Source organism: Schistocerca gregaria, chromosome 3 (assembly GCF_023897955.1).
Source record: "Schistocerca gregaria isolate iqSchGreg1 chromosome 3, iqSchGreg1.2, whole genome shotgun sequence".
NCBI lineage: Eukaryota > Metazoa > Arthropoda > Insecta > Orthoptera > Acrididae > Schistocerca > Schistocerca gregaria.
In genome coordinates, this window is record NC_064922.1 from 666,175,994 (window position 1) to 666,248,082 (window position 72,089).

Sequence of the window (72,089 nt, forward strand, 5' to 3'; positions counted from 1 at the left end):
ATTTTAACCGAGGATCGTTAAACTTTCTCACCTTAATAGCTTTGATATAAGAGTACATATTGCACAATTTAAATATGTCATCGCGTACATACATACACATTAAATAGACATTTATATGGAAAGAGTAAAATCTTGCCGTAATTAACAAAAGTATTTGTTTTCACTTCAAATGTGACATCTCAGAGTAATTCCAAATCAGGGTTCTTATTCGTTGTACTTAATACTCTGTCAAAAACATGAAAGTAATGCTGCACTAATCACTAAACATGTACATATAAAGTAACACAAGAAAAATTACTTAACGACTACTATGTACAAAGAAAAGTATTTAATTTCTGCTCTAGCAGAAGGGTTCAATGACGGGTATAAAACTTTTTAATGTCAACGTGTGGTTACAAGCCTTTTACTTCGTACTTGTCGGGATTTCCCAATACATAACAACCCTCATGTGGCATATCAGAATTTTGTATTGTCCATTGTATTACACATGCCATTTCTTATTGTTTTTCTCAACTAGTGTTGCCTTCGGATGGAACGTAAGCAACACTAACACTACAACAGTGTATGTTTGTGGGTTAGTCAGCTTGTTGCCAAATTGTTTCTTGCGGAGCCTCGCTCGCTTTGTAACAGTGACGACAGCTCGGTTTATTTTGTCCTCCTGATTTGCTTCCTGATCAACAATCTGAGGAAAATGATTCGTTTCGCTCAATGCATGTGAACATGTGTTCAGCCAGTGTAAAGTCTGTGGACGTGTGTGGCAGGTTATTATGCATTTTCTCAAATTGAGCTATATGCTCGACTCATTTTATTTGCTTGGCATGAGCATATGTTCTGATGAAACGGTTCAGTTCAGGAAATATCCGCCCAACTGAATTACTAATCGGGCTGAAGCGCGATATTAAAATGTGCTTTATATCCTGTATTTGCAAGAAGTCTTTCCACTTTCTATCAAGGTACGAAGCGTTATCTGACAAGGTGGATGTGGGTTTGCCTACCACAGGTAGGTAATCAGAGACGATCGTATTTATAACTGAGGTGGATGTTGCAGATTTTACTTGATACATTTTTTATGTATTTTCTGAATATGTCATACATAGCTACTACGTACTTCACACCATTTCTTGCTGCCGGGAGGGGTCCCGTTACATCCAATGCAGTGATTTGCACTGGCTTCACAGGTAATATAGGGTGTAATTCCATTTTGCTGCATATGTTCAGTGGCTTTACTTTTTGGCAAATGACACAAGTCCTCAGTACACGTTGTACCTGTTGCAAAAAAAAAATGTTCAAATGTGAGTGAATTACTAAGCGACCAAACAGCTGAGGTGCATGGCTTACACATTACTTAAACTAACTTATGCTAAGAACAACACACACCCATGCCCAAGGGAGGACTCGAACCTCCGGCGGGAGGGGCCGCGCCATCCGTACGTGGCGCCTCAAACCGCGCGGCCAGCCGCGCGGCGTACTTCTCTTCAGGTCCGGGTAGTGACAATATTGCGCTATTTTGTCAGAACTCTTTTTAGCCCAAAATGTTCCCAGATATGATGGGTACGCCAAATAAAGTCTTCTAGGTGATCCATAGGCACACAAGCACGCCATTTACCTTGGTCAGGGCTATGTTTATAGAACAATACTTCGTTCTGTAGCTGGTAATGCCGACTTAGGACATGTTGAGAGGCACCCTTTAACGTTTGCTTAACGTTTGACCAAGAGGAATCTGCATCTTGCAACTGTCCTATATTTTTACGTATACTCAGATGTCTCTCCCTGTAAATAAGGTCTCTTGTCAAGAGTACCTTGTACTCGGTTGATTTTTCTACTATGTCGGCAAATTCTGAGAGACCTTGGGGCAACCTGGATAAAGCATCAGCCACGATGTTATACTGTCGCTTTGTACAACGAATCTCAAGGCCATATTCTTGTAGGGCGAATGTCCATTGAGTCAGCTCAGCATGCACTAACCTGCATGACAACAGAAAATTGGGCGCCTGGTGGTAGCAGAATACCTTTACGTGTTTTCCATAAATGTATTAACTGCATTTCTTTAAGGTCCACATAACTGATAATGTCTCAAGCTCTGTCGCTGCGTATCGCCGTGCACACTCTGACAGGACACTACTTGCAAGTCCAATGATTCTTCTCTGTATTCCCAGAAGTTTCATCTGTCTGGAAAACTAACCCCCAAGCCGTAGCTCGAAGCGTCCGTCGCCAGGCAGAAATCCTTACTTATACCTGGACGATGTAGCATCTCTGAAATTACTAGCGCCTGTTTAATATTGTCGAACGCGGTCTTCTATTCTTCTGTCCAGTGCCAATGAGCGTTTTTTCTCAAGAGGCACATTAAAGCATCATTATCCAGCAGTTGCGCCGGTACAAAGCGGCGAAAAAATGAAGCAAGACCTAACAATGCTTTTAAGTGTCTTTTAGTCTTAGGGTAGGGACAATTCAGAATCGCATCCATCTTCGCTGACTCATGTACAATCCCTTCAGGTGATACAGTATACCCAAGGAACTTTATATGTTGTCGACCGAATTTAGATTTTTTGAGGTTGACAGTTACTCCAGCGTTCGCAAACTTATTCAGTTCTTCCAGAATGAGATTTTCACTCTGCAGAGGAGGTGCGCTGATATGAAACTTTCTGGCAGATTAAAACTGTGTGCCGGACCGAGACTCGAACTCGGGACCTTTGCCTTACGCGGGCAAATGCCCTAACCAGTGGTTAGGCAAAGGTCCCGAGTTCGAGTCTCGGTCCGGCACACAATTTAATCTGCCAGGAAGTTTCTTATTCAGTACTCTCTCCACTAATTCTACATGCTCTTATCAAGTTCTGGTGGCAACAAGTAGGTCATGAGCGAGACAGTGACTTGGTCTTGAAGCTCAGGCTCAGGCCCTAACACAGTGTCAAGTACAGCATTAAACACGCCCTCACTTACATTAAGATCAAGCGGTAGTACCCTGAATTGGTAACTATGTCCAGACAATATGGATGACTCAGACAATACTATTTGGCAGTATGATTACCATATGTCAATCGAGGTGAGATATTTCGTATCAAAAAACTTTTGTAGCTGCTCCTCTAAATTCTTGGGCCTAGTGTGCACTGGGATTATTATTTTATTTATATCACGAGCATCGAGTATCAGGCGATTGCTATTATCTGACTTCATAACAGCCAGTAATGGCCACACCTTAAGTCAGCATCTTTCTTATCCTCTTCATGCCAGCTTCGCTTTGGGTCCACAGCACCGAGTAGTCACCTCGACAGTACGTTTGATGCTGGTAAACTTGCATGTCGTATATGTATCCCCGAATAACCCCAGGTTTCTCCAAGAATACTCCTTCATATTGTTTCAAAAGGTGTGATAATTCTCCTTGCTGTATCGAGCTTAGTACTGAGATTCTTTAACTTTCATTTCTATTAAGTCAGGTATTTCCTGTGCTTCTGGTGTGTGATCATTCGCAATCCGACAATAACCCTCTTGTGATTGATTATCGTCTACCCACAATATGTTCTTTCAGACATGCAGTACCAACTGTGTATCATGGTTCCTGTAGCTAATGAGTCCACCGGAGAGGTCAATTTATGCGTTCCTCTATTGTATAATATCCCAACTTAGAATGACAGGTACCTATAAATTTGTAGGTAGTGGCGAACAGGCACGGTAATTATGGTGATAAATAATCACTCGCACTCCTGTCACTCACTATGAATATTTTTATTCTCACAGCGTATACACAATGTGTGTAGTTTAGAGCGTGTACTACAGAGAAATGATCTGGCAAAGATACCGTTGTTCTTGTTGCGGTAGGGCAGCGATATAATAATATCGTGGCGGTGGCGGTGTTCGTTGAGGTGTTGGTGACTGGTCATGTGTCGTCAGGTGTTGGTGAGGCTGTCAGTCCGCTGGCGACGGTGTCCGGGGTGTCAGTCGTCGTTAAGAAGTGCTCTGGGGAAAACATGAGTGGATAGCCATTTGAAGAAAGAGTGGGTTTCAGACCTGCTGTGTCGATTGTAGGCGGAAGGGTCGTGGAGTGCTCTAATTACCTCGAGACCGTGCTGTAGCCTGACTGTCTATTGTCTAATCTGGCCATAACCAAGAGTAGTGTGTCGTGCAGTGTTACATAAATGTATTCTGGAAGGTGGTCTCGCAGGTCTAGGCCAACAGTTGAGGGACCCAGAGCTGGGGCCGGTGGAGTGTAAACACTGGGTGTGTCCTCTGAAGCCCATGCCCGTTTTAGGCTGTTCAGTAGCACTGTTGTCGACTTTCCAGCTTGCAAGATATCAAAAGTGTTTGACCCTTGTTTCAATACCTTGTACAGGCCACTGTATGCAGGGTGGATTGTCAGTCTGGCGTGGTGGGATGGCAGTGGAATGCGAAGGTGGCGGATGTGGTCCCTGACACATTTTACTAGAACCAGCAGGTTGACGTCCACGGTCGATGGCTTGCGATGCGAACTCTGCTGGGAGGATGATCAGGTTCCTGTAGAGCACCTCTGCCAGCAAGGTGTCCATAAATTCTTTTTAGGCAGCTTGTATGCACAGCAGCACCCAGGGGTGGGCCTCTGTTTACTAATGGTCGTGGCATTACGAATGCTGTCTTGAGGGTGTGGTGCCACTGTCCAACAAGTCCACTGGATTGAGGATGATAGGCCATTGTGTGGAAGAGGTGGCACCCATAGCGGCGGTAGAGCTAGGAGAACTGGGTCAACTGGAACTGTCGGCCCTGATCAGTTGTCAGGGACTCTGGGCAGCCAAAGAGTGCAATACATAGTACAATGAAAGCTCAGGCGACAGTGTTGACCAAGGTACCACCTCCACCCATCTAGTTGTCCTGTCTATGGCTGACAAGATGTACTTGTAGCCATTTGAATCTAGCCCCACCAGGTCTATGTGGACGTGTTGGAGTCTGTGCTTTGGGGTGGGGAATTTCCCGAAGGGTGGTTGGATGTGACGTCCTGTCTTGGCCTGTTGGCATTGGGTGCAGGCCCTTGTCCAAACAGCAAACTCTTGCTTAATGTTAGTCCAAAAAAAAACATTCCATCATGAGTTCCAATGTCAGGTGTACTCTGGGATGAGACAAGTTGTGGAGAAGGTCGAAAACTGTCTTCCTGAAGTTCTGTGGGACGACTGATCATTGCCTACCATCGGAGACATTGGACCAAACTAATTTCTTGTGCCTGAAATGGTGCACTGCTTGAGCTGGAGGCTCATTGTGTGTCCAAGTAGAAGGTCTTGAAGGTCGGTGTAGTTGCTTGTACCTATGCTAGTGGTCAAAGTCAAGGTGAGCTGATGTGGCGGCGAGTAGTGAGAGGTAGTCAGCCGCCGTATTTTCTGCTCTCTGTGCATATTGGGCTCCTGCAGAACATTGTGAAATCAAATCCAGGTGGTGGGATCATCGAGGGGAGATATCAGCTGGTGGGTTTTTAATAGCGTCAAGCAGAGGGCGGTGGTCTGTGTAGATAATAAGTGACCAGCCCTCGATGTCATCTTGGAAGTACTTAACCGACCTGAACATCGCCAAAATCTGATGGTTGAAGGTTGACCACATTTTCTGGGAATCGGTAAGTTTCTGCAAGAAAAACCACAGGGACTGGGTTGCAGCAGGGAGTTCTGTTGTAGCATTGCCAAAATCACTCAGTCGCTGGCGTCGGCCGTTATAGCCATATGAGCGTCCGGTGATGGGAGTGCCAGGGTGGTGGTTTAAGCAAGCTCAGTTTTGATGTTCTCGGGAGCTGCTTGCACATCAGTTACATGCACAACAGTTGCTTGCACATCAGCTTACGTTTGCCTGACATGTTCTTGCCACAGAGTGATTATGTGAGCAACAGAAGTGCTTCTGCAGGATGGGGGAGGTGTTGTTGGTGAAAATTAATTACCCCTTAAAAACAGCGCAACTCTTGATAACCCATTGGGGGAGGTAGGTTATGGATTTGGTCTTTGTTTTCTGTGGTGGGGAGATGACTGAAACGTCAACGAGGTGGCCTATGAATGTAACACATTTTTGCCAAAGTTGGCATTTTTCCTCGTTGACCGCAACATCATGCTCTGCTGGTTTGTCAAATACCGCTTGGAGGTGTTTGTCATGATCTTGATATGCTTGTATGAAGGTAATTACATTGTCCAAGAACCAATAGCAAAGGGGCCTGGTAAAAAACAAGCCATCAATGAACTGTTGCCAAGTCTGGGTTGTGTTCTTTAGTCCAAAGTGCGTAAACAGGAATTCAAATAGAGCAAGTGATGTAACTATTGCCGTCTTTGGCATGTCCTCCATGGCGAATGTGATCTGTTAATAAGCTCTTTTGCAGTCTATCATGTTAACGATGGTTGCTCCAGCCAGTCCCTGGGAGTAGTCCTGAATACTGGGCATGGTTTAACTATCAATCATGGTGCATCATGTGTTCAAATGTCAATAGTCCCCACACAGGCACGACATTCTATCTTTTTTCATTCTCATAGGAATCGGCGAGGCCCACACACTGTCTGATGGCTAATGGTGCCCTTGTGTAACAGTCCCTCAATCACTGACTTGGACACCTTGAGTATGTGAGGGGCAAGGCGGTGGGGCCGGCGTCAGATTGGTGGTAGTATTAATTCTGTTTACAGTACCATCACGTACGATGTTAATCTTTTTATGGGGCTTATGTGGAGTAGCAAGTGAGAGACACGATCTGCTCATGGAGGCAATATCACTGTTTACACTCGACCTGCTCACGAGAGCAGTATCACTGTTTTATAGGAGCATCGTCACCAGAAGTATGAGGTGCTGGACTGACCTGTGGTTCTGGAGGCCTGGCAGCATCACGGGCAGGCAGCTCTCGTTGTTGCTGGTGCAATGACAGCTGTTGCTGTGTGATGTGCAGTTGTGCTGTGAGCTCGGACCAGCGGTTACGGAAGTGTTCGTTAGCTGGTCGTGAGGTAGCATTGGTGCAGCAGAGGTCAGTGTATGCAGTAGCCGCGGTTTTAAGCTTCTCGAACAATGCCTCGCGCTAAACATGAGGTCTAGTACTGTTTCAGAGGTAGGAGGAGCATGCGGCGGGGTCTTGTCCGTCGGTAGAAGATCACTGTTTACTCTGCTGATCGGCATGCGGCCGTCGCGATGTAGTAGTAATGCCCTGTCCAATTCAGGCAAAAGACTATAATGCCTCAAAACATCCGTGGCTCTACAGTGTCGGCCACGAGAAACGTCCATGAGCGAGTGGTGTGGTTGTTCAGTTGAACTACGATGGAGGCTGTGCCTATCACAGGAATCACTGAATTGTCCATGGCGCGTAGTTGTATAGTGGATAGTGTACGTTTTCCAGGTGTCAGCTGAGGCGGCAGCGTCGGCGCCCGAGTCGACTAGGAACTATGCTCTAAGATGGCTGTCGTAGACGAAGAGCCGCACGCCATTAGAATGTAGACGTGGGATATGATGAGTATTGTCATGTTTCGTAGCGAGGCGGCTTGAAGCAGGGGAGCGACCGGATGCACCTGTGTCAGGCTGCTGTACTAGATAAAGTAGCTGCAGGGTGGATGACAGCAGTGCACGTCGGCACCGAAGCTTGCGTGGAACTAGCAGGGGCAGCGTGGCCGAGTGGATGCAGTGCCCTGGCTGGCTGAGTTGTTGTGATGGTTCGGTGTGGGTCAACGGCCGGACGTGAATGGGGTAGGTGGTTGTTTACATTTCGCTACAAATGCGGTGCCTGGGTCTGTTGTGGTATCTGATCGCTGATGCCTTGCTATAGTGGAGTCTTGCAAGGCAGCTGCAGGCGTGGTGTGGAAGGGCTTGGCTGTGGTTGGAGCAAAAAAAAAAAGCTCTGAGCACTATGGGACTTAACTTCTAAGGTCATCAGTCCCCTATAACTTAGAACTACTTAAACCAAACTAGCCTAAGGACATCACACACATCCACGCCCGAGGCAGGATTCGAAACTGCGACCGTAGAGGTCGGAGCAGTTTGGTGACTGTCGGTTGGCTGGGTGCTGTGCAGTGAGCGGTGCATGGTGGTCTGTGGGCACGGCTGGTGTGCAGGCTGCATATGCAACTGTTGTTGACATCGGTGCTGGAGCCAGTGCGAGTGTTTATCAAGGCATGATATTGCACGAAGGCAAGCATCCAGTCGGCAAGGTGTAACTGGATTTCCAGCGGTTGTCCTCATGCATCAGCGTATGTTTTCAGGCAGCTTGACAAGCCATAGTGCCCAGAGAGCATGATGTGGTAAGAGGTTTGTGTCGATTCGGAGGCATAACCTGCGCCAGAGCACTGACGGGATATTGTGGCCAAGCGATGACTAGGTGGAGTTGTTGTACAGGTGAATGCGACAGATGCTGTAGTATAAGGGTATTTGCTGTGTCGTTTCGGTCAGTAGTTTGTGTGTGTAATAGAAGGCCACTGATAAGATCGGTGTTGGTGTGGAGGTGGTTTAAAAGCCCCAAAAACTTATTGTGGTCGTCTGTGATCCTGGCCGACTGCATCATGCACTCGCAGAGTGCGAACCATACTTGTGGAGAATCAACTAGTAGTGGTGCATGGCCGTTGGTAGTCTACCTGATGGCGAGAGGCCGGGACAAGTATGGTGGTGGTGGTGGTTAGTGTTTAACGTCCCGTCGACAACGAGGTCATTAGAGACGGAGCGCAAGGTCGGGTTATGGAAGGGTTGGGAAGGAAATCGGCCGTGCCCTTTCAAAGGAACCATCCCGGCATTTGCCTGAAGCGATTTTAGGGAAATCACGGAAAACCTAAATCAGGATGGCCAGAGACGGGATTGAACCGTCGTCCTCCCGAATGCGAGTCCAGTGTGCTAACCACTGCGCCACCTCGCTCGGTGAATCAGATCTTAATAAGATTTCAGATGGTGCAGAGATTCACAACTTGCTCTAAATGTTCAGAAATGCAAAATGTTGCACTTCACAAAATGAAAAAAATGTAGTATCCTATGACTATAATGTCAATGAGTCACTGTTGGAATTGTCCAACTCATACACATACCTGGGTGTTGCACTTTGTAGGGATTGAAATGGGATGATTACATAAGAATGTTATGAAAACGAAAGTCGCTACTCACTGTATAGCAGAGATGCTGAGTCACAGATAGGCACAGCAAGACGGCTCTCACAATTATAGCTTTCGGCCATTAAGGTGTTCTTCAACAATAAACACACACTACGTGGGTACACTTAAGTTTATTGGTAGAGTACTGGGAAAGTGCAATTAATCTGATTAAAGATGATTTTGTTAAAGGGCAATGTTTAAAAGTTGTGTGGTATGCAACAAGTTCATAATGTAAATCACAATAATGGAATGGTATTGCAAGCAAGGCTTGTATTTGTGTGAGTTGGCTAATATTCCTTGTGGTCATTATTAAGTTGGCTGGAAATCATGAATAGTTGTTAAATAACATTAAAAACATTAACAATACAAATAATGAGACAAGATTTTCGTATGCAGTTTTTCCGACATTATCAGAATTCAAATGTTGAAAACTTTCAGAGTAGTTAATATAACAGACCCTCCTCTCTCATGTTAAATGTCTAGAACTATGAAATAAATGTTTGCCATGAAAAGTGATTGTTAACTGCTGTAGTATTCTTGCACAAATGCAGACTTATCTCAGCTTTCTCCGAGCATTTAAAAGCGCTGATTTTATTATATATTATGAAGTTATTATACAGAAAACTTAGGGCATGTTCGTTAAATAATCAAAGTATTGTCAGGCTGGAAAATAGCCAAGCATGAAGTTAAAATAAGTGGAAGTAATTTTATTTTAAAGTGGACTGGATACTAAAGTGGACTGATCTGCTTTTCCATTTTTATTTTTTTACATAGTCTCCTTTTAGACTTACCTACTTTTTCCAATGCTGATCCCTTCCAAATAATAGGAATTGTCCAAGTCTGCAAAATAGCTATTAGTTGCTGCAATCGCCTCCTTGTTTGAATAAAATCTCTGTCCTGCTAGCCATTTCCTCAAATTGGGGAATAAATAGTAGTCCGAGGGAGCCAAGTGTGGAGAATAGGGGGGATCAGAAACGAGTTGGAATCCTATTTCCAATAATTTTGCGACCACAACTTCTGAGGTGTGTGGTGGTGCATTGTCATGATGGAAAACGACTTTTTTGCGGTCCAGTTGCCGGCGTTTATTTGGCAGCTCGGTTTTCAAACAGTCCAATGACAATGAATAATGTACACCTGTAATAGTTTTACCCTTTTCCATATAGTCAATGAGGATTATCTCTTGCGAATCCCAAAAGACAGTCGCCATAACCTTTCCGGCCAAAGGAACGGTCTTCGCCTTTTTTGGTGCAGATTCTCCTTTGGTAACCTATGGTTTTCATTGTTGTTTGGTCTCAGGAGTATAGTAATGTATCCATGTTTCATCCACGGTGACAAAATGATGTTTAAAGTTGTGCAGATTCTTCCTGAACAGCTGCAAACCATCCTTGCAACACTTCACACGAATCTGTTTTTGGTCAAGTGTGAGCAATCGCGGAACCCGTCTTGTGGATAGATTTCTCATGTCCAATTGTTTATGCACAATATTATGTACACATTCATTTGAGATGCTCACAGCATTAGCAATCTCACACACCTTAGCTCTTCTGTCATCCATTACCATATCACAGATTTTATCAATGACTTCTGGAGTCATAAACTCCACAGGGTGCCCAGAACATTCAGCATCACTTGTGCCCATATGGCCACTCCAAAAATTTTGAAACCACTTAAAAACTGTTCTAATCGAAGGTGCAGAGTAATTGTAATGTTTATCAAGCTTCTCTTTAGTCTCCTGAGGCGTTTTGCCTTTCATAAAGTAATGTTTAATCACCACACGAAATTCTTTTTCTTCCATTTTCTGACAATCACTCTAGTTCGTTGATTCACACGAATGCCAAACACGAAGAAATAGTCCAAAATGGCTGAAATTTGGTGTGTATTCTTCCCAAAGATGCTACTAACTAAACATGACTTTGATACATGCCAGTGGTGCCATCTCTCAGACTTTGCACGGACTTTTGAAACACCTCTCACAGATAACTACATCATGTGCAGAAAGCCAGATTTTACTATTAATATTGTCTGCAAGGTCATTAATATGTAACATGAACAGAAACAGTCCCAACACACTTCCCTGTGGTGCACCTGAAGTTACTGCTGCATCTGACAATGGCTCTCCATCCATGATAACAGACTATGTTCTCCCCATCAAAAAGTTGACAGTCCGGTTACAGATTTCACTTGATACACCATATGATCATAGTTTTGACAATAAGTGTAGGTGTGGTTCTGAGTCAAATACTTTTTGGAAATAAAGAAACACTTCATTTATCTGGTTGCCTTGATCCAAAGCTTTCAGTATGTCACTTAGAAAAGTGCGAATCGGGTTTCATATGTCAATGTTTTTGAAATCCACGTTGGTTGGTACTGAGGAGGTTATTCTGTTAAAGATATCTCATTATGTTTGAGCTCAAAATTTGTTCTAAGATTCTGCAACAAATTGAAGTCTAGGAAATTGGATGGTAGTTTTGTGGATCACTTCTACTATCCTTCTTGTAGACAGGTGACCTGTGCCCTTTTCCAAGAACAAACCACCTTTACAGACGCCATTTTGCACTAATGACAGGAAGTGCACACTAATGCCTCCTGGTATCTGAACAGCACAATTGCATATTTATTTACCGCTAGCCACACTATGTGGCAGTACACATTAAGAATAACAACAAGCAGAGAGCTGTCATTGAGTGTCTTTTGGTGGAAAACCAGAGCATCGAAGATATTCATAGGCATTTGCAGAAAGTCTACAGAGACTTGTCAGTGAACAATAGCATGGAGAGCCATTGGACGCGGCATCTGCCATCATTGCAACAAGGCTGCAAAAACCTATCCGGTCTCCCATGTACTGTCTGGCCACACACAACTGTCACTCTTGCAGTGTTGGAACATGTGACACTCTAATTTGAGGTAACTGGTGGATTACAATCAAACACGTGCTGTGCAACTGGACATCTATGTAGGTAGATCACCAGTTGGGATACTCAAAGTTGTGTGCCTGCTGGCTTCCTCACCACTGAAGACCATAAAGAGCAACAGAGGACCATCTGTGCAAAATTGTTTGTGCATTAAAGGCTGATCATAACAATTTTTTGTCAAACATCATCATAGGTGATGGAAAATGGGTTCATCACTTTGAACCGGAAATAAAACAGCAATCCATGGAGTGATGACACACTACCTCTCCTCAGAAGAAAATGTTCAAAGCCACACACTCAGCCAGTAAGGTCATGGTGATGGTCTTATGGGACTCTGAAGAGGTTATTCTGTTTGATGTACTCCCTCATGGTATAACGACCAACTCTGAAGTGTGTTGTTTTGCCCTCAGGAAACTGAAGAACTGACTTCAGAATGTTCATCACCACAAAAATGCAAACAAACTTCTTCTCCATGAGAACATAAGGCCTCACACTTGACTGTGCATGGGAGAGGAGCTCAAAAAAATTAATTGGACTGATCTTCCTCATCTGCTCTACTGCCTGGATCTCACACCTTCCAACTTCCATCCGTTTGGCGCAATGAAGGATGCCTTCCATGCGGGAAGCAGTACATGGATGATGGGGAATTTATTCATGCAGCAAGACATTGATTCTGATGTCGACCAGTAAAGTGGTACCATCTGGACATATGGGCACTCCTTGTAAGGCAGTATAAGACCATCACATTGAATGAAGATTGTGCTGAATAACAGGTAGCCAAAAGAGAGAAGATTAGTATAGTATATTTGAATCCTGAATAAAATCAATCTGCTTTCAGAAAAAAATGTGCTTCATTACTTACAGAATGACCATCAGAAGTCATTTTTGATGCATGGATCTGACTGTGTACAATTTTGCCCATTCACATGCCCTTTAAGGCTGCTTGCAGATAATATTGTTGTCTATAACAAAGTAGCAATGCCAGAAGATAGTAATGATTTGCAGAATGAGCTCCTGAGATTTGATGAATAGTTGAGGCTCTGGCAGTTGACTCTGAAAGTAAATAAAATAAATGTAACATACTGTGCATACTGTAGAGTTACACTATTGATGACAAACTGCTGGAAATAGTATCTACTATAAAAAATTAAAATATCCTAAAGAAACTTTGCACCTTGACCTTAAGTGGAATGACCACATAAAACAAACAGTGGGAAAAGTAGATGTCAGACTCAAATTCAAAGGAAAAATCTTAAGCTAAGGTAACTCATCCATGAAGGAAGTGGCTTATAAGGCACTTGTTCAACTGATTCTGAGTACTGTTCATCTATCTGGGATCCCTACCAGGTAAGATTGACAGAAGAGATAGAGAAGATCCAACGAAGAGTGACACATTTTATCATGGGATCAATTAGCTGACGTAAAAGTGTTATGGAAATGCTCAACAAACTTCATCAGTAGATGTCATAAGAGAGGCGTTGTGCATTGCAGAGAGATTTCCTATCAAAATTTGGAGAGAGCACTTTTTGGGAAGAGTCAGACAATATATTACATCCCCTTACATCTGTCTCACATAATGACCATGAGGAGAAAATTGGAGAAATTGAGCCAATACAGAGGCTTACCGACAACCATTCCATTTGTGAGTGGAAGAATGTCAGAAGGCTCAGTTAGTGGTACAAGAAGTACCCTCTACCACACACCATTAGGTAAGACTTAGAAGTAGATCTGTACAATATCAGAGTAGTGTCCTCATTTGTATATTGCTTTTTGCAGGTCATTCATAACAGCAAAGAGCTTGCAGTAGAAGAAATGTGTTACACAGTAGCAAAAATAAGCGAAAGGTCATACCTCTTAAGGCATGCATTTCTGAGCCCATGTTTACTGGACATTTTTGTCAAGTTTTAGTCTGTACTACCACCTCTCAAAATACAGAATATCTTTTCTTTTACTGTATAAACAATGCAAGTGTATTTTTCTGTGGTTATCAGTTCCACCCTCTGCATCACAACACTGAAAAAGGTAGTTGAAACACAAGCAGACACACATATTATTCATCTTTCAATCTTAATTACTACTTTAAATCTTAATTACCACTAAATCTTAATTACTACTATGAACAAATTGTTATGAAACTCCAGTTGTGCTGTTTAAAAACATAGGGATATAATAGCACTTTTTCTGATCAAACGCTTTTAAACATGATTCTCTACATTTTCTTCAGTTGCAGATCCCTTTTTTCCCATGAACAAGAATCAGTTTTCACTGTATTAACATGTTACTACGTAATTCAGTGTATTTTCTACTGCAAATATTGTGACTAATTAGAGTTCCATAAGCAAATAAGATGACTAAACAGACAATCATATTTAATTTTGCTAGTCCTTGCTAAATTTTAAGCTGACATCATACTTCAAACATATTTATTTTTACTGATTCATCATTTCTTTATGATTTCATGAATATGCTTTACTGCATTTCAAGTTAGCATAGTCCTAAACATAATTTCAGTCTCATATTCCTATAATCTTGCCTCTCACAGAGTAATCCCAAACACATCATCATAATTATCTACATCACCATAGACATCACTATCCATAAAGAACCCTAACATATCTCCATTATTATTATTTCAGACCCAGTACTTCTTAATAATTCATCATGTTTCACCATACTTATTTCTCACCTAATTGCTAGAACACGAAAGAATTATCAACCATTACATCTGCGGGGATGCAAGTTCCTGTCCCCAAGCATATCACTGCAAGAACAGTACCTCTGGGCTTTTGGCAGTGTGTTCTGAAACACCAAGTGTTTAATATTTGTCCACATAATGTGCATAAATAAATATTGTGTGTGTGAATTGGTAACGTTGACAGTCATCATGCACATTACCCAGATCCTACACTGGTAACCTTGAGTTTTTGACAACCGTGCTGCAATATTTTCATGTGACACGTTGCTCTGCCTCCACCCGACGCGAGAATCCAACACCTTGCTGATCTGGATCCTTCACACACCAATGGTCAGCCAGCTACAGTCAACCATAGCAAGTGTTACGAGTGTTTTTCTAATGGCTTTTCACCACTACAAGACGGAAATTGCAGTACTTCAGTGTTTAATACCTGCACAACAATGCAACCACTGTCACATCAGTGCACACATAAGGACTACGATATTGAACTTCCATCAGTCACAGTTCTTTTAACAAACACTGAAAATAGTGCTATGAGTGCTCATGTGGGTACTAACCTTGCCAACTACACAACGAACGGTCAATGGCAATCGGTGGTAATGAACAATGGCGCTACCCTGCTGCCCATGCCATTCTCGAGTGCAATATTCCAATTGATATACATTCCACAAGTGCTAATACTACTCATGAGTCTTTCTATCAACCGAATGACTTTACTATTTTTCAGATGCCAGGCATCGACAGGCTAGACAGTGACATAACAAATGCCGAACAATCAGTGACAACAAACAAACATGTAGGTCAGTGTATTTAGTGGTCTCAGGGACAGATAGTGCTGGTTAACAGTGATTTTGAACAGAATGACATATTTCTGCAAACCACTTTCGCTCTCACATGTCACTAGGGTGACATCACAGCAGCTGTGACGTGTACCATGATACACCTTGGGTGTGACATCTCGGCCCTACTGGCTGCACCATCCCTCACACCCCAGCTCACACCGGGATGCACTGATGCTCACCATGTGCTGGTACGGATGCATGACATGACCATTTTACCACGACCGCACATCAACAGCTACCAGGATGCCACAACAGACGCATCAACAGCACTACGACCACAAGATGGATATCAGAATTACAATTTGCCTGCTAGACCACCTACACTGACAATGTCAGGTTTGAGCCCACACTTACAGTGAATCCCATACCATGTGGGCTGACGATCTACCTCAAATTTATCCAGCCGACAATGGTTATATGACACGCCACTGGTCCTGTGGGCACACCAAATAGACTTCCTAAGCCACGATGGCCTCCAGCTGACTGTGGCTTCACACCACCTACCACGACGCATGTTATGACCAAGGGGTGCAAAGCCATTACCATGGACTTACTTGCTACACCACCCATGTCATGCACTACGTTTTGTTACACCAATGCCACCACAGAAACTGTGATGGCCGCGACGTGACTAAAAGAACAGTGTGCACAGTGGACACACAGACAAGAATCGCTAGAAAACTGTGATATCCGACAGAACTATATTTCTCCACTGTCTGTCAATGCCTCTATACGTTACATGAGTGATGGCACAGAGATATCAGCCACGCCACGCCACTCGCCACTCCATGGTCATGATGTCACTGTCCGCCCAGCCACACTGCACGCCAGACCACAACTCCAACCAGAATATCACACGGCATGATGCCAACAGGTACAACAAATAGTGGCCATACCTCATCAGACAGCACTTCCAGTACATCCAGACACTCCAGTGGACACCTGCCTACAACTGGCTGATAGGATGTTGGCACTTGCACACCAGGAGACAACTACCTACAACTGCCACTCCAGCAATGGATACGATGCACAACAGACAAGGACGCCAGCAGTGGCAGACACAGTGCAAAACACTGTGCGCAGACCCTGGGCAACCCCCTCCTCCTCTCCCCACATCTGGACCCCAACCGCCTTGCAGACCGCGGCAGCTGCAGCGCTGCAACAATAATGGCACACAAACCCATCTCCAGCATGCCTCCCTACAACAAACCACCTTTCCACTGGAGATACCAAAGCACATAACATGCCACACAGACAGGCAGGCAGTGCATGTCTATTTGTTTATGACCTCGGGCTACACCAGTACCTGCTGGTCAATATGAATGCCGGCATCAGCATCCTACCACCACATCCCACCACAGGAGATTACAAGCCCTCAACCATACAACTCCATGCTGTAAATGATTAATAATACTGGTAATGGGGACAACCACCATGGCACACTGGCTAGACGACCACGCACCAATGCCCATGGACTTTCTTTGTGGCTGAAACAGTGAAACCAGTGCTCATAGCAAACTTCTCCCATCATTACCATTTCATCCTGGATCTCAGCAGGGCTCTGTTATTACAAGGCAATGGACTACACTCTAAAGGGGGCGTCTGCAGTGACAGTCTACTGTCAACCACAGACTCTCCCCCTCCACCGCTAGACATAGAGACTGCAACAGATCTTGCATTACAATGTGAAACACTGTGCGATGAACTCCACAAAAAGATCACAGCGTATGAGAAATCTGCAAAGAGAACAACAAAACATGTACAAAGAACAAGCAGCCATGCAGCTGCCATCATGAACTGGACAGCCAACTGGAATGAATCCGGCAGCAACTACAGATGGCCCAGCACACCCTAGAGTCACAGAATAACTGTACAACCACTAGCACATATACACAGCTTAGTACAGTGCCCATTATACTTGGTGACACAGCTCTTGCAATTGACAGTGTTTATGCTCTCGCAAGCAGGTTGAATAGTGACGGTGTTTCTGCTCTCATGAGCACGTTACCCACCCCTGCAGGATTCCACCCCCTGCATCACCCCTTCCAAACAAAATAGTTAGCATAGTTACTGTGGTGTCACCGCCAGACACCACACTTGCTAGGTGGTAGCGTTTAAATCGGGCGCGGTCCGGTAGTATACGTCGGACCCGCGTGTCGCCACTATCAGTGATTGCAGACCGAGCGCCGCCACACGGCAGGTCTAGAGAGACTTCCTAGCACTCGCCCAGTTGTACAGCCGACTTTGCTAGCGATGGTTCACTGACTTCTACGCTCTCATTTGCCGAGACGATAGTTAGCATAGCCTTCAGCTACGTTATTTGCTACGACCTAGCAAGGCGCCAGTGTCCGTACTTTTGATATTGTGAATCATGTACCATAAAGAGCGACGTTCGTCATTAATGGATTAAAGTTAAGTATTCCACCAGCTACGTCCGTTTTTCTCAATTCTAATTCCCTTGTCACGTTCCAGACCTCACGCCAGCTTGCGTGAGCTAAAACGCGTGCATTTCGGCCTCCTTTAGTACCAAGGGGTTGGCTCTTCTGCCAACCACAACATTGGCAACGAGGCAAAACCGCGTTCGTATCGATATTGCCCTGATTTACTTGTGTAATGGCTTCTCCACACTCTCCAGATGTACTGTCCGAATTTTATCGCTTACAGAATCGGCAGACGCAGGCCTTACTGGATGCCCCTGGACAGCTCGTCCAGGGTCAACGTGCGATGCAAAACGGTGCGGCAGGAGCCGCTTCACCGCTAACGCAGCCACAACACGCTGTTGCACCCTCTTTTCGACCTTTTGATGCTGCACTGGAAAGCTGGACGGAGTGGTCACGCCAATTTGGATTCCATCTCACCGCCTACAGAATTCAAGGTAACGAGCGGCAGCCTTTTCTCGTTTCTTCCGTAGGTGTGACCACGTACCGTGTGATAGTCAAATTATTTCCCCGACGCGACGTCGCATCTCTGTCCTACGAAGAAATTTTGTCTGCATTAGATGCATATTTCAAAGAATCAGTCAACGTAGTTGCGAAAAGTTATACCTTCTTTAGTACAAAACGTACGGCATGTCAGACTAATCGGGAGTGGGTTGCAACCTTGCAAGGCCTTACTAGAGATTGTGCTTTTGAGTGTCAATGTGGACTCCCTTATTCAGATACTATGGTACGTGATGCAATTGCACAGAACGTTTCTGATGTTTGTATAAGGGAACAGATTTTGAAACTAGCAAATGCCTCCCTTCAACAAATGATGGACGTATTGGATCGGCAGGACACGCTTGACTTTGCTCAGGAATCATTTGAAACTTCGCCAGCAGTGTGTCAGATTAACCGGCCCGCCGGACGAGCTGCACGGAACAGTAAACAGTCCTCGCGCCCGGCCGCGCCGCTGCCGCCAGGCTCTCAGCCACGTGTACCGCGACGGCAAGCTAATGCAGTGATCAAATCATGCCCGCGGTGTGCTACTAAACATTCGCGTGACAATTGCATGTCACGCCAAGCTATTTGCTTTTATTGTAATAAAAAAGGACATGTTCAGAGTGTTTGCCACAAAAAGCTCAGATCGGAAGCTCAAAACCGTTCCAGGCCCTTTGCTTCGCGCCGGAATCGGAATCGAACCAAGAATACTCAGGCTCACGAAACTTCGCCCATGGAAATTCATGTAGTTCATTCCACTCCGCCCAGTGCCACTCTCTCTGACAGTGACGGTGTTCGTCCCAAAAATAGTGTGCGTCGACATCGCCGGAACTCCCGTCAAGTCGCAAGTGATTATGTACCAGTGTCAGTTCACGTTGCACGAGACAGTCGCTCTTGTCGTCAGCAGGACAATAAACTTTTGTGGTCTTGGACATTAACGGCAAAGTGATACCATTCCAGCTCGATACAGGAGCTGCAGTTTCACTGATCAATCACGACACTTACAAACTGCTGGGCACACCTCCGTTGCTTGCCGCAAATGTTCAGTTAACAAGCTATTCAGGGCAACGTATCCCTGTGTTAGGACAGTGCAGCCTTCTTGCAACATACAAAGGACAAACAAAACTTGTGTCATTTTACGTCCTTCGTTCTTCTTCTGCAGTGAACTTGTTTGGTTTCGATTTATTTCAGTTGTTTAACTTATCTATAGTAAATAAGGTCCTATCAGTGAACCAGACTGTGCCTCAGACAGTGTTTCTCGTCTATGTGAAGAATTTGCAGACATTTTTGCACCGGGCCTCGGTTGCGCTAAGAACTATAATGCACATTTGGAACTGAAAGTAAGCGTGCAGCCGAAATTTTTCAGAGCGCGCAATGTTCCCCACTCATTGCGTGATGAGGTCGCAAACACATTACACGATTTGGAATCACAAGGTGTGATTGAACGTGTGCAGGCTTCTCTCTGGGCATCACCCTTAGTAATTTTGCCGAAACCTTCTGGAAAGTTGAGACTTTGTGTGGACTTCAAGGCAACAGTGAATCCACAAATAGTGATTGCAACTTTTCCTTTACCCCGCCCGGAAGATAGTTTTGACTAACTGTGCCCGGGTAAATGTTTTTCGAAGTTGGACCTAGCAGATGCATACTTGCAAATACCGGTGGACGAAGAATCCCAGCGCGTTTTGGTGGTTAACATGCATCTTGGTTTGTATCGATTCAAACGACTGCCATTCGGGTGTGCATCTGCCCCTGCATTGTTTCAGCAATATCTACAAACTGTTTGTGCGTCGGTCCCTACTGCAGCAAATGATCTGGACGATACTGTGATCTCCGGAAAGACGGAAGAAGAGCATTTGGCCGATCTTAGAACATTATTTCAGGTCTTGCGACAAAATGGTCTTCGCTTGCGGAAGGACAAATGTGTGTTTTTTGCTCAGGACTTGCCATATTTGGGACATGTACTCAATGCCCAAGGCATACATCCCAGTTCAACGCACCTCCGTGCCATACGAGACTTGCCATTGCCGCAGAATTTGAAGCAGCTACAGAGTGTGCTGGGAAAAATCAACTATTATTATAAATATATTGCGCATGTCTCTTCCATTTCAGCTCCGCTTCATCGCTTACGCCGTAAGGGTGTTCCGTTCGTCTGGACGACGGAATGCGAACGCGCCTTTCGCCAGTTGAAATCGGCGTTGCTTTCCCATACTTGCCTTACGCCATTCGATCCTCAGAAGCCCCTTTTTGTTGATGGTGGATGCATCGGATTTCGGGATCGGTGCTGTGCTTGCGCACAAAGATGGATCGCACTATCGCCCTATTGCCTTTGCGTCCAAATTGTTCTCGTCTGCGCAAAGAAATTATTCACTGATCGAGAAAGAAGCATTGGCTCTCGTATTTGGTGTTACAAAGTTTCATGATTTCTTGTATGGTCGTCACTTTACCATAATCACAGACCACAAACCTTTGACATCGCTTTTTCATCCGACCAAGCCTGTACCTCCACGTACAGCGCAGAAATTCATTCGCTGGTCTATTTTCCTGTCGCAGTACCGCTACGATATCTTGTATCGGTCCACTACTAAGCACGGAAACGCCGATGCGTTGTCCCGCTTGCCTGTTGCTGAGGATAGGGTATTCGATTCCTCCGAACTTGCTTGCATGTTCATTGATGCGGAAACCGATGACGTGGTCGAATCGTTTCCGACTGATTTTCATCGTGTAGCTACAGCCACAGCTGCTGACCCTGTCCTTGCTCCCGTTCTGCGTTTTGTTGCTACGCAATGGCCCTTGTCAAAGTCACGGATCGGGGACCCGTTGGTTCGCCGATTTTTTGCTAACAAGGAGAGACTTTTTGTACGATGTGGTGTTTTGCTGTTGCGTTCTGATAATGATCAGTCCAGGGTCGTGGTCCCACGTTCGTTACAGTCCTCTGTCTTACGGCTTCTCCACCAAGGACATTGGGGTATAGTGAGAACGAAACAACTTGCTCGTCAGCACTGTACTTGGTTCGGAATCGAAGCCGCGATTACGAATATGTGCTCTTCTTGCAGGGTGTGTGCCGAACAACAATCAGCGCCACCACGGAAATTCTTTGCATGACCAAAAGCCACTTCCCCTTGGCAACGCTTACACATCGATTTTGCTGGTCCATTCTGGAATGCTCGATGGTTGGTTGTGGTAGATTAATTCAGTAATTTTCCTTTCGTTGTCCGGATGTCTTCCACGACGTCATCTGCCACCATCCAAGCGTTATCCGCTATCTTTTGCATTGAAGGTCTTCCACAGACTATTGTTTCCGACAATGGCCCACAATTCATGTCCGCAGAATTTGTCATTCTGCAAGGCCAATGGTATTAAACATCTGACGTCCGCGCCATTTTCGCCACAGTCAAACGGTGCCGCTGAACGATTGGTCAGGACTTTCAAGTCACAGATGTTGACGTTAAAAGAATCGCATTCTCGGGAGGACGCGTTATTGCTCTTTTTGTCCTCGTATCGCTCTCAGCCCCGAGATGGTCGCTCGCCGGCTGAGTTGCTCCACGGTCGTCATCATCGAACCTTGATATCTTTGCTACATCCGCCGCATCAGGTTCCTGTGCAGCGGCAGACACCTGCTTTTGCTCCAGGCGACGTTGTCTACTATCGCCACTATCTAGGTTCACGGCGTTGGCTCGAAGGGCGCTTTCTTCGTTGCCTCGGACGCGCTATGTATCTGGTTTTGGGGGCCTCTGGTGAGGTGCGTCGGCATCTCAATCAGCTGCGCCTCTGTCGTCGCACGGGATCTGCCGCTCGCCGTCAGCTTTCAGCGACGGTGCCGTCCGGTCGGCGCCCCAGGGACCCATCTACTGGCTCGCCTCAGCCCCAGGTGTTACCGACGCTGCCTTACATTTTGCCCCATGGCGACGCGCCGCCGCCGCCGCCGCCGCCGCCGCCGCCGCCGCCGCCTGTTCTCCCGCCGGCGACGCCCGCAGTGGACGCGTCGCTGCAAACGCCGGTCGCCTCCCTGGGTCACGCGCCGCCGATCGCTTCCCGTGACCAGTTGTCCTCCGACATGGAACTCTTGCCCGCTCCGGACCATATGTCGTCTTCGCCCGTCGGGTGCCCCCGCCCGATGGAGGTCGACCCTTCAGCCCCTCCTGTCTCACTACGTGCGCATACACCGCATGTTGGCGTGCACCCTGGAGCAGGTTTTCAGGCGTTTCCTAGCTCCCCGCGGTCCGAATGGCAGGGTGCGGGTGGCACAGCCTCGCCTGTTGTTAGGCTCCCCACCTCGTCGCATACGTCAACATGCGGTCCTCCCCACGGCGGGCGGAAGCCTTATGCCACAACCGTACGCCGATTTGAGGGGGAGGAATGTGGTGTCACCGCCAGACACCACACTTGCTAGGTGGTAGCCTTTAAATCGGCCGCGGTCCGGTAGTATATGTCGGACCCGCCTGTCGCCACTATCAGTGATTGCAGACCGAGCGCCGCCACACGGCAGGTCTAGAGAGACTTCCTAGCACTCTCCCCAGTTGTACAGCCGACTTTGCTAGCGGTGGTTCACTGACTTCTACGCTCTCATTTGCCGAGACGATAGTTAGCATAGCCTTCAGCTACGTTATTTGCTACGACCTAGCAAGGCGCCAGTATCCGTACTATTGATATTGTGAATCATGTACCATAAAGAGCGACGTTCTCCATTAATGGATTAAAGTTAAGCATTTCACCAGCTACGTCAGTTTTTCTCAATTCTAATTCCATTGTCATGTTCCAGACCTCATGCCAGCCTGCGTGAGCTAAAACGCGTGCATTTCGGCCTCCTTTAGTACCAAGGGGTTGGCTCTCCTGCCAACCACAACAGTTACAGATGGCACAATCAACAGAATTAATATGACTCCGGGACCGCCTGTACGCTGCCGCTCCCACCGCCTAGTCCCCCACAATCTCAAGGCGGTCAAGGTGGCTATTGAAGAATTTCTCCAGGATGGCATAATCAGAGATTTGGACAGTGTATTCGCATAACCTATCACTATGAGGCCAAAGACAGACAGTAGTACATGGTGCCTCTGCGGCAACTGCTGGTACCTCAGCACCAGAACAATTATATATAGCTACCCAGTCCGGAATATTCAAGATTTTTCACTCGAGTTGGCAGGGCAACAATCTTTAGTGTTGTTGTTGTTGTTGTTGTGGTCTTCAGTCCTGAGACTGGTTTGATACAGCTCTCCATGCTACTCTATCCTGTGCAAGCTTCTTCATCTCCGAGTACTTACTGCAACCTACATCCTTCTGAATCTGCTTAGTTTATTGGACTTTAAAAGAGCGTACTCCCAAATACCTATGGCCCTGGAGAACGTTCACAAAATGGCCATTATCAATCCATTCAGTTTATATGAATTCTTATTCATGCCATTTGGATTGAAAAACACTACACAGATGTGGCAAAGATTCATTATGGGTCGTTTTTCAATGTGCCACACTGTCGCTGCTATTTAGACAATTTTATTATATTCTCAACAACCACAAAGGAATACGGATGACACCTGTGTGGAGTGTCGATGCAACAGGCATACAGCCCACACAGGACAAAATTGAGCGGATTACTAACTGATCCCCTCCCACACATTACCAAGAACTACGTAAATTTCTCGGCGTTTTCAGTTTCTACTGATGACACCTGTCCCATGCAGTTGAAACTCTGCTTCCATCATAGAAACTCTATGGGAGGGAAAATACATTGGGGAAGAGGAAACTAACATAGAAAACCGATATACAAACTGCATTCAACAACAGTGAAGCTCAGCTAACCCACATTGCCACACTCACACTATTTTCACCTGATGTTCATCTGTCAGGGATGGCACAACCTCTCCTTTTTTTCTCAAGGAAGCTGACACTCTCAAAGGAAGTGATCAACCTTTGACCATGAACTACTGGTCATGTATGAAGTGGTGCACTACTTCGTCAATGGTATTTAAGGGAGACCACTTACTATCTATATAGACCATCAACCATTAGCTGACCTTCTCCCTAACGTAGCTTACTCTGGAGTATGCCCCATGATGAAACTAGTTTTGGAGCATTATATGTGCCCGAATATGAAGAGGAATTGTGCCACTTGGACACGACCATGCATTCCTTACCAGAGGGCAAAGATAGGACAACACAGCCAGCCACCATCAGGGAGCTTCCAAGGCCCAAAAGGTCATTTTTGCCACGCACATATAGGTTAGTGGGGCCTCTACCTGACTCTAATGGGTCTCATTATATTCTACTGGTTATCAACTGAACAACTCGGTGGGTGGAGGCCAATCCATTCAGGGACATATAAGTGGAGACAGTGGCGAGATTGTTCATCAACCTATGGATAACAAGATTTGGCTACCCTGAGCCACTAACACCCAATCAGGGCAGACAGTTCGAACTGACCATGTTTACGAAACTATGCCACCTTTGCAGCTGTCACCGATTCCATACCACAGTCTACCATCCACTGTCAGATGGCCTAGTGGAACGGTGTCACCCCACGCTGAAAATGACATTAGTGTGCCGTGATAACGAATGGTCAGAGGCCCTACCCAGGATGCTGCTGGGTATCAGAATGGCCCACAAAGAGGACCTCGATGCCTCACTAGCAGAAATCTTTTATGATGAATCAATTAGCCTTCCAGAAGAATTTGTCACACAGACAATGGACAAAGGAAACGAGGACCTCCCAGACCTCATACGACGGGTTAGTCCCACTTTTGTCACACCATACAACACCCACTGTATTTGTGCACAAAAACCTACAGAACTGCACTCATGTAATGCTACGCACAGACACCATCAATCCAGCACTGCGCCCAGCATACAGTGGACCATATAAAGTACTAAGATGGGGATCCAACACATATGAACTCATGCTAGCTGGCAAACACAGTACTGTGTCCTTCAATAGACTGAAACCAGCATGGACTTTGGCGGAGATGCCATGGAACAACACTGCCCCTTTGATATCATGCCATGACAACCCCATTTTCCATCACAATCAGTGTCAAGAACTACCTTTCAGAAGATATCACATTGTCTCTACATGACATAGTGATCATGGTATCTGCCACTTATGAAACCAACAGGTTGGCAACAGCGTGGTGCCCCGATCATTGTACCACTCCACACCGATACCACAGTCAGTCGATACAGCTGCATTGTTGTCCACACTGTCCGGGGACAGTATCCTACATGTGTCAGCCCCAGACCAGTACATGGTAAACTGGACACAGGATCAGCCTACATCCTCACCACAGGGTCACATACAACAACCAGCAGATGACCTAATGATGGCACCTCCAGTACCACCCATTCAGACAATACCAACATCACGAATAGGCAGACTGCTGCACCGACCTAGATTTTTAGATGAGAATGAGCTAGACAGGATCTCCAGAGACAACCTGCATCACACCACAACATAAATTCAGCATTTGATGCCTTTGGGTGGGAGCCCTGTGGGAAAACAAGCTCTGTGGACTTCCGTCCCCCAGAATATCACTGTAAGAACAGTATCTCTGGACCTTGGGCAGTGAGTTCTGAGACACCAAGTGTTTAAGTTGTGCATGTCTGTATAGTGCGTATAAATAAATATTGGGTATGTGAATCGGTAATGTTGACAGTCATTACACGTCATGAACATCATGTTTGTTATCCAAATCTTACACATCATAGCTTCACAAAAATTTGCACAATACTGCATTTTACTATCTACGTAGCTCTACATAATTCTTCTCACATATTGCCTCTTCTTACTTCACACACACTTGCTTCATTCTTTCATACATCGTACATTTTTTGGACAACTGTGTCATGGCGGCTGCAGTGTAACACGTGTTAAGTTCGGCTCGCGAAATTTAGTTGAATTCGAAGGTGTTCTCACAGGTGGTGTTGTCTAGTACAAGTGGAAATCGTGTAAACAACAGTGTTCTGTGCAGTAGTGCTATTTTTCTTTCTGTGCTCCGCCAATATCTTCGAGAAAATGATAAACAGAAGAGTCAACAGCAGCGCGTCCAGCAGCGGGGAAGCAGCAGGTGCGGCGGGCCTGCTGCTGGCGGGAGGTGTGGCCGCGGCTCCCGGTATAGCGGAGCTGGTTCCCTCTGACGTAAACGCTGCGCTTCGCGATAAAAACAATCTCGATCTGATAGCAGGCACTATATCAGATACTGTAACGGCAGCAGTATTGGCCAAAATGCGTGAAACTGTTGAGGCCAATACTGCCGAAATTACAGCACTAAAAAAGTCTGTGTCTGAATACGAGAAAGAGGCACGAGAGTTGGAAGTGAAACTATCTTCCGCAACAGACGAGCTAGAACAGTACCAAAGGCGAAATAGTCTACGACTGTTTGGAGTAGCAGAAAATAAGGAAGAAGACACAGACAACCTACTTATACAGGTTGAGCGTGAAAAATTAGGCTTTGAAGTGACCAAGGCAGACATTGACAGGAGCCATCGGGTGGGACGAAAACTACCAGGTGCTACCAAACCTCGTCCAATAATAATTAAATTTGTCTCATACCGAAAAAGGGCAGAGATCTCTACCCAGAACAGGAAGTTAACAAGGACAGGGCTTACAATAAGGGAAGATCTGACACACAAACGGCTAAAGATTTTAAACAGTGCCATATCCCATTTCGGTCTTCAGAATGTGTGGACTCAGGATGGCAGAGTAATCATTAAGACAGCAGCTGGAAAGAAGACAGTCACAAACATGACAGAAGTGAATAGTATTAAGTGAAGTTACTCGAGCCAAAAGTGCAAACTTAAACACCATTTGCAAATTGTAACAGTCCTATACTCAGATATAGTCTTGTAATTGTATTAACTTTTTTATTATACCCATATTTGTACCTTCAACTAATTGTTTTTGTAACTGTATTAACTTTTTACTGTTTTTTGTGTCTGTAGCTCTAACCATTGCTTTATTTTAGTTACTGCTAATACTTTTTTCATTTTCTCCGTTTATTCTCTTCCATTCTGTAATAGTTCTATTGCAATTATTAGTCTATCCTCTAGTTCAAGAGTCACCCATCTCTTCGGTTTAAATTGTTCATAACAAAAATCACTATCAGTATCACTTTAGCAAATTTAAATCTAATTGTAGCTTCCTACGATAATCACTACCAGTATCACTTTAGTAAATTTCAATTTAATTCTAGCTTCCTACGATAATGTATTAAATATTAAGCTTACTTCTCTCTGCTGGCAGCATCGGCCTCTTAAATCACTCCCCTTTCCCTTACTTCCACCCTAAGCTGTTTCAAATACGCTAATTACATTCTCCTCTTACGACATAGGATACACAGTGACACACAGCCGTCACTATCTTCGTCATATTCTCCTCGCACCGAATACCACTAATCCATTTTCTATACTCCCGCAACCTCAGGAAATCTCTTGCAGTCACCTTTCTTCCGGCACTCGCGGAGTCACAAACAGGGCGCGCTATATCTCGGACACCCCTGTATTATGTCACTTGGCGGAAACACCGGCCAGTTCCCCTCGCGGCAGGTAGTGCCTAACAAAGGGACAAACCAGTCTGCCACCCTACTCCAGGCTGCTCAGCGGAACGCGTCAGGGCTTTTAGCAGCTCACTGCAACATCCAGTCTTTACCTGCGCATTACGAAGAACTTAGCCTCCTCTTCAACCAACTAAACTACACGTAATCCTCTTATTCGAAACGTGGTTGAATCCACACATATCCTCCACATCTATTCATCTCCCAGGGTACACATTTCTTAGGGCAGACAGATCAAAAAAGCGAGGTGGCGGGGTCGGCGCGTATATGCGAATAGATCTCAAAGCGAAAGTCTTATGTACGTCAAATCCTGCTGAAGAAAAAGAGGCTGAATTCATGTTCATTATATAAATATACAAAGTCGGAAATTCTTGACTGGCGTCGTGTACAAGCCGCCTAAAATAAGCTCAATGAGTTCCTTCCAGTCGGAATTACATACACTTCAGTGTCAATACGAAAATGTCATCGTAATGGGTGACTTGAACACAGACCTGCTAAGAGACACTCCCTCCGCAATAAACCTAAGAAGACTGTTTAGTTGCAATAGCATGAACATTCCTCCATTACAACCTGCACACCATACGGCGCACAGTCATACTCTTATAGACGTAATCGCAACGAAACAGACTCACAAAGTAAGAGATGTTGGTCAATCATCGGTCCCTGGCCTCTCAGCACATGATGTAATATTCCTGGCCTACTCTGTGCAGCCCCCAAGGATCAAATCGCGTTACATAACGTGAAGGGAAACGTATTGACTTTGATGCTCTAACAGCCGATTGCTCAGAAATCTCATGGCATCAAATAATCAGAGAACCTACAATCGACGGCAAAATTAATGAACTTGCTGATAAACTCACTGCCCTCTATGACAAACATGCACCTGTGCGCACAGTCCGTGTAAGAAAATCTCCTGCTCCATGGCTGACAGCTGAATTACGTCAAATGATGACTAATAGGGATGCAGTCCACAGGCATTTCAAGGCAGATCCGAAACCCGAGCGTTTCGAAGAATATAGAAAGCTATGGAACAGAGTGAAACAATGCATTCACAATGCCAAAATCAGGCACGCTCGCTCCCTTGTATGCAGCGATCTGACACCCACGACTCTATGGAAGAATCTCCGTAGCTTGGGGGTCGGAAAAGCAAAATCGGAAACTACTTTTCATGTGTCAGCTAACGAATTAAATGAATTCTTCTCTGCACCTCTGAATACCAGCATGGCTGATAATTACCGTCCACAAGAATCCCCAAACAGGATAACTAACAACGATACCTCCCATCTAAAACATGTAACAACAAATACGGCAAGAAAAGCAATACTGAGAATCTCTTCTCATGCAATAGGCAACGACAGTATCGGTATAACCATGATTAAGAATGTTGCCGATATCTTAGTACCTGTCTTAACTGACATATTTAATTTTTCCCTCGTGAACGGAATATACCCCACTCCATGGAAAAGAAGCATAATTCGACCCATCCCTAAGATCGAAAACCCGCAACTGCCTAGTGATTACCAACCAATTAGCATACTGCCTGCTGTTTCCAAAGCACTTGAATATATTGTTCATGACCAAATCACTGAACACTTGCATGAATTCAGTCTATATGACAAATTTCAATCCGGTTTCCGTAAACATCACAGCACAAAAACTGCTCTAATTAAAGTAACTGATGACCTGAGAATCGAAAGGCAACAATATTGACGCTACTGGACTTCAGCAAAGCTCTTGACACTGTTAACTTTGAGATATTGCTCAGAAAAATGCAACACCTTAATTTCTCTGATAGTGCAATGAGATGGTTTGAAAGCTACTTAAAAGACAGACAGCAATGTGTTGTCTGCGTAAATGAAAAATCTTCCTGGAAACATGTTTCTTCGGGAGTGCCACAAGGATCAGTCTTAGGACCACTTTTGTTTTCTTCATATGTCAACGATATTTCGTCGGTTCTGCCCTCCTGTAAATATCATTTCTATGCCGACGATCTCCAGCTCTACCTAAGCGTCAGACCTGAAGATGTAAACACTGCAATCGCTCTGATGAATGATCTGTCTTCAGTAGTGACATGGGCGAAAAATCTGGGGCTTAAACTAAATGAAAAAAAGACGCAAGTAATCTTAATAGCCCATCAGAAATTAATAAGTTCAGATTTCCGCGAACGGCTACCTCCTATTCTGCTCGACAGTACTCCAATACCATATCAGAAAACAGTGAAGAACTTGGGTGTAACTTTGGATGAGCATCTCAACTGGGCAGAGAATACAGTCGCAGTGTGCCGAAAGACGTCTGCTTGTCCTTATGCTCTCAAAAAGTTTCGGAACGTATTTCCACAGGACTTGAAACGCCAGTTCGTGCAAGCACTCGTTCTACCGAACCTCCACTATTGTGATGTGATTCAACAAGGAATGAGTAGTGAAAACAAAAGACAGCTAGAGCTAACCATGAATGCCTGTGTACGTTACACCTGCAACATTCGCCGATATGATCATGTTAGTGCTTCATACTCCGAGCTAGGATGGCTGCAGCCAGACAAATTGCGTGACTACCACACTACATGTCTACTTCACCGACTTCTCGTCGCGCAAGCACCCCAATACCTTGCTTCAGAGATTAAAAACCTGTCATGCCATCATAATCGAAACACGAGGTCACTCTTATTTGGTATCCTAACTGTACCCACTCACAAAACAAAAACTTTTGCAACCTCCGTCTCAGTTGCCGCTGTCCGCCTCTGGAACAAACTGCCCCTTACCTTGAGGAAAATTCAATCTCCTGCTGCTTTTAAGAAGAAGTTGAAGCATTTCCTACTATCATCCTCATAAAGTTCACCACAAAATTAATGTACAAGGCCAATCCTCTCATCTGTCAAATAGCAAAGCTAGCGTCTCCTATCTTGCTCCTGAGATGCCTTCCACTTCATCTATCTCTATTAGCCACGCAATCTTCTTTTCCTTTATATTTCCTTTATTATGTTTTATCATGTCTCTCTATTCTTCTCCTCCCTTCACCATGAGTCTCCCTCATGTTCCCTGCTGCCAGCACTCCTATCTAAAATCTTTCTCTTCAATAATGTATTTTTCCAAGTGTACCTTTCTAATTGTTTATTTCACTTTTTGTACTAGATGTAGTTTAACATGCCTACTAAAAACATATGAATGTAAAATAAGTAGAATGCCTGGTTAGATGTAAGAGAGGGCCTGATGGCCCTAATCTTGCCAGGTTAAATAAATAAATAAGTAAATAAATAAATAAATAAATTAACCTTTTCAAAGACTAAGTGAAATAGTAAATAAAAGATTTTTTTCATGTGAAAAAAAGGCAACTTAGCCAATGCCATATCTACCTCACAAGAAGTAAAACCAATATATTGCTGTTATGATTTGAACATTATAGTGCAAACAATCAAATTCATCTCACCTGTTCATCCTTACATCTTCCATTATCACTGCGTCTTTGTTGCTCATCAAGATGAATCCTCAAAGAATCCTCAAAGGAATCCCAAATTGAAAGTGCAATCAGTAATGTTACCTCATGGCATTTTCCCTATTTAGTGACAACAAATGTAATATTCTACTAAATGTGAGTATGCACTGTTATTAACAGCAATAGAAGCATATATAATTCATAGAATGAGAAATTGTTGTATTTAGTACATTTCACACTCTGTACCTACTTTTAAGCTTACTATACAAACTGTAAAATCAGGTTGATAATATCTACAGGCAACCTTAGCTTCCTTTCCATAGATGTTCTGATGTTAATTACCATTTATCATTGCAGAATTTTCATTTTTCTTTTAATATGTGTTTTACTTGGCTTTGTTTTTTATGCAGGCTTGAGAAATACATTCCTCATTATTTTGTATTTTGCTACACATGAGCTCAACTTGTGCCACATGCTGGTGCAAGCAGGACTGTGTCTGCAGAATGAATTAAGGGATACAGAAATGTTCTCATGGTTCCTTTATTGGAACTGGGCAAAACTACATATAGCACACAGCTTGCAGAGGGATTACAAGGGCGTTGTCTTACTTGGCTTAGAGAGGGCAGATGCCAAATTGGGAATAATTTGTGGTGGGTGACATACAGTGGGTACTCACACTTTGAGGTGTGGACACCATTTATCACACACAACCTTACCTATAACTTGTGAACACTTTTGTGGCAGCCTACTTTGTTTAGACAAATATGTCAGCACATAGGTATGACCAGAATGGACACACAATTTTATTGTGACAAAATACTATAATGTATTGTAATACAAGAACAGGTGGATGAAGTGTCTGAGGATGAATGCTCTCTATGTTTAATCACTCGTGACAAAAACAGTATAACTAAACAGTCTCAGTATAGAGGAAAGGGAAATGGTGCACTATCCATGAGGATACAGGTACACACTAATACTGTAATATATATGAGACACAAAAGAAACAGGTAGGCAAAAGGAGAAGCCATGTACGAATTTACTCTATAATAATTACAGTGTGAGCAAGGCAAGAGTGATATGGTCTATCAAGCCATAGAATTAATACAAGGGATTCCATGAGATGGAGACAGTAAGCTATGAAAATAAAGCTGCTTGATGGTGTATATGCATCAGTTGCAAAATTTGGTCCATATAAACAGTAAATGGAGCGCTCTGCAACTAGCTCTCAGTAAGACTTGCAGGCACCAACAATAATAGTTGGCCAAAATGTGTGCTACTGACTCAATGGTGTTGTTTCTGCTTCACTTATACCTATGTGCAGCATTGTTGTGGCATTTCATGAAGTGTTCATTCTACTAACACAAAACACTCCAGAATTAACACTCAGAAAATGTTATCTCATTTAAATAGAAATGCGAGTCACTTGGCATCCATGCCAGTTAGAGAGCACATTTCTGCATGTGCCTTTCTGGGAAATACCCTAAGCTGCACCAATGAAGTGCATGCTGGAGAGAGACTCCAACTCTTGGATCCAGTTTTCCTTGCAGTTCGACCTGGTAGTGTGCTACATGATGCCTTCTGTTGAAGCAGATGGTTGGCAGGCATTTACATACTGTTGTGCTTCACCATCTGTGAGAAGAAGATTGGGGGGGGGGGGGGGAGGAGGGGAGGGGGCAAGTCCGCAAAGGCACAGATGGTGACAGTGCACACTGTGCCCTCTGCACTGGGCAGTGGTGCAGTGTTGGCAGGGGCTGTCACAGTGGGTGCGGTGGTGAAAGCAGAGATGGCAAAAACATGCACTGTGGTCTCAGTGGCAGGCAGTGGCGCAATGTCATTGAGGCCAGCGTGTGCCATGGGGCAGGTGCATGATGACATGCGCAATGGGTCTAGTGCTGCCTCATGGTGAGCCTGGAGTGAGAATGATGCGACACCGTACCACCAGCTGGCGTGGGGGCAGCACTGTACGCCAGTCAGTTGGTGCAGTGGGGAGTGCTGTGGCACGGGGGCAGGGTTTGGCAGGTGAAGCAGTAATATGCCAGCATCTGGGCAGGTAGCACATGGTGGGTGGTGCACAGTGAGCCCCACGTGAGTGATGTACTGTGCCCAATCCTCTGTCAGTGCTGTAGGTATCTGCTGCTGCCGGCTCGCACTGGTAGGACAGGTCTCGTTTCAGTGTGGGGATGTGTGTTGGCATAGTGGTGACATCCCTCAGTGCTGGGTGTGTGGCATTGCCACCTTTAAATTTGGACAAGGTGCCTGGTGAACGGTTCAACAGTGTGGACAGGGTGGCAGGTGTCATTGACAGCTCTGCTGGGATGGACAGCAGTGTGAACAGCAGCGTAGCTCCTACCCTGGGGCCACACAGGCTGCCACCCAGGACAGTGGTGTTGGCCAAGGCACTGCTCAGTGTCATCCCAGCCTTGATGGCTGGTGATGTGATCGGACTCGAGGTCGAATGTGTATGCCGGCTTCAGATGATCAATGGAGACTGTGATGGCAGTGTCTTGGAGCCACAATAAGAATGACTCAATGACTTGTCATCATGCAGGAAGACAGATGTGGTCCTGAGTACTGCAGACAGAGCAATGGCTGGCTGGCATCCTCCTGGGGCATCAAATGTGTGTGCCAAAGTCTTGATGCATGAATGGGTGGCACTCTCTGTTTTTTTGGTGGGGGGAAGGGGGGCCAATAGAGGCAGGTGTGCCATTGAGTCACGGAGCTGCCGCATGAAGGCAAAGGCCGTGACACAGATTGTAGGAAGCAGGGGTGAGGCTCAATGAGTTTGCCTGGGAATGTGAGTTGCATACATGAGTTCAGTAACAGATGTGTCCATATCAGCATTGTGGGGCACCAGCAAACCTAAGAATACTAGAGGGAAGGTGACAGATCAAGTTTCATAGTGGCTTAGTGGTCCTTAAAGACCTGTGGGACAGCTCCACTTTGCCACTGGAAGCTGGGTGGTATCTTATCATAACATGCAAGGCCGAGCAACGTTTTCATGAGTCTTAAATAAACAAGACATTAACTGCTGTCTGTGGTGACAAGGTGGGGGCACCTGAAATATGAGACCCACCTCTCTGTAAAAGCCTCGGCCACAGAGTCCATGGCTGTGGAGAGCGACACAGCTTCATATCACCTGGTGAATATGTTGATGACAGTTCAGAGGTACTGGTGACTGACTGTTGCAGGAGGCAGGGAGCCTACAACATGAATATTCATGTGTGAGAAGCGATGGTCCACACGGGAAAAGAGGCTGCAGGGGTGTGCACATACCTGCCTCCTGGTGATTGCTGGCGTGGGAAGCAGGTGCAGGCCCATGTGAAGCAATCACATTGGATACCAGACCAAAGGAAATGCTGAATGAGTGCAGCGCATGCACAGATCCCAGGGTGTGGCAAGCTGTGCAGGTGTTCACAGGCTGCCTTGCAGAGGTCTGGAGGAAGGTAGGCCTGTATTTCATCATTCAGCAGTCACAGGAGCTAGTGGTCTACAGCATGGGTGGTGGCGAGGAACGTACAGTTGAGGTGAGCAGTAAGGGTACTCGACTGACCAAGGCAATCAGTAACTACATTTTTTGATGCCAGCCATGTGCTGAATATCTGTAGTAAACTGTGTGACATATTCCTGCTGCCAGAATTAGCGGGATGAGATCTGTGTGCCTTGTGACAGAAACTCATTGTCAGAAGGAGGTGATCAGTAAGAACTGTGAACTGTCACCCTCCCACTGAGTGGTGGAAATATCTAATTGCCTTGTATACAGTGAGGAGCTCAAAGTTGCATCCGGCTAATGCTGCTGCGGCTGTGTCAGCTTTACCAAGAAAAACGCCCGAGGCTGCAAAATCCCCTCAACACATTGCTGCAAGTCTGCACCTTTCGAGGACTGGCAAGTGTCGCTAACAGTTGTGAGTGGGATGGTCAGGTGAGGGTGGGCTGTGAGGATGGCTGGCAAGAGGTTGTGCTTCATTTTGTCACAGCTTCCTGACATTTGTGCTGTCTAGAGAACAAGCTGTTGCCTTTTGTGTAGTCACCCTTGAGTGCAACCGAGAGCAGCACTTACACGCTCATGGTGTCTTTCCGAAATTTGCCATCCCTGGAACCTGCAGAGTTCCTTGTATGCAATGGGTTGTGGGAACTCAGACACAGACCAAACCCTCATTTTGAGGGGGTGGGAGTCCACAGATGATATCCTGTTCCCCAGAAGGTCGATCTCCTGAACACCAAAAATGAACTTCTCCAGGTTGATAATGGCAACTGTCTCCTGAAGGCCAGAGAATACTTCCCATAGATGATGGCAGTGTTCCACAAGTTCATGTGAGTCAATCAAGATATTGCTAGACAAAACTAGACAAAACACACTGAAAGACTGTGTAAGTTGTCAAGGAAGAGTTGTCATGTCTGGGCAGCATTCTGGAGCCTGAATGACAGGAAAACATGCATGAAGAGCTCAAAAGTTGTAATAATGGCTGTCCTCTTCTTGTCCTTGGGGGCATACTGGTATCTGTGTAAAGTCTTTTACACAGTCCACTTTGCTGAAAACAGATGAACCACAGAGGCCATTGCTATAGCTGTGCAAAAGTAGAATGGGGTAGCGATCGGCCACTGTCCTGGTATTTAGCGCCTTTCTGTCACCACAGTATCACCACATATCTTATTTCTTTGGCATGAGTTGTAGGCCAGAGGCCCATGAGCTCTAGGAGGGGCAGAGCACACCAACAGTGATCACTGCCTCAATCTTGGTCTGCACAGCTCTCATTTGTTGGGTGGAAGGGGACAGGAGGTGCAGCACAGCAGTATAGTGCCAATTGTCATAATGAACCTCACAGAGGGTGCTGGAGAGGAGGCTGAGGGGTGGGGTGTGCTTATTTGCAGTTCTACAAACTGCGCAAAATGGTTCAGGAATGCCTGCATATCAGGGGAAGAGCAGTGGAGGATGTTTGACCATCAGTGGGAGCCAAACCCACTGGAAGCAGTATACCAGGACCATTTTGCAACAAGGCACACTGCTCTCTTTGCTAGCAATGGGCAGGTGGAGGCCTGGGAAAGTCTGTGTGATGCTTGCAACCTGGTATGGAAAGTGATAGCCAGTTGGTGGGGGACAGTGATGCTGGCAACTGCTTGGCATAGTCAGCCACAACTGGGATGGGGTGGATTCGGCCGGTGTCATCAGCATGGGAAATACATTCCTCACTATTCTGATGCATTCAGCTCAACTTGTGCTGTGCACTTCTACACTATGACTGTGTTTGCAGAATGATGTAAAGGAAATAGAAATGTCCTCACAGTTACTGTGTTGGAACTGGACACAACTACATATAACACTTAGCATAGAGTAGGATTACAAAGGTGCTGTCTGTACTTGGCCCAGAGAGAGCAATGCCAAATTTTCAGTGGGTGACAGACAGTGGGTACCCACAGTTTGAGGTGTGGACACCACTTATTTCACAGACCCTACCGACAAAGCCCTAAGCAATCTATAACTTGCAAACATGTTTATGGCAGATTATGTAATTTAGACAAATACTTCAAAACACAGTATGACCAAAATGGACACACACAGTGTTATCAAGACAAAAAAACACTATCATGCATTGTAATAGGAGAGGAGCTGGACAAAGAGACCAAGGATGAAATTTCTGTAAACTTAAGGCACAACACAAAAAATATAATTAAATACTCTTGTTACAGAGGCAAGGGAAATGTCGTGCTGTCCATGAGGTTACAGTTACACACTAATACCATAACATATACGAGGCACAAAAGAAACAGGCAGGTAAAAGGAGAAGTCATGTATGAATTTGCTCTACAATAATTACAGCACGAGTAAGGCAAGAGTGAAACAGTCCATCAGGCTGAAGACATTAATAAAAGGGATTCTGTGAGGTGGAGGTATCAAGCTGTGAAAATGAAGCTCCCCAGTGGTGTGTACAAATCAGTTGCAAAACTTAGTCTGTACAAAGAGTAATGGATAAATCTATTACTAGCTCTTGACAAGGCTTGCAGATGCCTACAATTACAGTCAGCCAAAATGTGCACTACGACTCACTGGTGTTGTCTCTGCTTCACTCATACCTATCTAGAACATTCTTGCAACAATCCATGAAATGTTCATTCTTCTAACACAAAACCCTCCAGAATTATTTCGTTTAAACAGAGATGTGAGCCACTCAACATCCATGCATGCATGAAGCGCCAGTCAGGGAGCACTTTTGTGCAATGTGCCTTGCTGGGAAAAATCCTAATCTGCAGCACGAAAGTGCATCTGGTGTTGTGTGAAATGTCACCTGCTGTTGACATCTGTTAAAGCAAATGCGTAATGGGCACATACTCACTGTAGTGCATTGCCACATAAGTTTGAATAATTCAAATACTGTCAGTGAATAGTAGCTCACAATACTAAATATTAATCATCGTATAATTGAAGTCTGTATTCAGTTAATCCCTACACTAACCAGTATAGCAAAAATCACCATTAGGTCACTGTTATGTGTACCAAAGTCTTGTACAATATTATGAGAAGGAAAGTTGCTACTCACCATATAGTGGGATTCTGAGTTGCAGATAGACACAAAAAAGAGACTGTCAAAATTAAAGCTTTTGGCCATTAAGAACTTTGTCAACAATAGACACAAACATATGCACAATCACACTCATGTAAATGCAACTCACACACACAATTGCAGTATCAGGCAACCGAAACCGCAGTGCAGTGTGTATGTGTGTGTCTATTGTTGATGAAGGCTTTAATGGCCAAAAGCTTTAATTGTGAGAGTCTCTTTTTTGTGTCTATCTGCAACTCAGCATCTCTGCTATATGGTGAGTAGCAACATTCCTTCTCATGATATTGTTACATTCCATCCTGGATTTTCCAAAGTCTTGTACAAATCAGCTCATAATATCTATAGTAATTTAATCATGATGGTAAATACTAAAGTCATAATTAGGTATGTCAAAGAGTCTCTTTCTGTAGCTGTCACCAAGCATAATCAACAAGTTCACTAACATGAATTCTCTCAACACCTAAATGCAGAATAGTCTTTCACGTAAAATCCTACATGACTTTCAGCACTGAGCCACAAGTAAAGCAAAGCATATAATACTCAAATTCATAGAGCAACATTGATTATACAACAAAACAATAAATAATTAGGTAAATCAGAGAGTCCTTTCCCCTAGGTAGCGCCTAGTATGATCTTGTAAGTCCACTAACACATTGAATTCTCTCACCAACATAACACAGAATAGTACAGAATATTTAGGAATAAAGGAGATGGCTCACTGAAAAGGAGAAACACTGCTTTGTCGATAGTTACACAAACACAAGGTACAGAGCTTTGCTAGCTATACTTCTTTTTTCAATTTCAGGCTTGTAGAAAAAACAAGCACACAAACACACATAGTCACTCACATGCACATTCCTGACTGCACACACACACACACACACACACACACACACACACACACACACACACACACACACAATAACAACAACATACACATGATCTCTCTCTCTCTCTCTCTCTCTCTCTCTCTCTCTCTCTCTCTCTCTCTCTCTCTCTCTAGTGGGTGGGGGCTGGGGGGGCTGAGAGGACAGTGCGTTATCTTAGGTGTAGGGCAGGGAGGTTATTTGAGTGAAGGATGTGCTGTAAGGATAGCTCCTGTCTGTGCAGCTTAGAAAAGCTGGTGGTTGTGGGGAGGATCCAGATTGCTCAGGTTGTGAAGCAGCCATCAAAATGACACAGGTTTTGCTCTTCTGCATGTTGTGCCACTGGGTGGCCCACCTTGTTTTTAGCAACAGTTTGGCAGTAGCCATTCATTCTAGTTGACAACTGGTTGGTTGTCATACAATGTAAAATGCTATGCAGTGGTAGCAGCAGAGCTGGTATGTAACATGGCTGGTTCCACAGGTGGCCTGGCTTCTGATAAGATAGGATAAGTTTGTGATGGGACTGGAGTAGGTGGTGCTGGGTGGGTGGATTCAGCAGATATTGCACTTGTGTCTCCCTCAAGGCAGGGGGTTGGCGCTGGAAGTGGCATAGGGACAGAATAGGATGGTAGAGGCTGAGTGGGTGGCAGAACACCATTTCTGGTGGGGATGGAAATATCTTCGATAGGATTTCCATCATTCCAGGACATGATAGATAATCAAAGCCCTGATGAAGGATGTGGCTCAGTTGTTCTGGTCCCAGGTGGTACTGGGTGATAAGGGGGGCACTTCTTTGCAGTTGGTTCTTGGGATGGATGTGAGAATGAAGTGTGTATGGAGATATGGCATGGGATGTAGATGTAGATGTAGACATTTGTTTGTGTATTAGGTATTGGGGTTTTGCCTGTCTGTGAAGGCCTTTGTGAGGGATTTCTCTTCACTGCAGATGTGTCTGTCACAGGTGGCCAGGCTGTATGGGAGGGATTTTTTTGGTGTGGAAGGGGTGGCAGCTATCAAAGTGCAGGTACTGTTGGTGATTGGTGAGTTTGATGTGGACAGCGGTGTGGATGAAGCCATCTCAGAGGAGGAGAGTGTCATCTAGAAAGGTGGCACAATGGCTGGAGGAGGACCAGGTGAAGTGGATGGGAGAGAAGGTGTTGAGATTGTGGAGAATAAGATGTCATGCCGTTGGGTGCAGATTATGAAGATGTCATCAATCAACCTGAACCAGACCAGGGGTTTGGGGTTTTGGGAAGCTAAGATTGTTTCCTCTAGGTGGCCCAGTTGGCATAGGAGGGTGCCATGTGGGTGCCCTTGACTGTCTCCCAGTTTGTTTGTATATCTTCCCTTCATAGTTGAAGTAGTTATGCATTAGGATGTAGTTGGTAACCAACTAACTCACTGTTGGTTAGGTGTATGAGGAATGAAGTGGGGGATTTGGAATCTGCAGGGCATTGGGAGAGGTAGTGCTCAATTGCAGCAAGGCCATGGACATGAGGTATGTTGGTGTATAGGGTTGTTGTATCAACAATGACAAGTAGGAACTGCAAAGGTAAAGGGGTTGGGATGGTGGAGAACCAGTGCAGGAAATGGTTGGTATCTTTAATGAGGGAGGTTACATTTTGGACAACTGGTTGCAGGTGTTGGTCAACAAGGGCTGAGATTCTTTAGGTGGAGGCACTGTAGCCAGCCAGATTTTTAGGTTTGTGGAGTTTGGGGAGCGTGTAGAACGTGGGTGTGTGGGCTGTTGTTGGGGTGAATAAGGAGGAGCTGTTCTGGGAAGGGCCTAAGGATTTTGGCAGAGGTTGGCAGTTTTGTTGGCCTTCTGGGATGGAGTCACTTTCACAGAGCTTGTAGGTGCAGGTGTCAGCCAACTGGCAGAGGCCCCCTGCCAGGCACCGCAACAGTGGTGAAATCTTTGTCTGCTGGGAGGATAATCTGGTCAGGATCTGTTTTTAGATTGTGTAGGGCAGTCCATTCTTCTGCTGAAAATTTGTTATTTTTAGGGGAGGACCTGGGGAAGGATGGTGAGTCCAGATTGGAAGTTAGGAATTCCTGGAAGGTAACCAGGGTATGGTTAGGTTGGAATGTGGAAGGGTCACAGTTGAATGGTGGTATGATTTGGGACAGGCAGGGTTCAGTGTTAGGATTGGATTGACTTCGGTTGGACGGGTAGGTGCCAAAGACGTGTTTCCACTGTAGGGAGCAGGAGAATGGGAGTAGGTCTTTCACAAGTTCAATATGGTTAAACCTGGGAGAGGGGGTGAATGTGAGGCCTTTGGATAGGACTGAAATTTCTGTAGGGCTGAGGATTGTGGTGGAGAGGCTAACAACAGTGTTCTAGGATTGTTTCAGTTCTGGATTTCGTGGAGCGTTGGTAGGGGTTTTTGGAGGAGGTGGTAGGTCGGAAAGGTCAGCTAGGCAGGGTTTAGATGCTATGAGGGGTTGACAAGGAGGAACACTGTGAGTAGGATTGGAGTTGGATAGTGGTGCTCCAAGGTGGGAGTACAATTTATGCAGGGTGCATAACTGGTGGATATGGTGTTTGGAAGGTTCTTCTAGGTGTTGGTGTGTCAAGACTACAAATTGGGTGATGAGGTGTAGGAAGTTGGGGTTGTGTAGCAAAAATATTTTGCAGAGGGAGTGGAGATGGTTCAGAGGTGCCTGTGACATGGAGATGTGTTTTTGTAGAACCAGGGTTGTGAGGGAAAAGACTGGTGGAATCTGAAATGGTGACAGTCATTGTGGAAGGAGGGCTGGGATCCAGAAATAGGGATTTTTATGGTTAGGCCATTGGAAGGCATTCCATGGCTGAGGCAGCATTTAAGGAAAAGGATATGGGGCAGGTTTTGGCTAGGGATAGGAAAACTTTTCTGAACTGCTACAGGTAACTAGAGTAGGGGTCCATTGCGATGGGAAGGGGAGGGTCGGGGAGGGGAGGGGGGAAGGGAGGATGGCACTGGGGAGGGAAGTTCGAATTGAAAGTGGAGGATGAAGGTTGAAGATGGTTGCAGGGAAAGTTGAATAATGTCTAGGTGCAAACAGTGAAAGGAATTGTGTTGGGTGCACCTTCGTAGGGAAGGTATACAAACAAATTTGTGGCAGAGCCATGAGTACCCGCATGGCACCCTCATATGCCAACTTCCTCATGAGAAACCTAGAGGAAACATTCCTAGCTTCCCAAAACGTCAAACTCCTGGTGTGGTTTAGGTTTATTGATGATGTCTTTATAATCTGGACTGCCGCACAGGGTAGCCGCGTGGTGTGAGACACCTTGTCACGGTCCATGCAGCTCTCCCCATCAGAGGTTCGAGTCCTCCCTCGGGCATGGGTGTGTGTGTTGTTCATAGCATAAGTTAGTTTAAGTTAGATTAAGTAGTGTGTAGGTTTAGGGACTGATGACCTCAGCAGTTTGGTCCCATAAGATCTTACCTCAAATTTCCATTTATAATCTGAACCCAAGGCTACGTCTTATCCTCTTTCTTTCACAATCTCATCACCTTCCCTCCCAGCCACTTCACCTGGTTCTCCTCCACCCATTGTGCCACCTTCCTAGATGACAATCTCTTTCTCTCAGACAGCTCCATTCACACTCCTGTCCAAATCAAGCCCACCAATTACCAAGTTAACTGTTGAATGTTTTTACTGACCACCTGATGCCACTGTGACAGTTCTAGTGTCATAAAAGAAGGTCTATGCGCAGTTGTGCATAAATACCCAGATCATGCAATACCAGTTGGTGGTGACTTTAACCTTCCGAGTATAGATGGGATGTGTGTGGATTCATTGGAGAGGCTAAAGACAGACAGTCTTATGAAGTACTTATGAACACATTTTCAAAAAACCCTTTTGAGCACCTATTTAGGCAGCCCATATGTAATGGAAGTATCTAGGACCTTGTAGCTACAAACAGGCCAGACCTTATTGATGGTGTCAGTATAGAGGCAGGGATTAGTGACCATGATGTCATTGTAGTGACTATGGTTATGAAAGTTAGTAAATCAGTCAAGAGAGTGTTTCTGCTAGAAAGAGCAGACAAGCAGTTGTTAGCCTCTTGCCTAGACAATGAACTGCAATCATTTAGTTCCAGAATGGTGGACACAGAAGAATTATGGGCAAAGTTTAAACAGATTATAAATAGTGCTCTGGAAAAGTATGCAGGTACTTGGATTAAGTACAGGAAAGACCCACCATGGTTTGATAACGAAATTTGGAAAATTCTGAGGAAGTAAAGGTTGTTGTACTCTCAGTTTGAAAGAGGGCACACAGATGATGACAGGCAAAGATTAGTAGAGATTTATGCGTCTGTGAAAAGATCTATGCGTGAAGTATACAACAACTACAACCATTATACCTTGGCTAAAATCTAGCAGAGAACCCAAAAAAATTCTGGCCCTACATAAAATCACTAAAAGGATCAATGGCTTCCTTCCAGTCACTCATTGACCTGTCTGCTTTGCCAGTAAATATAGCAAAAGGGAGGCTGAAGTTGTAAATTACATGTTTAAGAAATTGTCCATGCAGGAGAATCATACAAACATACCATTGTTTGATCATCACACAGAGTCCCATATTAATGACCTAGTAATAAACATACATGGTACCATGAAACAACTGAAAGAGTTGAAAAAAATAAGTTGCCAGGTCCAGATGGAATCCCAATTCGATTTTACTAAGAGTACTCATGTCATTGGCCCCTTACTTAGTTTGCATTTATTGCAAATCTCTTGGTCAACGTAAAGTGCCAAGCGACTGTAGAAAAATGCAGCTGACTCCTGTACATAATAAGTATAAAAGAATGGACCCACAAAATTACTGACTAATACCATTAATATCAGTTTTCTGTGGACTTCTAGAGCACATTCTGAGTTAGGATATAATACATTTCTTAAAGACCAAAAGCTCATGTCCACAAATCAACACAGCCTTAGAAAGCATTGCTTGTGCAAAACCCGGCTTGTACTTTTCTCACATGATACAGTACATTGTGAACTGTGGGTGAAGGACAACAGGCAGATTCCATATTTCTAGATTTCTGAAAACCATTCATCCTGATACCCCAGTGCAGACTTTTAACAAAGGTATGTGCATACAGAATAGGCTCCCATATATGGGACTGGCTGAAATACTTCCAGGGAATAGAACCCAGTATGTTGTCCTCCATGGTGAGTGTTCATTGGACACATGGGTAACATCAGGAACATCAGGAGTGCCCCAGGAAAGTGTGACAGGACTGTTGCCATTTATAATATACACAAATGATCTGGCAGAAAGGATGGGCAGCAGTATGCGTTTTTTTACTGATGATGCTGTGGTGTACAGGAAGGTGTTGAAGATAAGTGACTGTAGGTTGACACAAGATGACCTAGAAAAAATTTCTAGTTAGTGTGATGAATGGCAGCTGGCTTTTAATGCAGAAAACAGTAAGTTAATAAGGATGAGTAGGAGAAACAAGCCCATATTGTTCAGATACAGCATCAGTTGTGTCCTGCTTGACACAGTCAAATCATTTAAATATCTGGACATAATGTTGTGAAGTGATATGAAATGGAATGGGCATGTAAGGTTTGTGGTAGGGAAGACGAATGGTCACCTTCAGTGTATTGGGAGAATTTTAGGAAAGTGTAGTTCATCTGTAAAGGAGACCACATTCAGAATGCTAATGTGACCTATTTTGAGTAATGCTCAAGTGTTTTGGATCTGCACCAGGTCAGATTGAAAGAAGACATTGAAGCAATTCAGAGGTGAACTGCTAGATTTGTTACTGGTAGGTTTGGCCCGCATGCATACGGGTATGCTTCAGGAGCTCAAGTGGGAATCCCCAGAGGGAAGAAGAGATCCATTTTGAAGAACACTACTGAGAAAGTTTAGAGAATTGGCATCTGAAGCTGACTGCAGAATAATCCTACTGCCACCAAAATACATTTCGCTTAGGGACTACGAAGGTAAGATATGGGAAATTTGGGCTCATACAGAGGTACATAGACATCGTTTTTTCCTCATTCTGGCTGTGAGTGGAACAGGAAAGGAATGACTAGTTGTGGTACAGGGTACCCTCTGCCACACACCATACATTGGCTTGCACAGTATGTATGTGGATGTAGATGTGGATAATTAAGGCATAAGACACATCAGATTAATGGGAGTGTCTGAAATTCAGTCTAACTACATAGGGACTACACTTATTAAATGTAAACATAAATTCATTTTGATAGAAAACATAGTCCTTAAATGCATACATACAGGGTGTCCCATCTCAGGTTTGCTTACACATGTACAACAGGTAGTAAACATTACAACACTTTTTGACAAAGACTCAAATGAAAAATAACATATTTTTAACTCATTCATCCCTAAGCAGTAGTGTATACATCATATAACATTAACGGTATTCTTTCATGAGCATCAGGAGCACTACCATCGTAAAACCCCTAAACATAGACCATATCTGCATGTTTTTCATTCTTGTAGATGCTTCAAATGATTGTTCCTGACATACCCCTGGATACTGCCCATCCTTGTGGGATACTCTGTATACAGTAGTAGCACTAACCATGAAATATGACCCGAACTTTTAATTGTCACGGTGGTGATGTGTAATTGCTGCATGTTTTATAATGCAACCAGTTTATAGACATCATATTGCCAGTGCACATATCTGGTTGTTGCATAATGTTCTCCAGGAGAATATTTGCAGCTTCAGCACCAGTAGTGTGAGAAATCTTCATGCTCCCTCCTTGTATGTCCTCTTTTCAAAATTGGGTGCTTAAGACCTAGCTGTCCTGCACTCTCAAAACCTTATTATTAGACCACAGATTTTTAGGTCGTAGAAAGGTGTGTTTTAGGCACCTAAAACAGGCTCCTTCAGTAGTTCATTTAGGCTATATAAAACCTAAAATAGGCTCTAATAAAAATGATGCAGAGAAAATAAAAATAAATTAAAATACAGAGTGTTGGCAGTATGAACATCTTATTAGTCATTAAAACAAGGAGAACGAATATTTAAACAGTTACAGAGCACAGCAATCTACAACATTAATGTTGAACATAACTCCAAATATTTTTGAGTACCTGCAAGATAAAGATCTCTGTAAAAAAGATATGGCAATGGTTTAATTAATACATTCATAGTTTAACATATTCTGACCATAGTTGGCTTCACAATAAATAACCGAAATCTTTTCTAGGTTTTCTAGTGAAATACTGTGGAGCTTGTCAGTACTGATTTGTTTTCGCTGGGAAAAAGTGAACGATGACCTGTTTCTTTTTCCTTTTACTGTGGTGCATGGGAGCGGTAGGGGAAGTACCGTACTCTTTGCTGGACATATGGCACCTGACAGGCTGCCCCTTCTGAACAAGCGAATGGAATCTACCGGTGCTTCAGATGAAAACATCTCACTACTGGCAAATTATTTTTTGAACTGGAAAATTCACGTATAATACCCTTCACGAAACAGAGTAGTTTGATAGGACTGCCTGTAGACAGCAGCGAGAAAATGCGTGAAGGGCAGTAATTTAGCTATTGAGGGCATCTACGATTAACATTGTGAGTTTTTAATCCGTGCTCAGCTTAAGGCCTATGAAACCGTTTCTTTGCGAAAATACACAGCTGGCCAGAACCCTATGAATGAAATATTTTCAAATATAACATTAAGTACTCCCACATCCGATTGTAATGGGTACCTCAAATCTTTGACCAGTTCCCATTCATTCACCGAAGTTAAGCACTGTCGCGCTTGGCGCGTACTTGGCTGGATGACCATTCAACCGTGCCGAGCAATGTTGGTAGTAAGACAAGCAAAGGAATTGTAAACAGTCTCTAATGACCTTCGCCTTCGATGAGACGTAAAGCCCTAAGTTTACTTCCTTTTTCTAATCTTTGAAAACACAAGAACTCTATGTCAGATTATCGAAACAGGTACTTTTTAGGAATTTGATGCCGAAAGAGGCAAAATTAGGCATCAACATCGAAATATGCAATTTTAGGTCCTATAGAACTAACGGTATTCAGTTTAGTTAGTCATGAAACGCATAAGTACCAACTTATATGCAAATTGGAGCTTAGGAAAAAAATAGGTTTTAATCTAAAGATCCATGATCTATTTTATACATATGAATAATAGAACACCTATAAAGAGTATTTGGTACTAAAAGGGATAGCGATATAAAAAAATAAAAAAAGACCGAAGTGTTAGGCAAATACGAAGCATGAGCGCATATCAACTAGCCACCTTGCTGCACACTGGGCAGAAAATATTTTTTTCCATCTGTCGTATAGTGTGGGAAAACTTGGAGCCACTGTCTTATATGATGAAATAGGCACTTTTTAGGATATTAAAGCCAAAATAGGCAAAAATAGGCAATAATGTCTAAATAGGCTTTTTTAGATCCTATAGAATTAACGGTATTAAGTGTAAATAGTCATGATGTAAATAAAATAGAAAGAAACTTCCACATGGGAAAAATATATTAAAAACAAAGATTCCAAGACTTACCAAGCGGGAAAGTGCCGGTAGATAGGCACAATAAATAAAACACACAAACACACACACAGAATTTCTAGCTTTCGCAACCGACGGTTGCTTCTTCAGGAAAGAGGGAAGGAGACCTCTTGCTCCTCCTCTCTGAAGTTTGTGGTACATGGTAATGTACAAAATGTGGGCAATTGACTTGCTCATTGCTGTTGCCCTGTATTGACCCCAACTCCGCATCAATGGACTGACACACTTTTCTCCAGCTCATCATTATAGTAGCCTATTTCACTTAGTCCAAGCTTCTGCTGTTTGGAAAACATCATCACATAACTTGATTGCTTTATTCACCTTTAACATAGCCTCAGTAGAGTCATTTTTACAGTTGTTCAGCAAGGAGTCAAGAAATTCAGATTGATAGTGATGTTTAATTGGTTGGAGCATTCATGAGCTGAATCAGGGCTGCCACACTGGATCGAAGAAAGAGTGCTTGTATACCATCAGAGTTCAAAGTCACATCAGAGAGATGACTCACAGCATTGTCCTTTACAAGGATAGCTGTCTGTAGAAGTTTTTCTTCTTCAGTGCAAATGTTTCAAGTAATCACTATGAGAATAATGATCTCTCTATCAGTGCACACTTTCTTCTGGGTACAATACTGCACTGGTGCTTGTGGGGTGGTGCTCGACCTGGGGGTAAGCTGGTTCAAATCCTGGTGGTGTAAAAAATTGTTACTTCCAGTATTTGGCCAGCAAGGGGAGGAGAGCTGTTGGCATAAATTTCCTGATCATCAGACTTTGTGCCAGCATCCTGGTTTAAACAACAAACTAGTCTGCATTGTCTCACGAAGCAAGGACGTGGAAAACTTTGTAAATAAATAAACAAAAATTAATAAATACTGAACTGGTAGTGTATTTATGTCACTGTGTTGAAAACAATTTGGATGTTGTGATTTCCAGTCACCATGAGCAGTAGTTTATGAATCCACTATGCTGTACAACATATCATTAATGTTAAGCACTGTTTCTGTTGTTTGTGCCTCATTCTTGGCAACCAAAGTTTTTGTAGAAAGCTTCTTGTAAAAGAGACCAGTTTCATCAACACTGTACAAGACATCAGCAGTTAAATATTCTTCCTTTATTATATTCCATAGCTCCTTTACAAACTTCTCCGTATCTTTTTCATTAACTGAGTGACTTTCCCAGTGACTATCAGCTGCTGCACACCACGTTAATTTTTCCAGTTTGATAGCCAACCCTTGCTTACTGCAAACAAATTACTGCTGCCAAGTTCTTTGTTAAATGCAGCTGCTTTTTTCTTTAATATTTGTCCACTGACTGGAATTACTTTACTGCTTTGTTGTATCAAGCATCTGTAAACAGCTAAGTGCTGCTCTTCATTCTCACTATTTTGTATAATATTCTATTTTCCCAGCTCTCTCCCCATTTGGCTTGCATACTGTCAAATAATATCTTTCTCTCTGATGTCATAAATACACCGCCAGAAAAAAAAAAGAAATTAGTACACCCTTTTAGAGTGTTCAAATTCGCTCATGGTTTGTTGTTGCGACAGTACATTTGGCGTACATGAAATGATTACATTTACAGATCAATAACACAAGATTCTGAGATACTAGGTGCCCATCGATGCTGAAACACCCATATTAGTATGTGATGTAGCCTCCAATAGCGATAGTGCAGGTTCTGAGTGGCATCCAGTCGGTCATACAGATGGCAAATACTGTTCTGGGATATTTTATGCTACACTAGCTTGTACTGTTCATGTAGTTCTGTAAGAGTTATTGGTTGACAAGCCACTTCTCATCCCATCATATCCCATATGTGCTCAACTTGAGACAAGCCTGGTAGTTGTACTGGCTAGGGAAGCTGTTGCACATCTTGAGGAACACATTGAGTTTCAAGGATAGTGTGTGGGTGAGCATTATCCTGTTGGGACAACATGCTATCTTCCTGTTGCAAGAACAGCAAAAGAATGGGCCTAACAAAATTTTGAATGTCCAAGCACTGTTTAGCATCACTTCCAGAAACACTAAAGGTAAAATGAGAGTTGTAGCTTTCGGTGCGGGGTGAGGCCGGTGTGTCTTGGATGAACGCAGTTTACCAGATGATGCTCACCAGGTCTATGCTGTATGCACAAATGGCCCTCACTTGCACGCACGCAGAATCTGCTTCCATTGGTGAAGATCACAGCATGCCATTCTGTTTTACAAGTGGTCCTCTGATGGCGCCAGTCAAGCCATGGATATCAGTGGTGTGATGTGAATGGAAGATGAGCTAAAGGCATGCATGCCCATAGTTCCACTGCAGTTTACAACAATTCATGTTGAGACATCTGGACTCACAAGCCATCTTATCTGTGCTGTGATAGCTGTACAATTTGCCACTGCTGCCTTTAGAATATGATGGTCCTGGCAACCGCCTGTGCTGCTTGAACATCCAGAACTTTGCCTGTAAGTGAGAGAATATTCACTTGACCACTGATTCCAGCATCATTGAATGAGTGATGCAGCATTTCCAACAAGTGAGGGCTATTCTCCAAAAGGACCATCTTGCCCCTTGAAAGGTCACAATTTGACCCCTTTCAAACTTGTTCTATTGGATGTCGGAAGCATGAGTGCATCTCCAAGGCATGGTTGCCTGCTTGCTTCACATATTTTCACCACATCAAGCCTTCCAGCTGTGAGCATTTGCTATTAGAGGGTAGACACAGATAGCTTTCTGGTAGCTATGCCACTACACACTCTGCAGGTGCACAAGATTGAAACCATTATCAGTGAATCTTCTATCCCCCATGCTGCATATTTTGTTACTGGATCAAATCAACCTTGTCTTTCCAGGTGTATTAATTTGTTTCCCAGCAGTGTAGATGCTCATTCAGCATTCTATTGAGTAGCAATGGCTTTCTGCACAGAAATTGGTTCAACTTACCTAAAATTTAATTTTTCTGCTTGCAGTATTGTGTAATTTGTTCCCTTTTAAAAGTAAAGTTACTGAATTGCAAAGAATGCCACTATTTCAAGAACTTGACTAGAGGCAGGACGTGGGCCGATTATCAAGATGCAGACTGCTATGAACTCACCATGTAGCAGACATTACGCAACTGTTATTTCCGAAATAAGCAATAAGCAATAAGCAATAATTTGGAAGCATGATATTAAGAGTTGATGTGAAACAGATTTTCTGGAATTTTCTGTGACAATAGATTAGCATAAATTAATAATAATTTGCAAACCAGTAGCAAGCCTACTTAAGAGTAATAACAATTTATAAAGTTATGTTAGTGTGGCAGTGTTAACACTAATTTATGAAATTTATCTTCTGTACACAAAATCAATTGCAAAATGATTTAGATAAGATATCTGTAAGGTGCAAAAATTGGCAGTTAAAACTAAATAATGAAAAGTGTGATGTCCTCCATGTGAGTGCTAAACGGAATCCATTGAACTTTGGTTACACAGTAAATTTATCAAATCTAAAGGTCATATATTCAACTAAATACCTACGAACTATAATTACACACAACTTAAATTGGAAAGAACATCAAAAAATGTTGTGGACAAGGCAAACCAAAGACTGGTTTTTAATGGGAGAACACTTATAAGATGCAAAAGATCTACTCAACAGACTGCCTACCCTATGCTTGACCATCCTCTTTTAGAGTACTGATGTGTGGTGTGGAATTCTTACCAGATAGGGTTAATGAAGCATACTGAGAAATTCAAAGAAGGGCAGCATGTTTTGTGTTACTGAGAAACAAGGGAGAGAGTGTCATGGATGCGATACAGGATTTGGGCTGGAAATCGTTAAAACAAAGGCTTTTTCATTGCGGTGGGATCTTCTCCTGAGATTTTCTCCTCAAAATGTGACAATATTTTATAGACACTAATATACATAGAGAGAAATGTTCATCATATATAAAGGAAACCAGAGCTTGCACAGAAAGATATAGGTGTTCTTTTTTTCCATGTGCCGTTCAAGAAAGGAATGACAGAGAATAAGTGAGAAGGAGGTTCGATGAACCCTCTGCCAGGCACTTATATGTGATTTGCAGAGTAGCCATGTATATATAGATGTATACGACCTGTATATGAAGATGTGCATCATTTCTGGCATCAGTCACTTCACTCTAGTGTTCTTTGGCCAGCTACATCTCAAGGCAAAGTTAGTGTCAGTGGTGGTGCAGAAGTTCATGTACGAAAGCCACAGAATACATTACTGATCTGTGATGGGCTGAGATCATCTTGTAGGTCCAGGATGGGTGGAATCTGAGATCTTGGGCCAAAGCTGGGCTACCCTCCAGCGAAGGTGAGGCCCAGTGATGTAATGTGTCAGTGGCTTACACAATATCTCCAAAGAATGTGATGATGGCTGCCTTCTGTGAAAGTAGTCCTGCAAGTTACTAGAAAGACACAGGGTGTGTTAGGTGTGGTGTAAGACATCATTTCCTTGCAGGTGGCAGCTGCAACATAACCAGCACTTGTTTGAGTCCAATGGCTGAGAGGCTGAAATCAAAATCTGTAACAAGTGGTTGCTTGAAAGAATACTTGTGCAAGTGGCATCTTAGTCATTTTGGCATCTCATGAATCATAAATTCAAAGACATAGAAAGAGTCTATGCCAAAAAGTTGTCCACTGTGGGATCAGCTACCACAAGAAAAATTACTGGATGAATGACTGTTGTGAGTAAATAAAACAAAGCATTCCTAGCAAAGGCACTTAATGATATTCATACATCCACAGGTTCATATCAAGTGCCTGCAAGAGAGGCACCCCTAAACTAAAGGAGTAGATTGGTTCAGCAAGGACACAGACCCACCTGCGTTCAGAAGTGATTTCATAGGATGTTTGCCTATGAAAACATTTAAGTACATTTGCTGGTTTTTGCCCAAGAAGTCTGCACTTTCGTAGGTTTATCACTCACTTGGTACACTTACTTATATTAAAGCTTATCACCGCTGGAACTACTACAACATACCACTTGCTGGTGTCCTTTTTTCACACCTGTGACAACTTGCACAGTGATGGGGGGCACACACTGTGGGTGTGGTTAAGGAAACAATTTTACAGCTGGACAATGTCTCTGCTGCTGATTTGGCCTGTCAATGCCTGTGTGGTTGTTCACCAGGTCATGTGGGACTCAGAGCAGGTGGGGCCCCTCTCAGAGTTCCATGTAAGTCAAGTAAGAGAACTGACAGCCACATCATCTTCCTTCATAAACTTGAGCTAGTTGGAAGTTTCACAGACTTGAGTTTTATGCTTTACTTCCATCAGAGATATATCTGACTTCACAGGGTATGGTTCCTTATTTCCTTGTTGGCACTAAGATGCACTATCACATTTGCACAATTCTAACCACATACCTATTTAATGCCTGTAGGTCAGCCGCTGGGCCTGCATATGACTGGCCTTTTCCCACTGTCAAAATTCTAACCTGGCTGCAGTCATATTTGCCTCCAACAAAAAACGTTCTTGCAGTAATGAAAACATTCTAGGTAACCCAAATTCTACCAGGATCATTAATGGCTCTAGTCCTACATCTACATCCATACTCCGCTAGCCACCTGACGGTGTGTGGCGGAGGGTACTTTGAGTACCTCTATTGGTTCTCCCTTCCGTTCTAGTCTCATATTGTTTGTGGAAAGAAAGAGTGTCAGTATGCCTCTGTGTGGGCTCTAATCTCTCTGATTATATGCCCATGGTCTCTTCACGAGATATACATAGGAGGGAGCAATATACTGCTTGACTCCTCGGTGAAGGTATGTTCTCGAAACTTCAACAAAAGCCTGTACTGAGCTACTGAGCGTCACGCCTCCAGAGTCTTCCACTGGAGTTTATCTTTCATCTCCGTAATGCTTTTGAGATTACTAAATGATTCTGTAATGAAGCATGCTGCTCTCCATTGGATCTTCTCTATCTCTTCTATCAACCCTATCTGGTACGGATCCCACACTGGTGAGCAGTATTCCTTTGTTTTTGGATTGCATTTCCTTAGGATTCTTCCAATGAATCTCAGTCTGGCATCTGCTTTACTGACAATCAACTTTATATGATCATTCAATTTTAAATCACTCCTAATGCCTACTCCCAGATAATTTATGGAATTAACTGCTTCCAGTTGCTGACCTGCTATATTGTAGCTAAGTGATAAAGGATCTTTCTTTCTATGTATTCGCAGCACATTACACTTGTCTACATTGAGATTCAATTCCCTGCACCATGCGTCAATTTGTTGCAGATCCTCCTGTATTTCAGTACAATTTTCCATTGCTACAACCTCTCAATATACTACAGCATCATCCGCAAAAAGCCTCAATGAACATTCTGATGTTATCCACAGGGTCATTTATGTATATTGTGAATAGGTGAATAGCAATGGTCCTACGACACTCCCCTGCGGCACACCTGAAATCACTCTTACTTCAGAAGACTTCTCTCCATTGAGAATGACATGCTGCATTCTGTTATCTAGGAACTCTTTAATCCAATCACACAATTGGTCTGATAGTCCGTATGCTCTTACTTTGTTCATTAAATGACTGTGGGGAGCTGTATCAAACGCCTTGCGGTAGTCAAGAAACATGACATCTACCTGGGAACACGTGTCTATGGCCCTCTGAGTCTTGAGGACGAATAGTGCGAGCTGGGTTTCACATGATTGTCTTTTTCAAAACCCATGCCGATTCCTACAGAGTAGATTTCTAGTCTCAAGAAAAGTCATTATACTTGAACATAATATGTGTTCAAAAATTCTACAACTGATCAACATTAGAGATATAGGTCTATACTTATGCACATCTGTTCGACGTCCCTTCTTGAAAAATGGGGATGACCTGTGCCCTTTTCCAATCCTTTGGAATGCTACGCTCTTCTAGAGACCTACGGTACTCTGCTGCTAGAAGGAGGGCAAATTCCTTTGCGTACTCTGTGTAAAATTGAACTGGTATCCCATCAGGTTCTTGTATTAGATGATACATTTCCTGACACAAACATGACCTTTTGTCTTTCTGTACTGAAAATTTGACAAGCCAAAAAATTTAATTGCTGTCATTGGTAGTAAGTGTCCTGACCTTCATATTGTTCATTAAATGGTGGGAATGCTATAACAGAGGTGGCATGGGTGATATTCCTGCAACAGTCCCTAATGTTTCCACTGCCTGTAATATAGCTGTTATTAGCTCTTAATAACACTACTCAGTTTGTGTAAGTATAGCCGTGGTTCTTCCATGTGTGAGAAATACACATCCTCATCTAATTACATCATTTTTCCAAGTCTGATTTGCAAGCATCACCAATCCCATCCTCATCACTACATTTGTAAAAAGGTGATCTACACGCATTACTAACACAGTTTATTCATAAAAAAATACATGTATAGAAGATACTATTAGGAAACAGTGCAAGCTGTTGATAAGTTCATATTGTCAGCAAAGAACAGTCCAGGGAGTATCAGAGTTATGTCTATGGTAATTAAAATCCACCAGAACAACAACACTGTAACCAATATGGTAACAACTGCACCATGCACTTCACTATTTGCATCGTAACACACAAAAAAGATTGTCAGGCCAATCCTGCACCAGATTATGTGTTGGAGTCTGGTGGGATCCTGTCAGAGGACACACCTGACATTCAGCACCATCTGAACAGTGGCCTGATGCCACTGATAGCAATGTTGTGCCAGTTACTCAGCGTCCACAGTAATGTTGGGAGGTGCCTCTACAACTTCCGATACCAGAAATTATTCTGATGGCAAATGTAGCTGAACACAGCCTTTACAAGATCTAGAGGAGGTGACTTTCCCACTTAATCCTTATATCTACATAGAAACTCTAGGATTTAGGCAGATAATAGAATATACCAACAGGCAGAGACTTGCGTCTAGTCACTTCAGAATGACAAATATCATTTTGTGAATGGTTGTACACATTTTGTTTTGAAATTAAAATTGTTTTTACTATTGAGAAAGGCTTAAGTTATCACGAAGCTTCACAGCTGTGTTCTGGAATGCACAAGCATGCAGCAATTTTTTAAGTAGTTTATTTTATGTTGATAAAAGGAAGACAGGATGCTAATTTGTAACATCTGCGGCAACACCTTTTTTTTTTTTTTTTTTTTTTTTTTTTTTGAGACTTCACAATTTTCAGTCTGTCAGACTAGATACATTGAATTAGTGGTGGTGCTCATATTGTTTAGCTTATATGCAAAGAGTCAAAGAAACTAGTACACCTTCCTAATATCGAGTAGGGCCCCTGTGAACTTACAGAAGTGCCACAACATGACGTCTCATGGACTCATCCAATGTCTGAAGTAGTGCTGCAGGGAACTGACACCATGAATCCTGCAGGGCTGTCCATAAATCTGTTAAGAGTACGAGGGGGTGGAGATCTCTTCTGAACAGCACATTGCAAGGCACTCCATGTATGCTCAATAATGTTCATGTCTGGGCAGTTCGGTGGCCAGAAGAGTGTTCCTGAAGTCTCTCTGTAAAAGTTCTGGGAATGTGGGGTGTCACATTGTCCTTCTGGAATTGCCCATGCCTATCGGAAAGCACAATGGACATGAATGGATGCAGCTGATCAGACAGGATTCTTGTGTTTGTGTCACCTGTCAGAGTCATATCTAGACTATCAGAGTCCCATACAACTCCAATTGCACATGCCCCACACCACTGCACAGCCTCCACCAGCTTGAACAGTCCCCTGATGACATGCAGTGTCCATGGATTTGTGAGGTTGTCTCCATACCCATACATATTCATCCACTTGATACAATTTGATATGAGATTCATCCGACCAGGCAACATGTTTCCAGTCATCAGCAGTCCAGTGTTGGTGTTGACGGGCCCAGACAAGGCATAAAGCTCTGTGTCATGCAGTCATCAAGGGTACACAAGTAGGCCTTCAGCTCTGAAAGCTCATATCAATGATGATTTGTTTAATGTTCACATGCTGACACTTGTTAATGGCCCAGCAGTGAAATCTGCTGCAATTTTCAGAAGGGTTTGCACTTCTGTCACATTGCGTGATTCTCTTCAGTTGTCGTCGTTCCTGTTGTAGCAGGATCTTTTTCTAGCCACAGCAATGTCAGAGAGTTGATGTTTTATCGGATTCCTGATATTCACAGTACACTCGTGAAGTGGTCATATGGGAAAATTGCCAATTCATTGCTACCTCAGAGATGTTGTGCCCATTGCTCATGTGCCAACTATAACGCCACCTTTAAACTCACTTGAAAAAAAGCTTGACAACCTGCCACTGAAGCAGCAGTAAACAATTCAAAAACTGCACCAGATACTTGTTGTTTTATATAGGCGTTGCCGACATGCCTATACCAGTTTCTCTGGCACTTCAGCATAGTATTGTGTCCAAAAGGGACTGTCACACATTCAATATTTACTGTCCAATACTGAGTATTGCACAATAATATTGATTGTATGAGTGGTCTTAATGGTTTGTACAATATATTGACTGAGACTGTAGAATTTTTAAAATACTGATGAACGCTCAACGTATTTGCCACGTAAGGGTAACATTGTGCAATAAATGGCGATTCCTGCCAAGACAGAGAGAAATTCAGTTCATTCCAAATAAATGTTAACTAAGAGCTGAAACAAGTTAATAGCAAAAATTCACAATGTGTGTTGAAGGATGCGTATTAAAGCAACATGTTATACTTAGAGAAATGAAATTTCTGACTGTTTAGGAAATGATAGATAAATTGTTGTCCACAATAGCAGAGGAAACTGAGACTCATGGTATCATGGCAGTAAGCAGGAACATTTATTTTACTTGTATCAGTTTTCTTAATTAGCAAATAAGATCAGGTCAGTTGTCTGGTGAGCTTCCTTCCTTCCTTTCTCTCTCTCTCTCTCTCTCTCTCTCTCTCTCTCTCTCTCTCTCTCTCTCTCTCTCTCTCTGAGAGAGAGACACACAGGATCATGATGTAAGTTTCAATCAGTAATCAGTAAATAATTGGTTTGTTTCATTTACAACAGAAATATATATAAAACAACAGCACATGTTCATTATAAATTACACATTTCACTTGTTTTATTTTGTTACTTTCTTGAAACAGTTTTTCATCAGAACAGAGTTATTATAATGTCATTTTTAAATTTAATTTTCAAAATATCTTGACTTCTGAATTTGGTTCCTACCTGTGACCTGTGACTGAACAATTGATCCCCCCCCCTACTTGGGTCTTGTTTCTGTGTTTGAGGATATAAGTATTATTTGCCATTTTTTTAAAAGCTGAATTTCTGTTTGATTTTAGCTTGTTACATAGCTTTCTCTTTTTGGAACTAGGAATTTTTATTTTTTGTGGTATTCAAGTTAACTGCTTACTTTCTTTTGCCACAACCTAGGAGGTAAAGTCATTAAATTTATCAGAAAAACATTTTAAGAATTTGACATAGTTTATATTACTTGAACTGTAGGCATATACTACTTTCCCTGAAATCCCTTTATATATGCACATCTGGAGGTTTTAATTACTCCACTTTTGGGACATCAGTAAACAGAGCTGAATGATCTGAAATACCTAGGTCTCCTTCTTTGCATTTTCAATTTGCTAGTGTGACATAATATTATCAGTGCAGGTCGTTCATCTGCTGTTTGCTCTAGTGCCTTCAGGAAGTACGACTTGAAACCATATTTCTTAATTAAGTTGCAAAATTTTGTGAAATCCTCTTATCTCTATAAAGCAACTATCAAACACACTCTCTCCATAAAAAAATAAAATTTTCTCTTATTTTATAATTTACCAAAGAATCAATAAGAATGCAGGAGTCTCCACGAGATTTGGTACGCCTAAAAAAGCTGTTAGCTACCTTAAAATTACTAATACTATTTAACACTTGTATATAATCTTCTGTTAACCAGTATTTATTCACACAAATTATTTTTATATTTACAGATTCTGAAAGCAGAATTTTAAGTTCATCAATTTTAGACTGTTTAAGTTAGATATGTCTGCTGAAAGCAGTTGATATTCCATTGCATCAGTAAATAATTTTTGTTTTTGACTGTGATTTTCACTGCATCCTTTTTGGTACACACACTTAGTATCTGCAGTTCATACCTTTGTTTTGTCAACCCTATCAGAATGTATTGGTCTGTCTTGCTTTTAGAGGTTTTACCAGTGGTGTACACGTTTCGCTTTTAACCCGCCCATGCTTGCCTGGTGGCCAGGCGGGCAGGCCGCCGCACGTTGTCAACAGAACGGGCAGGCTGCTCCACTCCCAGCCAAGCCAAGCAGAACCCAACCCGGGCAGGCTGCGGGGAACTTGCCTGCCTGCCCATATTACTGCTGAGCTGCGCTACGCAGCCGTTTAGTCTGCGCGCCTCATTGTCGTATTATGAAAGTTAATTAAAAGTTTTTATTTTACCTGAGCACCAAAAGACAAACCCCATTTTTTTTCAGGTCAAAAAATATTGGGTTTTATTTGTACATTCTTCCTTTACGCATATATTTCTGGCTTACTATCTATATAAATAAAAATGAATTGCCAAATGTGTTGATAAGCGTAAAACTCGAGAACGGCTGGACCAATTCGGCAATTATTATTATTATTATTATTATTATTATTATTATTATTTTTTGCTCTGTTCTTAATTCTCAGGACAAGGTTCTTATGAAACAAAATTTTTGGAAAATTGACCGAAAAATTGTAAAATTTGAGGAAAACTGAAATTGTGTTTTCATTGTGTCCGTGTGTTTGTATTGCATACAATCTTGATGAAATTTTGCACACTATACCTTGAAACCAAGAGGAAGGTCACAGCTACATACCGTTTCGTAGAGTGCATGGTAGAGGTTACTTTACCTAACGGAATTCGACAAATACGTTTTTATTCTGATCTTGATGAAATTGAGACACTTGATATTCAAAGCAGGATGAAGGGCGCTGTCTGCTTAAAATTCTGAATGGTGCATGGCTGAGGGTACTTTAGTTACACACTTCTACACCAACCTACAGTTTTATTCCGATCTTAAAGAAATTTTGCACAACTGACCTTCAAGAGGAACTTCACTGTCTACACAATATTTCGGACAGTGCATGGAATAGAGTACCTTACAAAACATTTTGACATCGTTTGCGGGTTACCATGAAAGTTGGCTCATTTATGCATGTTTCCATGGAGAAGGTTTTTGAATATTTCCATGTGCAGCTTAAACCTAACTAACCTAAGGACATCACACATATCCATGCCCGAGGCAGGATTCGAACCTGCAACTGTAGCGGTCGCGCGGTTCCAGACTGTAGCGCCTCGAACCGCTCGACCACCCCGGCCGGCCACATTCACAGTCATTGTGTTTGACAATTTGCGCACAGCAAATTTTTAACAGTTCCAAACCATTTTTGGTTGAGCGAACGTGTTATATTGGCTGCATAGAACGTTGATGTTAACGACATGAATTTTCAGATTCAAAATATGATACCTGGCGAATTGATGACATACAAGTTGGTTTATTCCGCTACTAACCTAGATGATGTAGTCAACTATCCTACGGAATTTTTAAATTCACTGCATTTTTCTGGATTACCGCCTCACAATCTGCAGTTAAGCCGGATCGGCAATCATTATGTTGTGAAAGGTAAACCAACCACATCTTTGTAATGGCACCTGCCTTGCATTTCGAATATTCGAGTCAGTTTTTGGGCAGTCAGGAAATGTGGAGCACATCAGCACATATTTATTCAAATGCCAGTCTAAATTTATGTAATGCTTTGTCACGGGCATTTAATGCACCCCTTTGTAATTGTCTGTCCATAGATCAATTGTACTGGCACATATACCAGAACGAATCGCATGCACTATATCTGGGAGCATTTTGCTGCACACTTTATCAGCCAAGGTTTGAACTGTCCTAGCTACTGTCACTTGGGAAGGCATAATATTTGTAATATCAACTGAGCCACATTTTTTACCTATGTCGATCAGTGTCTGCCCTAAATTAAAAAATCCATCTCCCTCTATACTGCTAAATGGTCTCAGGTCCTTAGCACACATTTCGACGCACTTTTTGGCCACTAAATCTTTGTCCTCTTTCAAGATATTTATGGAGTGAGAGAATTGCTTGTCAAATTTGCACACGTCGTAACAGACTCGAGTTTCCCGAACAAGTATTTACAAGTTTTTTACATAGTTTGCATTGGGACACACCTACTGATTTATTTGAAGTGGGCTCATAAATACACGAAAACGTTTCTCATGCAGCACTTGTGCTCTCTTTCGTTACCAGCATGTATTGGCCAGCTGTCAATTTTTTTTCAATCCCACTAAAGTTCGACCTATTCATTGTGCTGCCCCCACCGTTGCGATAAATGAACTGCGGGCTAACTACCTGGCTACGCTAGTCTCGGTAGCTTGACAGCGCAACCTGTTGTCAGCCGCAGCAAGCTGAGCGGGTCCCATGAAGCTTGGCAGGCCTGCGGGAACCCAGGTAGCCCGGGCTTGCGGGAGCCCAAGTCGGCCGCATTATCCAATGTGCCTCAGTACAAGCGCACTCTTGTGTTTACATCATGGCAGGCTGACCTGCATGAATGGTTGCAGAGGAGCTAGGGGCAAGCAGGCTGCAATGGGAATTTGTACACCTCTGGGTTTTACACATGTCTATTAACATTTTCCTGAGTTTTATAAAGCCTAGCATTTTGAGGTTTAGTCTTTCTTCCCCCAGACATTTGACATGTAAAAACTTCTTTCATTCAATGAATACTGCTCCAGGTCTGACACACTGTTCCCTAATGCAGTTGTTTGTTCTGTTGACATAAGTATCGCTTGCTGATCTTCTGTGAATTATACCACCAATTACCACTAGAGGTTGTGCAGACAGTTTTTGCTGATCTACTCAAGATTCTGTGTGTCAATCACTATTTCTTCCTAACTAATGCTGCACGTGTAGTTTGTGCCCACATGGATTAAAACACATCTGCGGTTTAGTATCTTTTTATTGTGGAACTTACACTTTTGTCGTCTTTACTATAGGAACTGTTGGCTTTAAAATTTCAATTTTCAGCATTTCAATGTTACTGTCAAGCAGTTCAGTAATTTCTTCTTTAGAGGTCAATGTACTTACAAGTTTAGCGACTTCAGTACATAAACAAAACATAAACAAAACAGACATGAGCATAGAGTATATACCTCCTAGCTCTGCAGAAAGTGAAGAAACTGAAAGAATGTATGATAAGATAAATTAAATTTTAATAATAAGTTTATTGCAGTCAAATAGCCATGCAAATTCAAAGTAAAATAATAATAATAAATGAAATTAGTAATTTTATATATTGTGATTTGCATAGTCACTTATTGACTGTGTCCTTATGGTACAGAATTCTATATGGTAATGTTTGCATATCTGATGACACAGTTTACATTCACACATTGCATTTGGTTTGTGATATGATGTGTTGTTGCAAACAAGGTGGTGAAAACCATGAACTGCAAGTCTGGTGGTCACGTGTCTCATTTCGAAGTTTTCCTTTGTCCATGTTTCGTCAATCATGGCTACAAAAGTCTGGAGGTATGTCTTCCCTTCTTTCCTTCAATGTTTTAAGTAGACTTTACAAAGTGTTGCTGTTGGGTAGCATCAGGTTTGTCTGTAGGTCTTCAATGAGGAAAGGTCCCCTTGTCAAAAGGTATACAAGTTTGGATCCTGTTGTTTTGGGCCCTCCTATTGCTTTCTTTACATAGATTGCCTTCACTCTTTCTAGTGTCATTAGGTTTTTCACAGTAAGATGTGGTCCAATAATTTGCATGCTGGACATCAGTAATGGAAAGATTTTGGTTCTGAATTACACCATTGCTGTTTCTATGCTAAGGAATCTGATGTATTGTATTTCATGGATTGCCATTATTGCTTTCTCTGTTACACGTTTTGCGAAACATTTTGCAGTTGTTTGTATTGTGACCCCTAGTTACTTGAAGTTTGGTTCAATCTTCAGTTTACTCTTCTGCATGAAGATCTCAGCTGATGCAGGTGCTCTTCCTCCATTCCTGAGTACCATCATTTCGGTTTTCACCACATTAATTTTGAGGTCATGTTCACACACCAATCTTCCATGTTGTTTATCGCTTCTTGTAACTATGCAGTGTCCTTTGCACCTATTGCAATATTGTGTGCATATGCATATGAGATTACACTCTCCCTTTGGGATATTCTTACAATTTCTTCTGCTGCAATGATAAATAACAGAGGCCCCAGTGAATCTCCCTGTAGTGCTCCATTTGATTGGAGTATCAGCTCTGACAGGGACATGTCTGGGGTCCTTATCTTGTTCTATCGCCGTATTGCACTTATGATTAGTGTCCATATGTTGTTTTCTCATAGGGTTCCTCTATTTTTTAGTCAATTTTCTGTTTATAAAGTCAAAGGCTTTCATGAAGCCTATAAATAATACAGTCTTCAAGGGCTTCCCATACTCTCTTTAGCAGGAGTTCTATTGCAGACAGAGTTGATCTTCCCTTCCTGATTCCCATTCAGCTTTCGTGGAGGTGTTCAATTGTTTACTCTATTCTTTCTGTTGTTATTTTTGTGAACACTTTGAAAGGTAAGTTTTCTGTATTTGCTAGGGGTCCTTGGGGGGTCTCCTTTCCCTTAAATTATATAGACAGTTAAGGAAGACGGAAATTTAATCATGGTGGGAGACTGGAATGATATTAAGGAAAGAAAGAGAAGGAAAAATTGTAGGAGAATACAGACTAGGGGTGGGGGTTGGGGCGGGGGATGGCAGGGGGGATGACAGGGGAAGTCACCTAGGAGAATTCTGCACAGAGTGTGAGTTAATCATTGCTACTACTTAGTAAATGAATCATGTAAGCAACTTGCATATATGGAAGAGACCTGGGGCACTAGAAGGTATCAGATTTATTGTTGTTGTTGTCATGGTCTTCAGTCCTGAGACTGGTTTGATGCAGGTCCCCATGCTACTCTATCCTGTACAAGCTTCTTCATCTCCCAGTACCTACTGCAACCTACGTCTTTCTGAATCTGGTTAGTGTATTCATCTCTTGGTCTCCCTCTATGATTTATACCCTCCATGCTGCCCTCCAATACTAAATTGGTGATCCCTTGATGCCTCAGAACATGTCCTACCAACTGATCCCTTCTTCTAGTCAAGTTGTGCCACAAACTCCTCTTCTCTCCAATTCTATTCATTACCTTCTCATTAGTTATGTGATCTACAAATCTAATCTTCAGCATTCTTCTGTAGCATCACGTTTCACAAGCTTCTATTCTCTTCTTGTCCAAACTATTTATCGTCCATGTTTCACATTCATTCATGGCTGCACTCCATACAAATACTTTCAGAAACGACTTCCTTACACTTAAATCTATACTCCAAGTTAACAGATTTCTCTTCTTCAGAAACACTTCCCTTGCCATTGTCAGTGTGCATTTTATATCCTCTCTACTTCGACCATCGTCAGTTATTTTGCTCCCCAAACAGCAAAACTCCTTTACTACTTTAAGTGTCTCATTTCCTAATCTAATTTCCTCAGCATCACCTGACTTAATTTGAGTACTCATTTTGCTTTTGTTGAAGTTCATCTTATATCTTCCTTTCGAGACACTGTCCATTCCGTTCAGATGCTCTACCAAGTCCTTTGCTCTGTCTGACAGAATTGCAATGTCATTGGCAAACCTCAAAGTTTTTGTTTCTCCTCCGTGGATTTTAATACCTACTCCGAAGTTTTCTTTTTTTTCCTTTTCTGCTTGCTCAATATACAGATTGAATAACATTGGGGAGAGGCTACAACCCCGTCCCATTCGCTTCCCAACCACTGTTTCCCGTTCATGCCCCTTGACTCTTATAACTGCCATCTGGTTTCTGTACAAATAGTAAACAGCCTTTCGCTCCCTGTATTTCACCCCTGCCACCTTCAGAATGTAAAAGAGAGTATTCCAGTCAACAATGTCAAAAGCTTTCTCTAAGTCTAAAAATGCTAGAATCATTGGTTTGCTTTTCCTAAATCTATTTTCTAAGATACGTCGTAGGGTCAGTATTGCCTCACATGTTCCAATATTTCTATGGAATCCAAATTGATCTTCCCGAGGTCACTTCTACCAGTTTGTTTGTTCGTCTGTAAATAATTTGCATTAGTATTTTGCAGCTGTGACTTATTAAACTGATAGTTCGGTAATTTTCACATCTGTCAACACCTGCTTTCTTTGGGATTGGAATTATTATATTCTTCTTGAAGTCTGAGGATATTTCACCTGTTTCATACATCTTGCTCACCAGATGGTCGAGTTTTGTCAGGACTGGCTCTCCCAAGGCTGTCAGTAGTTCTAATGGGATGTTGTCAACTTCCGAGGCCTTGTTTCGACTCAGGTCTTTCAGTGCTCTGTCAAACTCTTCACACAGTATCATATCTCCCATTTCATCTTCATCTACATCCTCTTCCATTTCCATAATATTGTCCTCAAGTACATCGCCCTTGTATAGACCCTCAATATACTCCTTCCACCTTTTTGCTTTCCCTTCTTTGCTTAGAACTTGGTTTACTGGGTTTCCATCTGAGCTCTTGATATTCATACAGGTGGTTCTATTTTCTCCAAAGGTCTCTTTAATTTTCCTTTAGGCAGTATCTATCTTGACATGTGGAATTATTGGGTCTACTGCCGGATATTTGTGTCGCTCTGGCACAATATTTCGGCCACGTAACTTGTTGCATTCTTCAGGTGCTACCTGAGACAGCCGTATTGGGCGATATTGTCCAGTATTTATACCCAGAGGTGACTGGGCTCTGTGTTTGCTGTCTGTGCCCGCCTGGCGATGCTTGTAAGTTATTGTCTCTTCCCCAGTGCTCCCTCAGACGTCCGCGCCTGACTTTGTCGCCATCTGTGGCAGCTCTCTGAAGCCCGTCCTGTGTCGGGCACTCCGTATGCGGTCCGCGCCCACCTGGTGCTGCTCCTGAGGTTTTGGCCCTTCCCTGGTACTCCCACGGGTGTCTGCACCCGCCTCCTCCACCATCTGCAGTTGTGGCAGCTGACTGAGGCCTGTCTCGCCTGGGGTGCCCCATTCAAGGTTCGCCCCCACCTGGTGCTGCTTGTAAGGTGTTGTCTCTTCTCTGGCGCTCCGTTGGACATCCGCGCCCGATTCGGTTGTCATCTGTGGTTGTGGCAGCTCTCTGAGGCCCGTCCCGCGTTGGGCGCTCCATTCGCCGTCTGCGCCCACCTGGCGCTGCTCCTGAGGTGTTACTACTTCTTGAGGAGTTTCTTGGTTCCTTTCGTTGGGCCCTGATGACCTCCAGCGCCAGGTTACACACTGAGCTGAGCTGGTAACCACTGTCTCGGTTTATTAGGTTGTCTGTGACCTTGATCTTGATGTCCTCCTTTATGACACTGTCCCAAAATCTTGGTGTCTGTGTCACAATTTTGGTGTTGCTGTAGTCCATTGACTGACTGAGCTCCAGACAGTGCTCCACTATGGCAGATCTGGTTTCCTGTCCGAGTCTGGTGTGCCTCTGGTGTTCTTTGCACCTGACGTCCACCGTCCTGGTTGTCTGGCCAATGTATGACTTTCCACACTGGCACAGATGTTGTAAAACTCCTCAAGAAGTAGTAACACCACAGGAACAGCGCCAGGCGGGCGCAAACCACGAACCCAACTCACAACGCGGGATGGATCTCTGACAGCCGCCACGACCGCAGATGATGGATGAGCCAGGTGTGGACAACCGTCAGAGCACCAGAGAAGAGACAACACTTTACAAGCAGCACCAGTTGGGCGCGGACTGCGAACGGAGCACTCCATGCAAGACAGGCCTCAGACAGCTGCCACAACTGCAGATGGTGGACAAGGCAGGCGCGGATGTCTGTTGAAGCACCAGAGAAGTTCCAACACCTCAGGAGCAGCGCCAAGCGGGCATGGGCCACAAACGGAATGCTAAATGCAGGTCCGGCCCCAGACAGCTGCCACGACCACATATGGTGGACGAGCTGGGTGCGGACGTCTGTGGGAGCACCAGGGAAGGGCCAAAACCTCAGGAGAAGCACCAGGCGGGTGCGGACCATGAACAGAATGCCAGACACAGGATGGGCCTGCACTCTCCAGTTCAACAGGTACCATTCAGTTACAACTATGCAGGATTTTTTGAGTATGGCATGACACTTCCTACACGTTGACTGTTGTGAGGCTACAGCAGAGCTTTACACTAGAAGCTGTAGCCCAGCTTAGTGGTGAAACATCATTCACTATGCATGCAGCAAGCAATTGTTAAGGGACAGGATGGTTCTCAGAGGGATGCCACCGATGGTGATCAAGTCGGATGCAGACATGCGAAGGAGCACCAGGGAAGTGACAACCGCTTATAAGCAGCACCAGGTGGGCACGGATGGCAAACAGAGAGCCCAGCCCCCTCTGGGCATACATACAGGACAAGACCCTCCAATACGGCAGGTCTCAGGTAGCACCTGAAGAAGGCAACAAGTTACGTGGCTGTAATATTGTGCCAGAGTGACACAAACATCCGGCAGTAGACCCAATTATTCCACATGTCAAGATCTCGCCGGGAAAGCCTGAAGAGTTACAGTATCTATCTTATCCCTAGTGAGATAAACCTCTACATCCTTACATTTGTCCTCTAGTCATCTGTGCTTAGCCATTTTGCACTTTCTGTCAATCTCGTTTTTGAGACGTTTGTATTCATTTTTGCCTGCTTCATTTACTGCATTTTCATATTTTCTCCTTTCATCAATTAAATTCAATATTCCTTCCGTAACCCAAGGATGTCTACTAGCCCTCATCTTTTTACCTACTTGATCCTCTGTTGCCTTCACAGTTTCATCCCTCAAAGCTATCCATTCTTCTTCTGCTGTATTTTCTTCCTCCATTCCTGTCAATTGTTCCCTTATGCTTTCCATGAAACTCTGTACAACCTCTGGTTTAGTCAGTTTATCCAGGTCCCATCTCCTTAAGTACCCACCTTTTTGCAGTTTCTTCAGTTTTAATCTACAGTTCATAACCAATAGACTGTGGTCAGAGTCCACATTTGCCCCTGGGAATGTTTTACAATTTAAAACCTGGTTCCTAAATCTCTGTCTTGCCATTATATAATCTATCTGATACCTTCAAGTACCTCCAGGCTTCTTCCATGTATACAGCCTTCTTTCGTGATTCTTGAACCAAGTGTTAGCTATGATTAAGTTATACTCTGTGCAAAAATCTACCAGGCAGCTTCCTCTTTCATTTCTTACCCCCATTCCATATTCACCTATTACGTTTCCTTCTCTTCCTTTCCCTACTATCGAATTCCAGTCACCCGTTACTATTAAATTTTCGTCTCCGTTCACTACTTGAATAATTTCTTTTATCTCCTCATATATATTTCTTCAATTTCTTCCTCATCTGCAGAGCTAGTTGGCATATAAACTTGTACTACTGCAGCAGGTGTGGGCTTCATATCTATCTTGGCCACAATAATGAATTCACTAAGCTGTTTGTAGTAGCTTACCCACACTCCTATTTTTTTTATTCATTATTAAACCTACTCCTGCATTCCCCTATTTGATTTTGTATTTATAACCCTGTATTCACTGTATCAAAAGTCTTGTTCCTCCTGCCACTGAACTTCACTAATTCCCACTATATCTGACTTTAACCTATCCATTTCCCTTTTTAAATTTTCTGACCTACCTGCCCGATTAAGGGATCTGACATTCCATGCTCCGATCTGTAGAACACCAGTTTTCTTTCTCCTGATAACGGCGTTCTCATGAGTAGTCCCTGCCCAGAGATCCAAATGGGGAACTATTTTACCTCCGGAATATTTTACCCAAGAGGACGCCATCATCATTTAACCATACAGTAAAGCTACATGCCCTCGGAAAAATTACAGTTGTAGTTTCCCCTTGCTTTCAGCCGTTCACAGTACCAGCACAGCAAGGCCGTTTTGGTTAGTGTTACAAGGCCAGTTCAGTTAATCATCCAGACTGTTGCCCCTGCAAGTACTGAAAAGGCTGCTGCCCCTCTTCAGGAACCACACGTTTGTCTGGCCTCTCAACAGACACCCATCTGTTGTGGTTGCACCTATGGTAGGGCTATCTGATCACTGAGGCATGCAAGCCTTCCCACCAATGGCAAGGTCCATGGTTCATGGAGGGGAACAGATTTATTATACAGTTATAAGAAAGATATTCCAAAACTAGATTTTAAAATATGAGATATTTCCAAGGATGGATGTGGACTCTGCCCATAATTTCTTGGTTACGAACTGCAGATTAAAACTGAAGAAATTGTGAAGAAGTAGGAAATAAAAGAGATGGTATTTGGATAAATTGGAAGAACCAGAAGTTGTTGAGAGTTTAAGAGGGGACAAGAGGCAACAATTGCCTGAAAAAGAAATAGGGATACAAGAAAAGGTGAATAGGTAACTTTGAGATGTGAAATGGTGAAAGTAGCAGAGGAGCAAGTACCATAGGTAAAATGACATGGCCTAGTAAAAACCCTTACATAACACAGAGGGTATTGAATTAAATCGATGAAAGAAAAAAATATACATATGCAAAAAAAGAAGCATGCAGAAAATGAGGTATAAAAAATGAGATTCACACAAAGTGCAAAATGGTTAAGCAGGAATGACTACAGAACACATGCAAGGCTGTAATAGCAAATGTAAGTAGGGGAATGATTGATGCCACATATAGAAAAATTAAAGAGACTTTTGGAGGAAAGAGAAACAGTTCTATGAATGTGAGGAGCTCTGATAGCAAAGAAGGGAAGGTACAAGGAGGGGCTATACAAGGGAAATGAACTTTGAGACACTACTTTAGAAAGAGAAGCAGAAGTAGATGATGATGAGATGTGATACTGTGAAAAGTATCTGACAGGGCACTGAAAGACCTAAATCAAAACAAGGCCCCTTGAGTAGAGGATGTTCCCTCAGAATCACTGAGTCCTTGGGAGAGCCAACCATAATAAAATTATTCTACCTGGTGTGGAACATAAATGAGGCAGGTGAAATACTCTCAAGACTTCACAAACAATGTAATAACTCCAATTCCAAAGAATGAAGTGGGTATAACTAAAATATCAATTTTAAAGCCTTGGTTGCAGAATACTGGCACCAAGTATTTGCAGAAGAATGGAAAAAATGACAGAAGTGAACCTTGGGGAACATCAGTTTGCATTCCAGAGAAAGACAGGGATATGTGAAGCAGTACTGACCCTGCCACTTATCTTAGCAGATAGGTTAAAGAAAGGCAAATATATGTTTATAGTATATGCAAATTTAGGGAAAGTTTTAGATAATGCCACCTGAACTATGCTCTTCCAAATTTTGAAGGTAGATGGACAAAATACAAAACAAAAGGTTATTCACAACTTGCACAGAAACCAAATTGCAGTTATAAGAGTCAAGGACATGAAAGGGATGCAGTGGTCAAGGAGAAAGGGAGACAGAGTTGTTGAGTATCCTTGATGTTACTCAGTTTGTACATTGAGCAAGTAGTAAAGGAAACTCAGGATCAATTTGGATAAGGAATTAAAGCTCAGGGAGAAGAAATAAGAACACTGAGGTTTACGGATGACACAAATTTAATCAGAAACAACAAAGAACTTGCAAGGACAACTAGATGGAATGAATAAAAGGTGTCTGTTGATAGAACACATCGTAAAACATCAAGAAATAGTCAGTTAGGTAATGGACAGGGAGGTGGGGGTGGGGAGGGGGGTGGGGGGAGTAAAAATTGTAAGAGGACACCAAGGGATGAATACATTAAGAAGTTTCAAGTGAGTATAGGTTACAGCAATTACATAGAGATGAAGGGGCTCACCAAGTTTAGACTAGCATGGAGAACTGCATCAAACCAGTCTTTGGACCGAACACAATAATGTCAGTACCATTAAAAAAGAAGGCAATGGAAACAAGTGCCAGCTTTTGCATGCTCAGTTGGGTGTGGAGTTATGTCTAATGCCAAAGCTGAGCAAAATGATCCATTGTTCCTTTAAGAATGTTAGCATCCAAACTTATTTTAGCATTCACATAACAAAAGAGTATTTCCTTCAATGTTTAAAGTATCACACCTAAAGCAATACTCACTGTGTGTTTGGAAGTATTTCCTAGTAGCAAATCCAACTGGCTGCATTCTTATGGCTGAATTACCATTTTCTCTGACAGCCTGTTTGTACAATCACCTGCTACCCCTATTAATATCTTTTGTTCTGCACTACTTATTAATTTTGACACACATCAATCAATCTTCCACATTAAATAAATCACGGATATCTAAGTAATCATCAAATAAAAAGGCAGTCTTTGTTGCAGGTATTTATTTTAAAACTGGCATGTATTATATGTAGTTGTGACCATGAGCCTCTCCAACCCCTCCTAACTATTGACTTAAGTAACTTATAAAAAGAACACGTCTTAGACAGTGTAAACCACATTAGTCACAAAATAAACACTAGATGGAGCATAACCACAATCAAATATAAAACTGGAAGCTTGAAAAGCTAAACAAATGTTTTAAAAATTCCTTATGAAACAGGGAACTACTAGAATGGACTTTCTGTATTTATGGGCACAAAGAACATAACTGGGAATAATCATAGCTCCCAGTTAGGTTTTTCATGCCCAGAGATATGGGAAGACCATTCTAGTAGTTATCTATTTTGGAAAGAATTTTTATAAAAATTTATTTAGCTTTTCAGGCTTCTGGTTTCATATTTCACAACTGCAGATTGTGGTTTCACTCCATCCAATGTTTACTTTTTGACTGGTGGGATTTTCACTGTCTAAAGCAAGATGTAATAATTTACTTAAGTCAATAGTTACTTATCAGCAGTTGGATAGGTTCATGCTCACAACTTTAGTAAATGTAAGTATTATTATTAATTTACACAGTTCCTAAAGATGTATCACTAGTATGAAATGCATCAACTTTAAAAATAAACACCAGCAACAGAGACTTGCTTTTTTTATTTGAAAGTTGAGTTACTGTAGCTGAAATAGGCTGGAAATGGAGTGGAGTAACATTTATACTTAATACCTGTATGTTTCTTTCTCAAAACTCAGTTCCTCCATTGCACTATTTTATATTCCTCCCCATATGTCTTGATGAATGAGTGGACCCTGTCAGCTGAGAGACAGAAACACCCATTCCACACCTTACTTAATAGCCATATATATATTCCTAAACAAAGACTCTACAGCTTGCTGGGCCTCTTTCTTGACCTTCCACCTTTTATGTTTCCCAGCTTTTCCCTCGAAGTCATCAACTATGGAGCAAAGCTGTCACTGTTTCTATCATCTACCAACAGCTATAAGGGCCGTCAGTCATGTGGGACAAGAAACAAAACTGTTTCTGTCCATGTCAGTGCATTGTTAATGGATGTAAGTTATAGTGTGTCTAGCTCCTGGCTACGAAAATTCCATGTCCATAGCTAAACAAAGAAAGATGTTTCCTCCCCCTTTCAGAAACTCAGATACGCAGTGCTTCATTAGTTAATGTAACAGAAGCATGAGCAGGCAGGGGCTATATTGGGTAGGCACTGGGTGACATGCTTCAAGCATTACATGTGATATTCAAAGTATTAGGCATTTCTTTGTGGTTGAAGTAATGGTTTTCAAAGCTGACTTCGCAAGAGTAGACACACTAAGGGAACAGGCTACATTGCCTTGATATCATATTGGCTTCAACGTTCAGCAGGAATTTTTTTTGAACTTCTCAAATCTCCCTCTCTTCAGCGAGGTGTGAGCACTATCAGAAGCATATAATTACAGATCCATTAACACATTACAGTTGGGCAGTCTCAAGTTTCTGGGTTGTTCTGCTACACATTCCACAATCTTTAGGATATT